Here is a 72,089-nt window from a genome sequence, read left to right on the forward strand (position 1 = left end):
ATTACTTAACCTATACCTATAATAAAAGACGACAATTGCTTCGTAATTACAATTATTACTTAACCTATACCTATAATAGGTTAAGTAATAATTGTAATTACGAAGCAATAAGATGTTTATCTTAACATACTAAGAAGGTTAGGTAAGGTCGGTGTTTTCTATGAAGCTTTTCAAGGTAAACTAGTATGTTTAGTATGTCACATATGCACGTATTTAATAAGTCAATATTGACTATACGAAAGTGCGAGAACGGGATGCATATACTCGCCCCTCAAGACAAAATTTATAAACAAATTAAAGCTGTTTGGTTGGCTAACTCTTTCTGCGACACTTCTTTCAAAGTAAAGAGTATTTTTATTCATTGTTACATTTGGAAATTATTAAATAATTATTACTGATACATCAGACTATCCGAAAAACACGAAATACAACACTAAATAGTGGATATAACTTGGATATGTGTAGATTTAGGAAAGACCTGGGTAAATACTGGTTTAGGGACTGGACTATTGCAGACGACAAGTCACAATAACGTGGCTGAAAGATACAGCCAAAACACACATCAGAAAGTGAAGAAACGACGACAATAGTACATAAGAACAAGATAACTGTAGAAAGCCTAGTGGCCCATACGAGGCAGCTCCTATTGGTCCATACGAGGCAGCTCCTATTGGTCCATACGAGGCAGCTCCTATTGGCCCATACGAGGCAGCTCCTATTGGCCCATACGAGGCAGCTCCTATTGGCCCATACGAGGCAGCTCCTATTGGCCCATACGAGGCAGCTCCTATTGGCCCATACGAGGCAGCTCCTATTGGCCCATACGAGGCAGCTCCTATTGGCCCATACGAGGCAGCTCCTATTGGCCCATACGAGGCAGCTCCTATTGGCCCATACGAGGCAGCTCCTATTGGCCCATACGAGGCAGCTCCTATCTATAACCACCCAATCCCACTCATAAACATGTCCAACCCACGCTTGAAACCGAAACGGATGTGGTTTCTATACTTTGATGCAGGGCTGTCGATTTAATAGCATATGATTCAATAGCATTTAATAGCAATCGACTTGAGAATGGTCCAGGACGGACCGAAACGTCGTCGTCCCTTCACCTTCTAGTGTGTGGTCTGGTCAACTTTAGCCACGTTATTGTGACTCATCGCCTGCTTAATAGCATATATTACCGGGTAATATAATCAACGTGGTATCACTAGATTGTTTCAAGCGTAGGTTAGACATATATAAATTATTTTGAATATGTAAATATGAGCTTCCACGTATAGGCCAAAAGGCATTCCGGAGTTTTCTGAATTCTTAAGTTCTTAAACCTGTCACATAAACCTTACAACCCTTTGCCACCAGTACAAAATAAACCACATTAAATTTAACTAACATTATGATAACTGGAACGATCACCCGTTATCTTGAGGTTATCTTGAGATGATTTCGGGGCTTAGCGTCTCCGCGGCCCGGTCCTCGACCAGGCCTCCTTTTTTGTTACACACCCCCAGGAAGCAACAGCTGTCTAACTCCCAGGTACCTATTTACTGCTAGCTGAACAGACTCTGAACAGCAGCATCAGGGGTGAAAGAAACTCTGCCCATTTGTTTCAGCCTCCGCCGGGGATCGAACTGCTTAGCACTACGAACCCCGAGCGCTGTTCACTCAGCCGTCAGGCCCCCGGTTATGTTCTAGCAAGTGCCAGTTGTCGAGGCAATATATATTCTTTAATCTCTTAAGATAGCCGCGGTGAGCTGTGTCCATTACGTGGACACAGAGGGAGACAACATCCGCTGTCTGGATAAATTGTTGTGACATTTCCTACGGGAATGGTCGAAAAAAATGGAGTAATATTGTACACGTGGACAACTCCCTCACATACCTGAACAGACACCTGGATAACACGCTCACACACCTGACCACGCCCCTGAACAACACACACACACCTGACCAGACCCCTGAACAACACACACAAACCTGACCAGACCCCTGAACAACACACACACACACACCTGACCAGACCCCTGAACAACACACACACAAACCTGACCAGACCCCTGAACAACACACACACACACCTGAGCAAACCACTGAACAACGCACACACCTGACCAGATCCCTGAACAACACACACACACCTGACCAGACCCCTGAACAACACACTCACACCTGACCAGACCCCTGAACAACACACACACACACACCTGACCAGACCCCTGAACAACACACACACACACCTGACCAGACCCCTGAACAACAACACACACCTGAGCCCCACACACTAACTCACCCCCAGCCATAGTGCCAAAGGGGAAACCAGCTGGACCATAGCTAAGACCGCTTCCTCTGACTGTACAGCTGCCTGGCACCCGTCAATCAGGCCTGTCCACGCCACTCCTGTCACCAGGGCCATCACGGCCCTCAGAAAACGAGTGCCCAGCTGCAGACATCCATTCACGACGTGAAGAACAACAGTGCCACTATTTGGCACTACCCCTCTTCCTTCCCCCCCCCTGGTCGCTAATATGACAGCTCCCCCTTTCCTAATGGGTGACATGATGAGTGGCCTCGAGAGGGTGATAACTGACCTGGCTAGCGGAGAAGAAAGGGGCGGATAACCGTGAAGGAGCAAAAAAGGGGGTTTGGACTTGGTCTCCGGCGCGACGTCCGGCCGCTACTGAGGTTCGGTAAACACTGCCAGGCTCGCGCTAGTCCGGCTATCGATGCTGCCACTATACACCTTCATTAATTCCAACCTTCACTCTACATATATACACTCTTCTGTACTCTACACACACTCTACAACACGCTATTTGCTCTAGCATCTACCCCTCATACTCCTACACCAGCCTGTACTATCGCTACTGTAGAACGGATTTTATTTTCTAGGTGGTAACTCAAACAGCTGATTCTTGCCGTGTGTTTCATTTGTTTGTTGGTTTAATGTGCAGTTGTGGAGGAGCAGGCAGCCTTAGGCCTTATAGGCCTGGGGGGAGGCTGGTTATGTAGCCACAGTTGCTACCTCAACGGATCCTCACTAAACCTCTTCTCAAAGACTTTATAATCAGTGGAAATTATATTCTAATTAATAGCTAAGGACTAATATTAATGACATTATGCTTGTCTATATGTATATATGTATTATAATACATATAATACTAAAATAATTGAGGTTGGTAAAGAAATAAATTCTGGAGGTAATTGGAGATGTACATTTAATGTAATCGACATGTCTGGTGTTTGTAATGTGATGTGCTCACCTAGTTGTACTTGCGGTGGGATGAGCTCCAGCTCTTGGTCTGGCCTGTTAGTCCTCGGTTGACTGAATGTTTACAAGTTTATTGGCCTCTGCTCTACCTGCTTTGAAACAGTGTACGGAGGCTGTTTATACTATTCTAATCTTTTCACTGATCTGAGACAAACATTAATGTCTCCATACTTGGCTCATTGGGGGTACACTGCTTCTACTTGCGTACCTTTTGTTTGAGTGTATATATATATATATATATATATATATATATATATATATATATATATATATATATATATATATATATATATATATATATATATATATATATATATGCTAACCATGCTAAATGGTCTGGTTTGATCTGCTCTTAATTACTATTGTCCTGATAACTTCTAATGTGATGATCATGTCATGATTCTCTACTCTCTTCCAGTGACGTGAGATTGGTTCTGTGTATCTATGTGTTTACGTATGTAGCTTAGCCTAGCATTTTAAAAGCACTACAATCACCTTCTGTGGTTGATTGTTCAATAAATCCCTGAACTGCATGTTTGACAAATCTCTCACCCTGTCCAGAAGAAAAGAAGACAGAAGAAAATGTATATATGCTTGTTAGCAGTGTAAATGTGTGGCAACGTCTGTGGTAGAAAATAATAATACAAAAAGTCTTTCCTCCTAACTCATATACAGCCTAGCCTGGGACTAGTCTGCTGGCATAGGGTACCTCTGAACTTTCTCCGGCTAAGTTGTTTTTGTTTAAGAGATATGAACGCCAAGCTGGTTCCGCAAATGTCAAATTTGGTGTGAAATGTGCACTCAAGTTCCTGAGCGACTCTCTATTCATATTGCCAAGGCCACTCTAGCTTGCAAATGCAATAATGCAGCTCATAATATTTGTCTAACGTGGAAATCTGGTGATATGCTCCATATAATATTAACAACTGATTCTTTTTTATTGTCCGATTCCCGGTTATCTTGCTTTGTGCCCCAACCTCCTGTTTCCAGCATCTAGCTTCATTACTGTACACTTGTTTGAATTAAACTCTAGTAGCCATTTGTTGGATCATTTTTCAATATTATGTATCATCGTATTTTCTGCATCGTCAGCTGTTGTTGTTGATAAAGATCTAGCTACTCAGGACGAAGTGTCCATGTAGCACGGGCTATGGTGAGCCCGTAAAAATCGTCAGCAAACATTCATAATAATTAGGAACAGGATAGGTCCAAGGTCGCGGCTGGCAACAGTCTGTCGCTAAGATGTTTCTACGTTGTAACTCCTGTTACAAGTATTCCCTCATTCCTGGAACATCTTCCTATTGATTGACTGATTAATTGAGAGATTAAGCCACTCAAGCGGTGGCATGGGCATGAATAACCCGTAAAATCTTGCTATGTCACTCCTGCTTATTTCTACTTTTTGTACACCCTGCCCACGCATGTCTTTTCGTATTTGATTTCGGTCGAGCGCTATCTGTCTTGTGAGGCAAGATTTACATTTCTTGCACCCATGTTGGTGTTGTTATATAGTCCCTCAAAGATGTTTCTACGAGCCTCGTATGGTCTTATATATGATATACAAGTAAAAAACTTGTACGTGTACATTAGAGCTTTCAGTGTTTCCATTTTCGAATATTAGCACTGCACTAGCTATCTTCTAACTTTCTGATAGTTCTCCTTTTCCCAATGACTTGTTATATATTATAATACATGTCTATCTTAAAGCTTCCGCTCCATTTGTTGGTATTCATGGTGGTTCCTATTTGCTCCCTCTGTCTTAGCTGTTTCTAGCTCCAAGTACCTTTAAGTTTCATTCGAAACTTAAACTACTGAAGTTTTGAGGATATTGGTTCAGAATACTTTTTTCAAAGGTCAGATGTAGCACATACAAGGGGAAATAGTTTCAAGCTCAACAAACCACAATGTAGGACAGAAAATAGATGCTTTTTCATGCATAGGGTTATAAACCCATGGAACTGCCTACCCGCCGAAGCCGTAAATGACAAAATATTACTAGTTCAAAATTCCGCTCGATAAAATCATCAGAAAAAATGGGGTGATTTTTGACAAGCCGCTGGCTTCTAGCTGTCCCAGTCGAGGTCACTAGTGATTGTGGCCTTTTTATGTAAATCTTTTTATGTTTTATGTAAATTTATGTAAATCTCAGTTGAGATAATTCCCCGCGCTCCACTTGGAAAGCCTCCTGGGGCCAGATTCACGAAGCAGTTACGCTAGTACTTACGAACATGTACATCTTTCCTCAATCTTTGACGGCTTTGGTTACATTTATTAAACAGTTTACAAGTATGAAAACTTCCCAATCAACTGTTGTTATTGTTATAAACAGCTTCCTGGTGCTTCGGAGCTCATTAACCCTCTAATAGTTGTAAACAAAGCCGCCAAAGATTGATAAAAGATGGACAGGTTCGTAAGTGCTTGCGTAACTGCTTTGTGAATCTGGCCCCAGGAATCTGCAGAATGTTGGGTTTTTGCTTTATTTGCAATGACCTACTAAAACTAAAGGGTAGTGGTCTGGTGCGCTAGCTTGGGGAGTACCAAGTGAGGGGGGTTCGAATCCTCCTCATGGCTCTTACTGATTTTCTCGTGTTGAAACTACCTTTCCAATTCCCTTCTCATTCTGAGACACTCGTCTCTAGCTCTACTATCCCTTTCGCTCGCTATAATTTGCTTTAGGCTTCCCAAAACGCAAAACGTTATAGCGGCTTTGCAAGAATATATTACTTAATCACTAACATATGCACATTCACAACCCATTGTACTGTCTTGTATATTTATAATATAAATAAATAAAACCTAATGTTTGTGTGTTTTAATTACTTCCTTACATGCTTGGTTAAACCATTTGTTTATGCTCTTCAATGTCCTCCCTTTACACACTAAATTTAATTCTTGGCTGCTTCTCGGAATTTCTGGTTGAAGACGTCCATAATTTCGTGTGAGGTTATACGGCGAGTTGTTTCCTATATTATCCGTGATAGAAAGTTTATTTCCGTAATCTATCCTAATTAAGGTATGTCAGCCTCCTACATCTCCTGATATTTGCCCTAAAAGGGGCATCCCTATTTTCACCAGATGTGCAGGGCTTCAGCAACTAAGGAAATGTAGATGTTTATCTCTCAGAATGTTTGGTAATACGTTTATTGTTTGTGAAGTGTATCTATGTATGTATTAACACGATGTACTGAACGGGGTGAGAATAGCTTGAGCTACCTCATCCCTTTGTGTGTATTTTACCTCAATAAACTTATTTCAATTTCAATTTCAGCAACTAAAGCATCAAACTCACCGTGCAACCAACAAAAGCAGCTGCATTAAATGCAAAGTCCACATCGACTAAAGTGGATTAAAAACGCAATTGAAGAATGGGACACACTAGTGAACATTGTGCATCTATATCCGCCCCCGTTATTAAAACGTTAATAACGTTATTTAAAGTTATTTAACGTTATTAAAACAAAAGACTAAAATGATATTCATAACACCTTCTGCTCTGCTAAATCTAAGTCGAAATCTTAATGGGTTTGTAACTCTGCACTGTGTTAGATAATGTTCTGTCGGGCATTTCTCCACAGTTCTGACATTTCCTCTCATCTTCCGGAACCTGTAAGCCTATTTCGCATGCACATGAGTATCCAAGACTGAGGTGTCAATAAGGACCTAGTCTGTCTGACCACTCATTAGACACTGGGAAGAGTAGGGGCCACTCCTACGCTGGCTATCTGCTATGGGACTCGTGTCCTGATTGATTGATAAAGATTAAGCCACCCAAGAGATGGCACGGGCATGAATAGCCCGTAAACTCGTGTCCTCTGAACACTGGTCTTATATACAGCTTCAGGCTATGAAACTTAATAAATTCAGCACATTAAATATTTAAACTCTCCTAGATGAAAACAAAACTATCATTTGAATTTACACCTCGAATTTTGTAGTCAAACGAATGCATTAGCTATCACATACCTATAATTAATACTAGATATAAGCTGAGCCAACTTTGCTCTGAACGCAAGGTCGGTCGGTCGGTCGATCTCTCTCTCTCTCTCTCTCTTTCTCATCCACATTTAATATCTCAACTCTTCACATGCATAAACACATCTAAAAAGGATTACATACAATAACAAGTGAAAATAAAATTAACACATAATAGAAACTCCTCACAAAGTAGGAGAGAAAGCCATGCAAATGGATGGATTGATAAATGATGTAGTCACATCACATAATTAAGTTTGGGCGACATATAACGCCGCCTAGATTTAATATGCTCACTGATCAATTATTTGTGTCCAGTTCAGCTGCATTAGCAATTGTGTGTAATTAGGAATCAGCTGTAAAAAGCCAAATAAATTGAAAAGAAAGTAACTGGACGCCATCAAACAATCCTGATATATGATCAAAATAGTAAATAGTATGATCATCGGCCCGTTATAAACATTAAGTTCATCTCACAAACTATTGGCTGATCCCACCAACTATATGATCCAATTTAATGAATTAGGTTGATAATATTCCTATTTATATAATCTAGATTTGGTAGCAGGCTGTGCCCATATCTGTCTGTACGTTTCTCTCTCTCTGTCCCTCCAATTGGCAACACGTAAGAAAAGGGGCAAAAAAAAAAAAAAAAAAGTTTGCTGTACATCCTAACTCAAGGAATTGAGAATAGTTTTGTATATAACTGGACAGAAGCTTCCACAATGAGTTCATTGCCCGCTATAACAAAAGGCATTAGATTTTTTGGAAATACCTAACGAGGATATAAATATTTACAGCAGGCAACAGAGTGGATGTCACTTGCACAGACATTACCCGGGATGAAGTTGTTATGAATCCATATATTTGATTCTAACATTTATTTATATATATTTATTTATATATATATACAAGAAAGTACATTGGGTTTGTGAGAATACATTGAATAGTACAGTATTTACAATCTTGTAAAGCCACTAGTACGCGCAGCGTTTCGGGCAGGTAAGATCACTTTACATTTATCACTAAGAACAGAACATTTATCATTTGTAAATGTAAGAACATTTATCATGATAAACATGTATGTTAAGTATTTCTTTCCTCATTTATTTAAAATTAAACATTATATCCATTTGTTTTCCAGTATATGTTTGATGCAGTGTATCAATCTAGCGCCACTGATTCACCCCTGTAATTATTCATGTTTATTGACTGTACTTAATTTCTTAATTACACCTTAGCAGTGTTATGTGCATATTAGTTTAGTTATAATATGTTCTTAAGTATTACTTTCTGATAGCAGAGTATCTAGAGATTCCATGTGATTTTTAGTTGGTAATCTGTAGACTCTATGCCTGCACGCGGGAACGCGCCAGTCGCGTGGGTGCAGCTGGCCGGGGTGGACATGTAGTGAGATAAGTCTTGGATACCTGTTTCTTGTTTAGTAACTAACCAGGTAATAGCTAATTACCTGGTTAGACCGAATATAGCTAATTACCTGGTTAGACCGAACATAGCTAATTGCCTGGTTAGACCGAACATAGCTAATTGATATTTATATATTTTGATTACTGCCAAAGCAGAGGAACCATACCAAGAGGTAAAGGTTTATAACAGAAGTATTAATGGCTATTAAAGCTGGGTATTGCCCCCCCCCCTAGGCAGGCTGAAGTAACTTATAAAATACCTAACGAACAAGCTCTTATGGTTGAAAAATGTTGACCAAACCACACTAGAAAGTGAAGGGACGACGACGTTTCGGTCCGTCCAGGACCATTCTCAAGTCGAAACGTCGTCGTCCCTTCACTTTCTAGTGTGTGGTTTGGTCAACAATCAATCAGCTCTTATGGAGAAAAGCCATTTGCTGTTGACCTCTTTAGTATTAGTTATAAATAGGACAGCATTCCCAATACTGTAAATGGAAAAAGCTAATTATCTCTATCCCTAAAGCCTATGCCGAGTGCAGACCTGTGTCCATAATCTTGTATTTCTGTGAAATAATGGAGAGGATTTTCTATTAAATCTTATACCTAGAAGATAAAAACAGCTGTCCGGTAATCTGTTTGGATTACTGGAGACCGAAATTGAATTGCATAATTTAATTAAGTGCATAACCAGTCTCGGTGGTGTAGTGGTAAGACACTCGCCTGGCGTTCCGCGAGCGCTTTGTCATGGGTTCGTATCCTGGCCGGGGAGGATTTACTGGGCGCAAATCCTTAACTGTAGCTCTGTTTAACTCATTACACATGTGTTACAAGTACACATTAAAATGTGTACTTGGTTGTAACAACGATTCTTCGCGGCGGGGATCGTATTCCAGGGACTTGCCCGAAACGCTACGCGTACTAGTGGCTCTACAAGAATGTAACAACTCTTGTATATATCTCAAAAGAAAAAAGTGGGTCTTAAAGAAGAAAATCTGAAGAATTACACTTATAAGTGATGGTGATGACTTATCAGACATAATACACCCCGTTCTCCTGTTTAGTTAGTGCTTAATAGTAACGATGAGGACCGTCGTATATACTGAAGTAACGGACAATAGAATAAATAAGTAACAGATGGTAGACTATGGTACTATTTAATTTGTACAAACCAATTGAGGTAAAGGAGAAGCATTGCCAGACTCGTGGCTTTATTGATCAAATAATTACAGTTACATCCTGCAATAACACAAGCCATATAATATACACTACTTATACTGAATAAACAGTGCTTAAACTACATATAGCAATAAGCACACTGCACATGACTAAAGCTAGAACAAATAGAAAATAAACTAGGAGTTAACATTCCTGTACCTGTACAGGAATTCCTAACCTGTACACAAGCACAACACAGCTGATCTGACAACACAACAAAACAGTCAAGCGAGCATCCAAACGAAACAGTCAAGCGAGCATTTAAACAAAACAGTCAAGCGAGCATTCAAACAAAACAGTCAAGCGAGCATTCATCCGGCACAATAATATATATATAACACTTTTACTACACCAATAAAGGGCTTTTTATGTTGCTAATAAAACCTAAACTAACCATCCCAGACCTAATATACGCTATCTGAGGTACATATGTGCGCTATACTGGGCCTAGGAATATTTAAGTTTGGTTTTTAGCTTTATTTTTGCCGGGCTATAAAATTAATACCACCAAATTCTACTATGTCATTGTCCAATATAACAGTATATGTACAATGGTCCATATAGTTATCAGAAGTACTATCTAAACTGGGGGATGGGTCGCATACTAACAGGATAAAACCCCCACAATTATGTATTTATGTAAAGATTTGAACTACAAGTCTTTCGCACTCTCCTGTGTGCATTATCCAGGTCTGAATATGGTTTAAACGAGAATTAAATCTCAACGACTTTAACGGTTTTTATCCTAATTAACAGTTTTATTTGCTAACGCCTCTGGAAACAAATCCCAGTATTTGCCTTATTACGCTGAAGTGAGAGCAGCCATTGAACAAGAATGCACTCAAATACCAAATGAAATGTTTCTTGGCGTTTGCGATCCCATTGCTTCGCGTTATCAGCAGTCTCTGGACCAGAACGCATATATGTTTGTAAACAGACGTTGACAAAACAATTAATGTCTGTAGATTCTATTACATTTTGAAAGTGAAATGGATTTTAATAAACACTGGCTTTAAAATTAATCAAAGTAGTGTTTATCCACTGTATTGTTAATTTGATAAGATAAGAGTTAGTCTAATATTATAGATACATATATAGTCTATCTAATATTATAGTAGTAGGTCCAACCCCAAGGTTGGATTTGAAGTGGTTGGCTGGAGTCAGCGTCAAGCAGCCTTACGCCTCACGTCCCAAGAGTACAAAGGCAGTGTGGGACAGTCTTCGTTTGACGTTTGACAGTCCAATACTTTGGTGGATCAACTTACGGGCTACCCATCCCCAAGCCACCTTTGGGTGGCTTAATCTTCATCAATCAACTGGGTGGAACATTACTGCTTTTCCATCATGGCAGAGACGCCACATTCTCAGGAGAGAGATTATCAACGTTTGAGAATGACCTTAAACCAAGATTTCGTTGCTATACATAAAGCTTTCTTCATAGCCACGTCAAGAATCGACCCTTCCAGAATTTGTGTTGATCAAGTTTTAGAAACGGTGAGGAATACAAGTGACTTTACATATATTAACATAACTAGTCAATACGTAACCAAGACTCGCCTTGGTCTGTTTTGGGCACAAACATTTGCCTCGTTTATGGGGACAAAGTCTGTTATTATGACTGGTAAGTGGGAGGACATCCTCAGGGTCATTGTTAAGCTTATTAGACACTGGAAGCCAGACTTCACACTGGATATATCATTAGATTCTCAGATCTTTAAGTCATGGATTCTCAAGTTATTTGTTGATACCAAATTGTGTCCAAACCCTTACCTTCGCCTGGAAATGTTTAGATTTATTAGCATGTGGCCAATGGGTTATCTTGAAGACAGCACTTCCGGGAGGCAGGCAGCTGCAGGGTTGGTGGCCATGAGCGCTTATCTGGAGGTGGAAAATCTCATGTCTAGTAACCGGGTGATAGGCTTCTGCTATCATCTCATCCAGGTGATGAACAAACTTAATGTATACGATCACCTGAATGTTGTTGCCGCTGCAGCCGTGGACCAGGTGAAAAGTCTGAAGATTGGACCAGAAGCATCCTTCTTCAACCACATTGTGCAGATGCTTATGCAGATGGCAGTGGCAATACCAGAGAGATACCGTGCAAGATCTATGAGTATTCATCAAGCTGCAAATTCGTTCTATAACATCTTTAGTTTATTTAGGCTTTTTGTAACATTACAACCGACCACAGAGGTATATGGTTGTCCTGGTCTGGCTGAGGCCGCGGCAGTTTCTTTGGTTACTATAACGTCTTCTTTAGTTGCATTGCGTTCAGAGTTTGTAGATGCCAACCTCTACAACATCTTCCCTACTCTGGACTACGTTTACAAAGAAGTGTCATTACCAGAGACTTCTGGATGTCTATTTAGCCTGCCTTGCTTGATGCGTTGTTTTGATAAAGATTTAATTCCAAAGACATTAACGCCGATCTCTCGAGTTCTGCGCATAAGGTACGGTGAGCTGCTGTCTTCCCTCAACGAGCAGGTGGCAGTGACTGGATTCCATTTCAATAGCTTTCCAACACCGGAGGAGTCGACGGAAGAGTGCCCGGAGCAGTTCGTGGACAGCCTGACCCAGGCGGTGATGGAGGCGCCAGTGTTGCTACAGTCGTCCAAGATGGTGGTGGACGAGTCGACGCTGGTCCACCTACTGCTGGAGTCCCACTCCGACCCCTTCACTCGGTGCCCTCTGGACCCCGGCTCCTTCAGTCGCCTGCCCGACCTCCAGGCTGACATTGCTGCCTGGAGGAACACCTGCAGAGGTCACAATGATGTCAACAACGACGACGCCACTAGCGATTACAAGGATGCCAGTGGTGATGGCAAGGACGACACCAGTGGTGGTATCTGGAATTTGATCTTCACCGGTGATAACACTGGTGGTGATGGCGACGATGCCATCGCCAGTGGCAGTCACCAGATGCCATCACGAAGTGGAGGTATTTGGAGATGGATCAGCGGTGGTGGAAGTGACGACGGCGCCATTGGTGATAGCGAAGGCACAGGTGGTGACACCAGTAGTGACAACCACACAGACTATATAATCGTCAGTGGTGTTGACAAGAGTGAGTGCCAACTAAGCAAATTGCTGTACCAGTTTTTTAGGGTTTGAGCTCGAAGTATTGCATATTGTATTTTATATAAATGTATAACATCTCACTCATTCAAAGTCTGGACAATGTATAACAGTCTTTTCATTAATAAATCTCTACAATATGTACTGTATAATATCATTAATCAAATAAATATCTATGGAACCTTTTCAAAGTTCTCTCTCTTTCCTCGACTAATTGCAAGACTTGATAATGATTCAGGACGGACCAAAACATCGGCGGTTCTTCATTTTCAGAAGAATGGGTTTGGTGTCATTTGTTTGGGTTGGGTGTCAGATGTGTGGGTTTGGTGTCATTTGTTTGGGTTGGGTGTCAGATGTGTGGGTTCGGCATCAGACGTGTGTGTGTGTTAAGTATCAGATGCGAAGGTTAGGTATCTAATACCCAATATCAGATGTGGGTTGGGTGTCAACACTTCGGTGGGGGAGGGGGGGGTAGAAATAGCCTAAGCTACTCTATCCCTTTGAGATGTATTTCTTTCGTATCTCAATAAACATACTTGAACTTGTCAACACTTCATGAACGTTATTGCATCATCATTTGCACTTGCAGGATAAAGGTTCACTGGGGGTTGTTCTTTATATTCTTTTATCATTTCTTCTGGTCCTGGGGGACTTTCTTGAGTTTTAATACATGTTTAATAACTTCCTTCTTGGCAACTATTGAACTAGACGACCTGACCTCTTCACCATCTGCATATTGTCTTGCAGACGAGGAGTCACAAATAACGTGGCTTGTCATTAGCTCCCCCACCTCTCATTAATCTAATTGCAGAGGCTTCATTTATCTCTGAAATTCTATCCCCAATACTCTTCAGATTCAACTCCATCCTCATTATTTCTATCACAGCATTTCTTGGGCATCCCGATAGTTTCGGTCCGTCCTGGACCATTCTCAAGCCGATTGTGTAATTAATTCAACTGAGGATTAGAGGATTAACTGAGGAACTGAGAGGATTAATGTCCCTCCAAAACAAAAAAACAAAATGTTAAGGCTAATCCTCAAACCTTCCCACCTTCAAAAGGTGGGAAGTAATGAATGATAAAGAGGAGAGCATATATGAGTACCTTATGTTCTAATGTTATAAAGTATAATGTTATTCCAGAATGTATTGTTTTGCCCAAGACACAATTCACACCACCATGGGAGGATTGTAACGTAGATGTAATAATTATTCCCGTGCAAAAGAAAAAATATGTATGACACAGGAGAGCTGAGGGCAACATATGACTGTATAATTAGAAAATTACCTATAGAAAACAATCTTCATGTATATTGTGATGGGTCAGTAGCTAGGGATGGGAAGGCAGGATGTGGAGTCTTGATCAGGGAGTACACTGACATCGGCACTGTAGATACTGTTATTGGACGCCGCTTAACTGACAATGTCTCTTCAACGCAGGCTGAACTCCAAGGTGTATTAGCAGGATTACAGGAAGTAGTCAAATGTGGTAAAAATGCCTGCTTCTTTATTGACAGTAGAGGAGCGTTAGAGTCTTTAAATAGCAGACGCCCAGTATATCAGAATATTGTGATATACTGGGCGTAGAGAGAGAGTGTAGAGAGAATGTTAAGAGATTAGAAAAAATTGGGTATAAAGTAAGATTCATGTGGACCCCTTTACATGTAGGAATACTGTTGAATCAGGTAGTAGTAGAAATAACCGAAGCTACTCTATCCCTTTGGGATGAATTTTTTTCTTGTCTCAATAAACATACTTGAACTTGAAAATGGTCAAAAGATTGGCAGATGCAATGTAACCCTGACCAATGTAAGGTGTTGAGGCTAAGTAATGATGATAATTACAGGATACGAGCTGGATGACGCTGAGATTGTGAAATCGGATTGCGGAAGGGATCTGGGAGCTATGATTAGTGAGAAGTTAAAACAAAAACATTAATGCATAACATAACTAACAGGTAACATTCTAGACGTAGGATTGTTTCAAGTGTAGGTTAAACATACAGGAATGAGTTTGGCTGAATATAAATAGGAGTAGCCTCGTGTGGACTAATAGGCTTTTTCAGTATCCCCCGATTCTTATAATTCTCTGGATTAAGTAATATTGTTATCAAAGAATAATAATACACAATTCATTTGTATTTATGTTGTAATGTTCAATAATTAAAAACTTATACATTTTTCATATTGAATGAGAGAAATAAGATACATATATATGTAATAAATGAAATAAAAATCAACACAATATGCGTTACTCCGAGGCTTCGAGCTGAAAGACCATAAAACTGGTATAGCAGTTTGCTTAGTTGACACTCACTCTTGTTAACACCACTGACGATAATATAGTCAGTGTGGTTGTCACTGCCACTACTGGTGTTGTCACTGTCACCACAGCCGTCATCGTCATCACCACAGTAATCGTAGTGACCATAGTCATCATCACTGGCGTCATTGTCATCACTATTGTCGTCGTAGGTTCTACTGCTAACGTTGACGTCATTATGATCTCTGGAGGTGTTCCTCCAGGCAGCAATGTCAGCCTGGAGGTCGGGCAGGCGACTGAAGGAGCCGGGGTCCAGAGGGCACCGAGTGAAGGGGTCGGAGGGGGACTCGAGCAGTAGGTGGACCAGCGTCGACTCGTCCACCACCATCTTGGACGACTGTAGCAACACTGGCGCCTCCATCACCACCTGCGTCAGGCTGTCCACGAACTGCTCCGGGCACTCTTCCGTCGACTCCTCCGGTGTTGGAAAGTTATTGAAATGGAATCCAGTCACTCCCACCTGCTCGTTGAGGGAAGACAGCAGCTCACCGTACCTTATGCGCAGAACTCGAAAGACAGTGCGGGTAACATGCGTTGATGAAACTTCTTTGTAAAGGTCGTCCAGGCTAGGGAAGAGGAAGCTGGCATCCATAGCTGCAAATGAGGGGCTCATTGCGACTATAGAAGACGTTATAGTAAACAGAGAAACTGCAGCAGTCTGAGCCAGACCAGGACGACCATATGCCTCTGTGGTGGGCTCAGTTGTCACAAACAGCTGAAATAAATTTACAATGTTATCGAATAATTTTGCAGCTTGATAAATGCCCACAGATTTTGCAACATACATTTCTGGTATTGCTTCAGCAGTCTGCTTCAGCAGCTGCAACATGTGGTTGAGAAACGATGCTTCTGGGCCCATCTTCAGACTTTTCACCTGGTCCACGGCTGCAGCGGCAACAACATTCAGGTGACCGTATACATTAAGGCTGTACAACACCTTGACGAGATGATAGCAGAGGCCTATGTCTGGGTCACTGGAGATGAGATGTTCCATCTTCAGATAAGCGCTCGTGGCCACCAACCCTGCAGCTGCCTGCCTGCCGGAAGTACTGTCTTCTAGATAAGCCATTGGCCACATGCTAATGAATCTTAACATTTCCAGGCGAAGGTGAGGGTTTGGACACAATTTGGGATCAACGAATAACTTGAGAATCCAAGATCTGAGGATAGGAGAATGTTGGGCATTATCCAGTATAAATTCTGGCCTTTGATGTTTAACAAGCATAACAATGTCCCAGAGAACGTTCTCCCACTGACCAGTCATAACAACAGACTTTGTCCCCATAATCGAGGCAAATGTTTGTGCCCAAAACAGACCAAGGCGAGTCTGGGTTAAGTAGAGGCTAGTTATGTCATTGTATATAAAATTATTTACACCCCGCATTGTTTCTAAAACTTCATCAACGCAAATTCTGGAAGGGTCGATCCTTGACGCGGCCGTGAGAAAAACTCCATGTGAAGCAACGGTATCTTGGCTCAAGTACGCTCTGAAATGTTGATAATTTATCTCAAGAAAACATTGCCTCAGTGCTTGCATTGTTGTGAGAGGAAACTTCGATGTTTCACCGATGTCTTGGACTGTCAGAGTAATTAATTAATGATTGATAAAGATTAAAAGAGCATGAATAGCCTGTGAGTGGTACAATTTCTTGTTCAGTAAATCTTCTCAGTGTTCTCTAATTAATGAAGTAATCTGCGCTTATATATTAATCTGACTATATAAGTGAGTGAGGTGGCGGGAGCAGTCAGATCTGGGGTGAAAATACTTTTACGCTAGTTGGCTGAGTTCCCACTAATTAGCTAATGATAACACAATGGAGCCCGTAGTGGACTTACCTGGCATAGGAACGAGGCTGTAACTGAAATTAATGAACGGGATAGTTGACTATATAGGCGAGTTAGATGGCTGGAGGAGTCGGTATCCGAGGTGTAAAGATCCTAACGCTGGATGGCTGAGTGACCACTAATTAGCTATAAATAATAATCAAGGAAACTGCAGAAGGCACATAGATGGCAGATCCTATTTATATCCATCCAAAGTCATTCATATACATGTCTAACCTACGCTTGAAATAATCATGAGTTCTTGATTGGACACACTTGGGCACTGGTGCAGGGGAGAGGGGGGCGTTCTCGTGAACCCAGCGGTGGTTGACGTAACAAGGAACTGCGATGTGGAGTCAAAATATGACTTAGTTAAACATATTCAAAGCAAAGGTCAAGAACGTGGTACACTATATAAATTGTGTATGGTATACCATACAAATTGAACAGGTCGAATAATAATGACCTGAAATGGATAACGATGGATCTGAAGAACCTTATAGTTAAAGAGAGCTTGGTACAAAAGGATCAAGAAAGGGGAAGTCGGTCTACAACAAGAATTCGTCCAACTAGATAGAAATGTCAAAAAGGAGATAAGGAAGGATTGCAGGGCAGGGCAAGCAAAGACAATCTTAAAGGGTTTTTCAGTTATATTGAACAAAGATTAGGGAAAAGATAGGTCAATTATAAACTGAGACTTAGATAAATATAAGAACATATTGGTCGATAGTTAGACGCAAGTGATCTATCTCCTTTCTTAAAAACTGGTATCACATTAGCAACTTTCCAAAACTCTGGCACTCTGCTCAATAGGGTTTTGAAATGGTCAAAGGATATGCAGATGCAGTTTAAATGTAAAGTTCTGAGATTAGGTAATGATGATAGAGTTACAAGATACGAGCTAGATGGTGTTGAGATTGCGAAGTCGGATTGCGAAAGGGATCTGGGAGTTATGATTAGTAAGAATTTAAAACAAAAGGATCAATGCATAAATGTTCGTAATAAGGCAAAAAGTATCAACCACACTCGGATTTATTAATTGCAGCGTTAGTAACAAGACACCTGGTGTGGTTCTCAAGTTATATCATAAGAACATAAGAACATAAGAACAAAGGTAACTGCAGAAGGCCTATTGGCCCATACGAGGCAGCTCCTATTCTATAACCACCCAATCCCACTCATATACTTGTCCAACCCGTGCTTGAAACAATCGAGGGACCCCACCTCCACAATGTTACGCGGCAATTGGTTCCACAAATCAACAACCCTGTTACTGAACCAGTATTTACCCAAGTCTTTCCTAAATCTAAACTTATCCAATTTATATCCATTGTTTCGTGTTCTGTCCTGTGTTGATACTTTTAATACCCTATTAATATCCCCCTGGTTATGTCCATTCATCCACTTGTAAACCTCTATCATGTCACCCCTAACTCTTCGCCTTTCCAGTGAATGCAACTTAAGCTTTGTTAATCTTTCTTCATATGAAAGATTTCTAATTTGGGGAATTAACTTAGTCATCCTACGCTGGACACGTTCAAGTGAATTTATATCCATTCTATAATATGGCGACCAAAACTGAACTGCATAATCTAAATGGGGCCTAACTAGAGCAAGATATAGCTTGAGAACCACACCAGGTGTCTTGTTACTAACGCTGCGATTAATAAATCCAAGTGTCCGATTTGCCTTATTACGAACATTTATGCATTGATCCTTTTGTTTTAAATTCTTACTAATCATAACTCCCAGATCCCTTTCGCAATCCGACTTCGCAATCACAACACCATCTAGCTCGTATCTTGTAACTCTATCATCATTACCTAACCTCAGAACTTTACATTTATCAGCATTAAACTGCATCTGCCAATCCTTTGACCATTTCAAAACCCTATCTAGATCAACTTGAAGTGATAGTGAGTCCTCCTCCGAATTAATTTCCCTACCGATTTTCGTATCATCGGCAAATTTGCAAATGTTGCTACTCAAACCTGAATCTAAATCATTTATATATATTATAAACAACAGAGGTCCCAGGACAGAGCCTTGAGGCACTCCACTTACAACATTTTCCCACTCTGACTTGATTCCATTTATACTAACTCTCTGTTTCCTTTGGTATAGCCATGCCCTAATCCAGCTTAATATAGCACCCCCAATACCATGAGACTCTATTTTTTTAATCAGTCTTTCATGTGGCACTGTATCAAAAGCTTTGCTAAAGTCAAGGTATACAACATCGCAATCCTTACCACTATCAACTGCCTCAACAATCTTGCTCTAGTTAGGCCCCATTTAGATTATGCAGTTCAGTTTTGGTCGCCATATTATAGAATGGATATAAATTCACTTGAACGTGTCCAGCGTAGGATGACTAAGGTAATTCCCCAAATTAGAAATCTTTCATATGAAGAAAGATTAACAAAGCTCAAGTTGCATTCACTGGAAAGGCGAAGAGTTAGGGTGACATGATAGAGGTTTACAAGTGGGTGAATGGACATAACAAAGGGGATATTAATAGGGTATTAAAAGTATCAACACAAGACAGAACACGAAACAATGGGTATAAATTGAATAAGTTTAGATTTAGGAAAGACTTGGGTAAATACTGGTTCAGTAACAGGGTTGTTGATTTGTGGAACCAATTGCCGCGTAACATTGTGGAGGTGGGGTCCCTCGATTGTTTCAAGCGCGGGTTGGACAAGTATATGAGTGGGATTGGGTGGTTATAAATAGGAGCTGCCTCGTATGGGCCAATAGGCCTTCTGCAGTTGCTTTTGTTCTTATGTTCTTATAAGAATAAAGGTAACTGCAGAAGGCCCATTGGCCCATACGAGGTAGCTCCTATCTATAACCACCCAATCCCACTCATATACATGTCCAACCCGCGCTTGAAACAATCGAGGGACCCCACCTCCACCACATTACGCGGTAATTGATTCCACAAATCAACAACCCTGTTACCGAACCAGTATTTACCCGTCTTTCCTAAATCTAAACTTATCCAATTTATACCCATTGTTTCGTGTTCTGTCTTGTGTTGATACTTTTAATACCCTATTAATATCCCCAATTCTTTTCTCCCACGAACACATACTTTTATTACCTCCTTCCTCCAAATCAATTCCCATACCACTATCTACTAACAGTTTAAACCCAAACAAACACCTCTAACCACTGGTTCCAACGAGTTTGCAACAGCAACAACCCCAGCCCTCGATAGATGCACCCCATCACGAGCATACATTTCATTTCTTCGATAGAAGCGTTCCCAGTTGTCTATGAAAGATATTGCATTTGATTTGCAATATCTTTCCAGACGGCAATTGACACCAAGTGCTCTCGACATCCATTCATTTCCCACTCCCTTTCTTGGAAGAATGCCACATATGATCGGGATTCCTCCCTTGCTCCTAACTAATTCAATGGCTGTCCTAAATCTCTGTATTAGTTCCTCACTCCTAACTCGCCCAACATCATTACCCCCTGCAGATTGAGATTGCGAAGTCAGATTGCGAAAGGGATCTGGGAGTTATGATTAGTAAGAATTTAAAACAAAAGGATCAATGCATGAATGTTCGTAACAAGGCAAATAGGACACTGGGATTTATTAATCGAGACACTAATTGTGGTTCTTCAGTTATATCTTGCTCTGGTTAGGCCCCATTTAGATTATGCAGCTCAGTTTTGGTCGCCGTACTATAGAATGGATATAAATTCACTTGAACATGTCCAGCGTAGGATCTTGAGGTTATCTTGAGATGATTTCGGGGCTTTAGTGTCCCCTGCGGCCCGGTCCTCGACCAGGCCTCCACCCCCAGGAAGCAGCCCGTGACAGCTGACTAACTCCCAGGTACCTATTTACTGCTAGGTAACAGGGGCATTCAGGATGAAAGAAACTTTGCCCATTTGTTTCTGCCTCGTGCGGGAATCGAACCCGCGCCACAGAATTACGAGTCCTGCGTACCAGGACCACCAGGCTACGTTGGCCCTGGATGACTAAGTTAATTCCCCAAATTAGAAATCTTTCATATGAAGAAAGATTAACAAAGCTTAAATTGCATTCACTGGAAAGGCGAAGAGTTAGACGTGACATGATAGAAGTTTACAAGTGGATGAATGGACATAACAGGGGGGATATTAATAGGGTATTAAAAATATCAACACAAGACAGAACACGAAACAATGGGTATAAATTGGATAAGTTTAAATTTAGGAAAGACTTGGGTAAATACTGGTTCGGTAACAGGGCTGTTGATTTGTGGAACCAATTACCGCGCAACGTGGAGGAGGTGGGGTTCCTCGATTGTTTCAAGCGTGGGTTGGACAAGTATATGAGTGGGATTGGGTGGTTATAGATAGGAGCTGCCTCGTATGGGCCAATAGGCCTTCTGCAGTTACCTTTGTTCTTATGATCTTAACACTTCAGATACTGACTCCTGTGCAGACGAGGTGTCACAATAACGTGGCTGATATGTTGACGAAACCACACACTAGAAAGTGAAGGGACGACGACGTTTCGGTCCGTCCTGGACCATTCTCAAGTCAATTGTGACTCCTCACTACTGACTCCGCCCGCCACCTCACTCGCCTATATAGGCAGGTCTCCGTTTCATTAATTAATTACTCTGACCGTCCAAGACATCGGTAGAACATTAGTTTCCTCTCACAACAATGCAGGAACTGAGGCAATATAACCTAGAGATAAATTGTCAACATTTAAGAGCGTACTTAAGACAAGATCCCGTTGTTTCACATCGAGATTTCTTCACGGCTGTGTCGAGGATCGACCCTTCCAGAATTTGTGTTGATGAAGTTTTAGAAACAATGATGAATCTAAATAACTTTACAGACACTGACATAACTAGGCTATACTCCACCAGGACTCGCCTTAGTCTGTTTTGGCTAGGAACATTTGCCTCGTTTATGGGGACAAAGTCGTTTATTATGACTGGTCAGTGGGAGAACGTTCTCTGGGACATTGTTAAGCTTGTTAGACATTGGAGGCCAGAATTTAAACTGGATAATGCCCAACATTCTCCTATCATAAAATCATGGATTCTCAAGTTATTCGTTGATCCCAAATTGTGTCCAAACCCTCACCTTCGCCTGGAAATGTTAAGATTTATTGGCATGTGGCCAATGGCTTATTTTGAAGACAGCACTTCCGGCAGGCAGGCAGCTGCAGGGTTGGTGGCCACGAGCGCTTATCTGAAGATGGAACATCTCATCTCCAGTGACCCAGACATAGGTCTCTGCTATCATCTCGTCAAGGTGGTGTTCAGCCTTAATGTATACGATCACCTGAATGTTGTTGTCGCTGCAGCCGTAGACCAGGTGAAAAGTCTGAAGATGGGCAAAGAAGCATCCTTTTTCCATCACATGTTGCAGCTGCTGAAGCAGACTGCAGAAACAATAGCAGAAAAGTATGTTGCAAAATCTATGGGAATTTATCAAGCTGCAAATTTATTCCATAAGATCGTATTTTTATTTCAGATGTTTGTGACAGCTGAGCCCACCACAGAGGCATATGGTCGTCCTGGCCTGGCTCAGACTGCTGCAGTTTCTCTGTTTACTATAACGTCTTCTATAGTCGCAATGAGCCCCTCATTTGCCGCTATGGATGCCAGCTTCCTCCAAAGGCTTTTCTCTAGACTGGACGTCCTTTACAAAGAAGTTTCATCAACGCATGTTACCCGCACTGTATCTCGAGTTCTGCGCATAAGGTACGGTGAGCTGCTGTCTTCCCTCAACGAGAAGGTGGCAGTGACTGGATTACATTTCGAAAACTTTCCAACACCGGAGGAGTCTATGGAAGAGTGCCCGGAACAGTTCGTGGACAGCCTGACGCAGGTGGTGATGGAGGCGCCAGTGTTGCTACAGTCGTCCAAGATGGTGGTGGACGAGTCGACGCTGGTCCACCTACTGCTGGAGTCCCCCTCCGACCCCTTCACTCGGTGCCCTCTGGACCCCGGCTCCTTCAGTCGCCTGCCCGACCTCCAGGCTGACATTGCTGCCTGGAGGAACACCTGCAGACGTCACAATGATGTCAACAACGAAGACAGCACTAGCGATTACAAGGATGCCAGTGGTGATGGCAAGGACGACGCCAGTGGTGGCAGAAATAACGATATAAGTGGTAGCGACAACACCAGTGGTGGCAGTGAAAACCACACAGACTATATTATCATCAGTAGTGTTACCAAGAGAGAGTGCCAACTTAGCAGATTGCTGTACCAGTTTTATGGTATTTGAGCTTGAAGTACTGCATGTTATATTTATTATTTCATTTATTATATATATTTATTATATATAAATGTAACAAATGTCACTCGTTCAATGCGAAAAATGTATGACAGTTCTTAATTAATAAACATCCACAATATAAATACATTATTATTATTCTTTAATAACAATATTACCTAATAATAGAAGTATAAGAATCGGGGATACTGAAGAAGCCTATTAGTCCACACGAGGCTCCTCCTATTCATATTCACCCAAATTCATTCCTTATGCAACATAAACTTGAAACAATCAATGGATTCTACGTCTCTTATGTTACCTGATAGTTATGTAATGCACTGATGTTTTGATTTTAAATTCTTACTAATCATAACTCCCAGATACCTTCCGCAATCGGATTTCGCAATCTCACCACCATCTACCTCGAAACTATCATTATTACCTAGCCAGAAAACATTACATTTGTCAATGCTAAATTGCATCTGACAGTCTTTTGACCATAAGGCAGCTTCTGGGATGCTCTCGGACGTAGGTTCGAATCCTCGTCACGGCCCTTGTGGATTTGTTCTTTTGACCTTTTTAAAATCCTATTTAGATCGCCTTGAAGTGATAGTCTTATTCCGTGTCTATTTCCCTCCCGATTTTCGTATCAGACAAATTTGCAAATATTGCTGCTTAAATCTAAATCATTTATATATATTATGAATAACAGAGGTCCCAGGACAGAGCCTTGAGGCACCCAACTTTTAACAATTTCCCACTTACCTCCATACATACTATATATATCCTTTGGTATAGCTATACCATAATCCTACTTAATATAGCACCTCCTTTTTTGCTATATTTTTTAATAATCTTTTTAAAAAAGGCCTCTTTTTTTTTAATCAATGGTTGGGTGTCGGGTTGAGGTCCTGAAGTATTTATTTATTTATTTATATACAAGACGGTACAATGGGTTTGTGAGGATACATAGCATGGTGTTTACATTCTTGTAAAGCCACTATTTATTTATTTATTTATTTATTTATATACAAGACATATATTATTAAATATGACCGAAAAAGTAAGATTAATTATAACACGAATTTTCTCAATCTTTCGTACATTTCTTTTCACTGTTGGAGGTAATTCAAAAATCAATTCTCCAAAATTCATTTTTATTTGATATATATACATATATGTATATGTATACATATATACATATATATATACAAGAAGGTACATTGGGTTTGTGAGAATACATTGGATAGTACAGTATTTACATTCTTGTAAAGCCACTAGTACGCGCAGCGTTTCGGGCAAGTCCTTAATCTAGCAGATAATTTTAAGTAATTTCAATCAGAATTGATAAATGAAAGATACATACAAGAGAAAAATGAGATGAGAGAGATAAGTATATTAAAGCACATTGTTATATTAAAGCTCTGATTGATTACATTGACAGCTTGATTAGTAATTTAAACAAGATTAATAGACACCATACAGCAGATTGACAGCACATATAAGACAGCAATGATCACAATGGTAAAGATAAATTATGTATGCGTATTATTAGTACATACACTAGTATGCGCAGCGTTCCGGGCAGGTCCTTTGTCTAACAATTTTAAGAAGGTAAATTCTAGCAACTAGAATTTAGTAAATTCATTTATAAAATGTTAAATTAACATGTACATTGCAAGAAAGAAAAATGAGAGAGATTAGATAATATATTAAAGTACATCGGTAGCTCTGATTGACAGCATTGACAGCTTGATTGATGATTTAACAAAGACTAATAGGCACAATACAGGATATTGATAGCATATAACATACCTCCAAGTTTCTCACAGATTAAGGAGCAAATCAAGAAGAAAATATTCTCAACTATCAAAAATCGTCTCAGAGCTAAAGTAGCGGAAGGAAGATCCACTGCGATATAGTACGAACAAGTCACTGCATGCATGGGTACTCCTCTTTCAAGCCTGGCAAAAAGATATCCAGAGACATTGCAGTAGCCACACACCGACTCAGACTTGGTTACAAGTGCTGCTAGGAGGTAATGAACCCAATAGTTAAAGAGTGTCATATCTGTGGAACAAAAGCAGAGGCGCCACTATTGCACTACTTACTAGAATGTGAAGCTACTGAACCCCTGCGCATCAAACTCGACATTAATCCAACGACAGCAGCTGCATTAGATGCACATTACAATGATTAGAAAAGCCGTTGAGCAATGGGACTCACTAGTGAGCATTCTGCATCTACATCCGCCACCAAGATAATGTTAATAAGACAAGACTAAAACCAGTGCACTAAAACCAGTGCACTAAAACAGAAGCAAAAAAGAAACAAGGAAAAAGGAGGAATCCCCACCTCCATTTAAAACTTTGACCCAAATATCACAGTAACAAGGTTACCGCGAATAACCGAGCTCAATTATGGGCTTACCATAGCCCGTGCTACATGGACACTTCGTTCCGAGTAGCTAAATCTAAAACAACAAGTCTTCGTTTCCTTCACCAGTTAGAGCCCCGCTCCTGTGCTAGGTAAGACCACTACGGGCTCACCATAGCCCGTGCTACTTGGAACTTTTTGTTTCCAGTAGCTGAATCTATAACAACAACACGTCGTTTGACAGTGCAATACTTTGGTGGATCAATTTACGGCTACTTATTCCCAAGCCACCTTTGGGTGGCTTAATCTTCATCAATCAATTGGGTGGAACATTACTGCTTTTCCATCATGGCAGAGACGCCACATTCTCAGGAGAGATATTATCAACGTTTGAGAATGACCTTAAACCAAGATTGCGTTGCTATACATTAAGCTTTCTTCATAGCCACGTCAAGAATCGACCCTTCCAGAATTTGTGTTGATCAAGTTTTAGAAACGGTGAGGAATACAAGTGACTTTACATATAACTAGACTATACATAACCAAGTTTGGTCTGTTTTGGGGACAAAGTCTTATTATGACTGGTCAATGGCAGTGACTGGATTCCATTTCAATAACTTTCCAACACCGGAGGAGTCGACGGAGGAGTGCCCGGAGCAGTTCGTGGACAGCCTGACGCAGGTGGTGATGGAGGCGCCAGTGTTGCTACAATCGTCCAAGATGGTGGTGGACGAGTCGACGCTGATCCACCTACTGCTGGAGTCCCCCTCCGACCCCTTCACTCGGTGCCCTCTGGACCCCGGCTCCTTCAGTCGCCTGCCCGACCTCCAGGCTGACATTGCTGCCTGGAGGAAGGAGGGTAAGGGTCTTGGAGAATTCAGCTCCGAGGTAAGAGATATGGGGCGACCAAGACAAAAAGAGTGTCTAATATTAACCCGAAAAGCTTAGCAGAATCCTTGTACACAGGGGCGAGACCATAAAGCGTCAAAGAAGGGCGAAGAACGACTTGCTTCCGAGTAAAAGTCATAGCACAAGACGCACACAGAGATCACACTAACGTGATGCATCAAATGAACAAATCCACAAGGGCCGTGACGAGGATTCGAACCTACGTCCGGGAGCATCCCAGACACTGCCTTTATCGACTGAGCTACGACAGGGTAAAAGGGTTGAAACCCAAGTTCTACTGAACTTACTGAATCCCGTAGCCTCTCCGAGACAAACCAGGATTTTACACTTAATGTATATTGTGATGGGTCAGTAGCTAGGGATGAGAAGGCAGGATGTGGAGTCTTGATCAGGGAGTACACTGACATCGGCACTGTAGATACTGTTATTGGACGCCGTTTAACTGACAATGTCTCTTCAACCCAGGCTGAACTCCAAGGTGTATTAGCAGGATTACAGGAAGTAGTCAAATGTGGTAAAAATGCCTGCTTCTTTATTGACAGTAGAGGAGCTTTAAAATCTTTATTTTATTTAAAGGCTATTTAAAGTCTTTAAATAAATAATACTGTTGAATGAGGTAGTATCCACTTTGGGTGGATATAAATAGAAACAGCCTCTTGTGGACTAATAGGCTTCCTCAATATCCCAGATTCTTTTACTTCTATTGATTAGGTAACATTGTTATTAAAGAATACACAATTCATTTGTATTTATATTGTAGATGTTTATTAACTAAAAACTTAAAAAAATTAAAAACTTACATTTTTTACATTTAACGAGTGAGATTTGTTACATCTATAATAATAAATGAAATAACATTGAATATGCTGTACTTCGAGCTCAAATATGATAAAACTGGTGCAACAAATTGCTTAGTTGGCACTCACTCCAACTAACACTACTGACGATTATATCGTCAGTGTCGTCGTCACTGCTTATATTGGTGTCATGTCCAATGTTGAAGTCGTATTCAGTAAAGTCGTCGTCGTCGTCGTCACTCCAGTAGTAGAGGTCGTCACTCCAGTAGTACGCGTCATCACCAAAGAAATAGTCGTCGTCGTCACCAAAGTAATAGTCATCATTACTGGCGACATCACTACTGTCGCCGTTGTCGTCGTAGGTTCTACTGCTAACGTTGACATCATTATGACCTCTGGAGGTGTTCCTCCAAGCAGCAATGTCAGCCTGGAGGTCGGGCAGGCGACTGAAGGAGCCGGGGTCCAGAGGGCACCGAGTGAAGGGGTCGGAGGGGAACTCCAGCAGTAGGTGGACCAGCGTCGACTCGTCCACCACCATCTTGGACGACTGTAGCAACACTGGCGCCTCCATCACCGCCTGCGTCAGGCTGTCCACGAACTGCTCCGGGCACTCTTCTGTCGACTCCTCCGGTGTTGGAAAGTTATTGAAATGGAATCCCGTCACTGCCACTTGCTTGTTAAGGGAAGACAGCAGCTCACCGTACCTTATGCGCAGAACTCTAGAGATATGCGTTGATGAAACTTTTTTGTAAAGGTCGTCCAGGCTAGGGAAGAGTCTTAAGAGGAGGCCGACATCTAGCTTCCTTTTGACGGCAAATGTAGAGCTCATTGTTATTATATGAAACGTTATAGTAAACAGAGAAACTGCAGCAGTCTGAGTCAAACCAGGACAATTATATGCCTCTATGATGGGATTAGTTGTCACAAACAGCTGAAATAAATATACGATGTTTTGGAATAATTTTGCAGCGTGATATATGCCATTAGAATATGTAGCATACGTTCTCGGCATTTCGGCTGCCGTCTGCATCAGCAGCTGTAACATGTTGTTAAGAAACGTTACTTCTGGTCCAATAATTAGACTTCTCACCTGGTCTATCGCCGCTTCGGCAACAACATTCAGGTGACCGTATATATTAAGGCTGTTCCACACTTTGACGAGATGATGGTAGACGCTTTTCTCTAGTTCACTGGTTATGGGAGGATATATATACAGATAAGCGCTCGTGGCCACCAACCCTGCAGCTGCCTGCCTGCCGGAAGTGCTGTCTTCAAAATAAGCCATTGGCCACATGCCAATAAATCTTAACATTTCCAGGCGAAGGTCAGGGCTTGGACACAAGTTGGGATCAACGAATAACTTGAGAATCCATGATTTCAAGATAGGAGAATGTAGGGCATTATCCAGTATGAAGTCTGGCCTCCAGTGTCTAACAAGCATAACAATGTTCCAGAGAACGTTCTCCCACTTACCAGTCATAATAACCGACTTTGTCCCCATAAACGAGGCAAATGTTTGTGCCCAAAACAGACCAAGGCGAGTCCTGGTTAAGTTTAGCCTAGTTATGTCAGTGTCTCTGAAGTCATTTACAAACATCATCGTTTCTAAAACTTTATCAACACAAATTCTGGAAGGGTCGATCCTCGACGCGGCCGTGAAGAAACGTTGATGTGAAGCAACGGAATCTGGGCTTAAGCTCTTTCTCAAACGTTGATAATTTCTCTCTAGAAAATATAGCCTCAGTGCCTGCATTTTTGTGAGGAAACGTCGATGTTCCACCGATGTCTTGGACTGCCAAACAGAATAATTAAATTAATGAATGTTGTGGTTTTAGATTCAGCTACTTGGAACAAAAGTTTGGTGGTTGACGTAACAAGGAACTGCGACGTGGAGTCAAAATGACAAAAATATTCAAAGCAAAGCTCAAGAACGTGGTATACCATACAAATTAAAGTCTAAACGGCCCATGTAAAAGTAACTGGAAAACCGACAGTCTAAACGGGCCCCCCCTCAAAAAAAAAAAATGAACCATTTAGACTCGTCCCTACTACCGAAGTGTACCCTTAACCCTGTAAGTGGCTAGCCCCCACCTTAATCCTAGCATGGATAACGTCAAAACTAAAGTTATAACTAAAGCATGGATAGCGTCAAAATCGACCTTATCCTACCATGGATAAGGTCAAAATTGTTCCGTCAACAACAATTTAGAGTCTGAAACATCCACTCACATTTGACCAGCATTTTTTCTTCACAGGTGCAGAATAAATTATACAAGATCGTAACAGATCTATTTGACAACGTGCCAGTAAATTAATACTCTTAAACTCTTAATAGGGTTTATTAATAGGCAGGACTAGAAACAAAACTTAATAGGCAGAAATGCTAGCAAAGGCACTGCAATAGTTTAGCAGTGTCTCGCACTGCTAATTGCGGGGTTCAAAATTTTTGAGTTCAATGGCTACTTATAAATACTGTTCCAGATAAACGATAGTAAGGCTCCCCATGACCTAGTAATATACACCAGTGACATTATAATTGATAAATGTAAAGTTGTAATTAAAATTAATTATGAACTACCTAACGAGCCAATTACTGTCAATTAAGACGGTTCAATCTAACCCTCAGAAATAATATAACACTGAAAATCACACCACAATAATATCGCAGTATTAATAAGTGATCATTTTGTAACATGCCTGATATATTAAGCCAAACCTGGAGAGATATTAATAGGTAGTTACCGAATTAAAAGCAGCGGTGAAGGACCACGTCCACACGCTGCGAGACCTCGCAGCCAACTGAGTTTGAAAACGATACTATAGACACTTGAAACCTATGACGGATCGCACATATATACATATAATTTACCATTTCGGACACAAAGCTAAATACGTTTCGTATACATATTGCTCAATGTTTTAAAGCCACAATATAGTGTTAATAACAGTTAAAATCTTCTACTAACAGGTATATAGTTATTTAATGAAGTTGAGTGACGTGACAACCCGTCCTCGACTCAAGTCCATTACATCCAGCGGTCAACCCCACAGACGCATTCATAAATTTTAACTTGCTGTTCATTCAAAACAAGAATTTTCTCAAATATAAATTAATATTATAATATATTAGCATATTGTGCATATATAGGCATAGGTTAGGTTAGGTATTTAGGTTCGGTTGGCGATTATTTGCATTTGTAGTACGTGGGTGAAGCATTTATAGCGATGTGGTTCGAACAAAACTCATCAGTGAAGCACTTGTTCCGGAAGTGTTCGAACGAAATCAGTTGTGAGTCGTGTGTAAACCGCTTTTCATTCATAAACAGGGGGTTTGGCGGGTGGATGAAATCACTTTTGGATCTTTGTTTGGAGGACGGGCTGGATGTGATGGACATAATCCAGGCTTCATAAGAACGGCGCCAGCTAGTGTCAACACTTCACATCTGAAGGCCCACAAACATGTTCGAACGCACAAAACACTAGCCCGTGGCCGGTTTTTGGGTAGATTCTTATTACATTTACTGTGCTATAGTTATACTTATATATAATATGCATTAAAGATAAACGCCTAACATGTAATATTAATTAATAAAAACAAAGTCAGAAACCACACGTCTCTCTCCATATGTCTTATGTGTTAATTTTGGGCGCTCGTATATTTGTACGCTAGCTGGCGTTCACAACCGAGCTCTCCTTCGAGGATTAGATTTAGTCAATCATAATGATGATATTGTTTATTTATTTAGGGGAATAAATTTCTGGGCCCACTCAGAAATAATCGAAGCATTATAAGAAATGTTCTGGGTGTTAGTGGTTTTGTAAGAATATAAAATAATTAATTTTTATTGTATTAAAAATCTAAAACCCCTGGGGCCAGATTCACGAAAGCACTTATGCAAGCCCTTACGAACCTGTACATCTCTTCTCAATCTTTGCCGGCTTTGTTTCCAATTATTAAACAGTTAATGAGCTCCGAAGCACCAGGAGGCTGTTTATAACAATAACAACAGTTGAATGGGAAGTTTTCATGCTTGTAAACTGTTTAATAAATGTAACCAAAGCCGTCAAAGATTGAGGAAAGATGTACACGTTCGTAAGTGCTTTCGTGAATCTGGCCCCTGGCTACTACCCATGACTGAAAACCGTCTATCTCCGTGTACATGTCTTGCCAAAAGGTTGTGAATGGGGTCATCTTGGTGCAAATCTCCAGATAATTACGGAGGGCAGACTCTAGAATGTCTAACTTTGGAGAAGCACTATATCTAAGTGGTCGTCGACTGATTTCAAGCTGCACATATTTGGTACATATGGAGTTGAAGTTGAAATAAGTTTATTGAGGTAAAATACACACAAAGGGATGAGGTAGCTCAAGCTATTCATACGGAGTCAGTATAGTGTTGGGTAGTTTAGCTAGATTATACGTGGGTGTGGGGATCTGGTTGATGATGGGTCGTGGAGGGCTACCCAGGATTGTGGGTCTTGACATTATTACCGTAAATGTATTCTAGGTTGTAGTCACCCTGGACCTTTGACAGGTCTAATGGCATAACATCCCTCACATAAAACTCTATTACAAATTCACTATGAGCGCTTTTTAATGGCAAAATTTAGCCATCTTGTATAATAAATTTTATATTTCATATCTGTAATTATCATAGTAATCGAAAAAAAATACTATTTTGGATATACGAGATGAAACAGAAAGTCATGAGCTAGATCGGTGGGCTAAATGCTCCTGATGACGTCAATAGGAGTCGGAGCTTTTAGCAAATACCGTCCTGTGATTGGCTGTTGAAGGGAATGTCAACACTCTTTCTACGAATGAAATGCAAACTAAGAAATACGCCTTTTTGCACAACAACATCTTTGTTTTGTACCTGGCAGAAATTTCCAACTAATTGAATAATGTAGTTCAATAAGGGGGCAGAGTATCGTATCATCGATGTTACCATGAGGGTAGTGTCTGGCAATCCCACTGATGACGTCACAAGTTAGGTAGGCAGATTGGGTTACAAATAGCGAATTGGGCTACTTTTGAGAGCCCCGCGTTCCCAAAACTAGTACATTTCGTATACATATATATCATTGTTCAATTCTAAAACCACAATATAATGCTATAAACAAATTAAAATCTTCTACTTAACAGGCATATGGTTATCAAATGAAGTTGAGTGCTGTGATGGACATATTCCGGGCTTCATAAGAACGACGCCAGCAAGTGTTAACGCCTTACATCTGAAGGACCACAAACATGGTCGAACGCACAAAATACTTGACTGTATTTACGGGCTATTCATGCCCGTGCCACCCTTTAGGTGGCTTAATCTTTAGCAATCAATGAATCACTTGACTGTGGCCAGTTTTTGAGTAGACTCCTATTCAAGTTCAAGTATGTTTATTGAGACAAGAAAAAATACATCTCAAAGGGATAGAGTAGCTTAGGCTATTATTACATTTATTGTATGATAGTTATACTTATATATAATAATTTGTATTAAGGGTAAATGCCTAACATGTAATATTAATTAATAAAAACACACGCCTATCTACACATGTCTATTGTGTAAAAGTAAAGTTGACGTAAAAAGTATAAGTAAAGTTAAAGTTGTATTTTTCTGCCCGAAACGCTACGCGTGTTAGTGGTTTTACAAGAATGTATAAACATCAATGCTATGTACTCTTATAAACCCATTGTACCTTCTTGTATATATATATATAAATAAATAAATAAAGTATTTTGGGCGCTCATGTACTTGTGCGCTGGCTGGCGTTCACAACTGATCTAGACCAACCTCTCATTCTTATTGGCCTTGCCTACTTCACTATTTGACCTGTTATATGATGAGTTTATTTAATACGACTCCTCCCTCTGGCATTCACTTAGCAACCATTCCACTTCTGGTAGTAGCCTTAGTATACATAGCTTAGTTAACTTCTGTGACTCATTTAACCCATAATTAACTAAGACTATGATTATTGTTTACTTAAGGATTAAATTCACACTTCACACATTTGTGAAGTGTGATTGACAAATGTGTCAGTCAATCATCGGGAAGAATGTACGATTGCGAGTTACATGAAAGTAACTAAGCTATAAATAATTGTAAATATTAATTAATACTAAATAATATTATTTAATAAATTAGTCCCAATTCAATGCAGAGTTTTCTTCCAAGCACAAAAACTTGTAAATATAAATACAAGATAATAGATAGATCGATAAATAAATAGACAAGTTTCAAATATTGCACCAAGTAATGGCAAGAGGAAAAAACTAGACAGTATGCATTACATTTGAAATTAATAATGGATGAATGGTAATAAATTGGTGTATGTATACCAGACAAAGTCCATTTAATGGCAGAATTTAGCCATTTTGTGTAAAAACTTTTATATCTCCTATTATTAATTATAACAGTAATCGAAAAAAGTCATAGTTTGTATATACAAGAGATGAAACAGAGCCATGAGCTAGAGCGATGTGCTGAGTCCATAAGGAGGCGGAGCTTCCAGAAATACCTTCCTGTGATTGGCTGTTGCGGGGAATACCAACACTCTTTTATGAATAAAATTTAAACTAAGAAATAGGTCCTTGTGCACAACAACAAGGTTGTTGTGAAAAAGAACAACAGTTTCTGTTTTGCACCTGACAGAAATCTCCATCTAACTGAATAATTTACTCGAATAAGAGGGCAGAGCAGCGTATCATTATTTGTGTCAAGGCAACTCCCAATAATGACGTCACAAGCTAGGTCGCCAGCCCATCTTTATATAACATCTGTTATATCCTGCAGTATTTAATTATCACAATATTAATACTATAATGTTCATCTGTAGCTTGACCCTAAATACTCGTTTATTAAACGAATTTATTGTTAGAGTTCATTAGGAATCACTGTGTTGAAGGCAGAGTTTCCAACAAATACCTTCCTGTGATTGGCTGTTGCGGGGAATGCCAACGCCTATATGAATAAAATGCAAAATAAGAAATACGTCCTTTTGCTCAATAACCTTGCTGTTGTACAAAAGAACTACAATTTCTGTTTTATACAAGACAGAAATTTCCATCTAACTGAATAATGTAGACCAATAAGAGCTGGGCGGAGGCATTGTATCGCCGATATTATTTGCGTGAGGCAACTCCCACTGATGACGTCACAAGTCAGTTAGCCAGCCCATGTTTCTGTAACACTCGTTACATCCTGCAGTATTTAATTATCACTATATTAATACCTTTAAATACTTAACATTTCACTTTTAAGGTAGATTAAAGTTGAAGCAGAATGTCATAAGCAAGGATAGTGTGCTGAATAAAGATGATTTATTAAATGGATGGAGCCTTTAGCTGCTCCCTTCCTGTGATTGGCTGTTGTGTGAATGTCAACAAAGAATATCTACCAATGATATGCCATTTATTATGCACTCCATACCATCTGTGGGCGGAGCTTGGAACCTCCTACCCGAGCACAACAACCAGCCTTATGGGTTGCTGTTTGGCTATTTATAGTGCGTTGGAAAAAAAAGAGATGGCGCTAGTTGTATTTTGTGGGGTAATTTGTTATAAGTGTAATTTGATGTCAACAGATGGCGTAAGCTGTATCTTATGGCTACTATTGACCTGCCAGTTGATAGTGTTCTTATCTGCCGACAGATGGCATCAGCGTTATTATTATTATTTTAATAATACTATTACATTAATAATAATGTATTATTATTACTTTAAACACTGATCTATACGTCTGGTAGCTTATAATAAGGTTTTATACCATGCTGGTATTAGGTAACTAGAATTCTGCAATTACTTTTTTTTATCTACTGTTGAGGATATGTAAGACAAATGTGAGGTTTTGAGGCTAAGTAACGAAGATAATTACAAGATACGAGCCAGATGGTGTTGAGATTGCAAAAGGGATTATGATTAGAACTTAAGCCAAAATATCGATGCATAAATGTTTGCAAATATGAGACTGGGATTTATTACTCGAAAAGTTAGCAATAAAATACGCTTTCTAGTTCTATATTTTTAAAATTAAGACCAGGGATTCTGTCTAACGAAGTTGCAAGCTAAAACATAGTTATCCTATAATGTTCATCTGTAGCTTGACCCTAAATATTCGTTTATTAAACGAATTTATTGTTAGAGTTCATTAGGAATAAATTTTGTTGAAGGCAGAGCGTCCAACAAATCCCTTCCTGTGATTGGCTGTTGCGGGGAATGCCAACGCCTATATGAATAAAATGCAAAATAAGAAATACGTCCTTTATTTGCTCAATAACCTTGCTGTTGTACAAAAGAACAACAATTTCTGTTTTATACAAGACAGAAATTTCCATCTAACTGAATAATGTAGACCAATAAGAGCTGGGCGGAGGCATTGTATCGCCGTTATTATTTGCGTGAGGCAACTCCCACTGATGACGTCACAAGTCAGGTAGCCAGCCCATGTTTCTGTAACACTCGTTACATCCTGCAGTATTTAATTATCACTATATTAATACCTTTAAATACTTAACATTTCACTTTTAAGGTAGATTAAAGTTGAAGCAGAATGTCATAAGCAAGGATAGTGTGCTGAATAAAGATGATTTATTAAATGGATGGAGCCTTTAGCTGCTCCCTTCCTGTGATTGGCTGTTGTGTGAATGTCAACAAAGAGTCTCTACCAATGATATGCCATTTATTATGCACTCCATACCATCTGTGGGCGGAGCTTGGAACCTCCTACCCGAGCACAACAACCCGCCTTATGGGTTGCTGTTTGGCTATTTATAGTGCGTTGGAAAAAAAAGAGATGGCGCTAGTTGTATTTTGTGGGGTAATTTGTTATAAGTGTAATTTGATGTCAACAGATGGCGTAAGCTGTATCTTATGGCCACTGTTGACCAGCCAGTTGATAGTGTTCTCGTCTGCCGACAGATGGCATCAGCTGTATCATTATTACTTCCGAATTCCCTTTAAACACTGATCTACAAATCCCTTGGCTTATGATAAGGTTTTAAACCATTTATGATAAGTATTAGATAACTGGAGTTATGCAATTACTTTTATTTATCAACTGTTCAGGATATCATCATATAACGTCTGGTTAGGACGTACTGCTCTCGATTGATGAAGATTAAGCCACCCAAGAGGTGGCACGGGCATGAATAGCCCGTAAATACTGTTCTAGTACTATTATTCAGGGGGGGGGGTGGAACAGTCAAGTGAAAGCGCCAAGCCATTACGACTATATAGCACTCGGAAGGGATCAGGATAAGGATTTGGGATGGAACAGGGGAAACGAATGGTGCCAAACCTCTTGGGCGGTCAGGGATTGAACGCGGACCTGTAGGAAATCGCTCTACCGTCCAGCCCAAGTGGTTAAGCGTAATATTATTAAAACAACAATTTATGCATATAATAACAGCATTTCACACTAAAAATACTTGGATATATTGAAATTTGGTAGTGAATTCCAATCTAGGAATCTCCTATGACTAAACTGTACTTTTTAGTCATTTTTATGTACTTTTTAATCATTTTTATGCACTTACTACTTATTATTAAATTATTAAGTACTTACTATAATAATTAAATAAATTATTTTATTTAATATTTAAGTTAAATGATAAAATAATAGGTAATAATAAATCATTGTGTAGGGGGACAGGCAGCCAGTGTATATATACATGTTAGGCTTATACCAAGGTCCCACAAAGGTGCCAAATTAAAGACTGGGTGCTGCCGGGGCGGTTGCAACACACACACACACACACATATATATATATATATATATATATATATATATATATATATATATATATATATATATATATATATATATATATATATATATACATATATATATATATATATATATATATATATATATATATATATATATATATATACGTTAAAGTAATACCGAGGTAACTCGGTATTACATCGGTATCGTTATTATGGGGTGAGATTGGGTATTGTCACAGTCAACAGTCAACAGCCTGCCCGAGGCTTGGGACGACTGAATTTCAGCGCCCTTACAAGAACAATTTTGTTTAAGGCTTCACAAGAGGGAACAACTGTAAATGTAGGAATAGTTTATTGGCATCATACAAGCTAAAGAAAGTCGCTCAGTAACTAAGGAAATAAAACTGCCGATAAAAAATTAGAAAGTCCACTTTTGCAGAGTGGTAGAATGTTGGAACAAGTGAGGCGGTGGTGGAGCCGAAACCGGAATTGTACACTGATTTTAATGTAGGTATGTTGATGGGATTAATATAATATAAAGATGTTAATGCAGGAAAGCCTTTTTATTCATTAAATTGTATAAGGACAAATTAAAAGAACCTAGCTTACACATTATTTGAAGACATGCGCTAATTATATGATAATGGGCCATCTATTTATTCATATTCTTAACTTATTATCAACTTCTATTCCCTCATTTTTGGTCATTTTATTGTCTTGGAAGACGAGTTCAAGTTCAAGTACGTTTATTGAGATAATAAAATACATCTCAAAGGGATAGAGTAGCTTAGGCTATTTCAACCCTCTAAAAGACGAGAACAGCAGCGAACACTCTCCAGCGAACACGCATACACTGCTTATTGCGTCTTGAGTGACAGCCGCCCCCTCTAACGAGCCTGGCCTGAGGACCGGTTTCAGGATTAACAAGCCTTTGACGTTTGTTGATTAAGACGGGTTGCAGGAATCTTAGCCAGGTATCCAGAGTTTGTCTAGTCATGTAGATGCAGCCTGCACATGACTGTAAAGCTGCCGCCCAGTTGGCTGGGTGTGGAGCAAGATTAGTAACTGTGTGACTGACTTATTACTGGTTTAATAATAATATTTACATGTAAATATTATTACAAAGCGACTTTAGCTTCACAATATAACAGGGTTGTTGATTTGTGGAACCAATTACCACGAAACGTAGTGGAGGTGGGGTCCCTCGATTGTTTCAAGCGCGGGTTGGACATGTATATGAGTGGGATTGGGTGGTTATAGATAGGAGCTGCCTCGTATGGGCCAATAGGCCTTCTGCAGTTACCTTGTTCTTATGTTCTTATATTATTACTGGTTTAGCTAAATGAACTGTCGGGTTCAGTTCCTGAACCCAATAAATGACCAAACTGTCAAGAACTGTAATAGGCGGGGTCGAGAAGGTCGTCTCCATTGCCCCTCCTTCAGGGGGGCATGATCCCATGACGCAACACTTTGGGATCCACCTGAGCACTGGGGAACTCCATCTGTTATTGTTGCATAGAAATGCAGCCTTCTATTGTCTTCCTTTGCATGATGTTTCTATCCAAAGCGACTTACGCTTTGTTAACGCTGTTACCGAATTGTACGTTACACTGATAACGAATGTATGAGCAGATATTGTGGGTACCTTCAACACGAAGTGATTGGTGCACCAGATGAAAGGATTATCCATCAGCTCTGGAGCAAGATATCTCCATCAGGTCTGGAGCCAGTCTGGAGCAAGATATCTCCATCAGGTCCGGAGTAAGGTATCTCCATCAGGTCTGGAGCAAGATATCTCCATCAGGTCTGGAGCCAGTCTGGAGCATGAGATCTCAAAAAGCTCTGGAACCAGTCTGGAACAAATCTCTAAAAGCTCTGGAACAAGAGAACTCCACCAATTCGGAATTCAGTCTGGATCAGCGGCTGATCGTCTAGAGCAAACCTAGAGCATTTCCAACTCTAAACTGAAGCATTCCTTCCTGGAATGCTTCAGGAAGCCGAGTTATCGCTACATGGATGTTTCAAATTAAAACATTACTGCCTAGACATTGCTGGATGAAACATTAATATCTGGACATTTTAGACTGGAACATTACATCCAGGACATTGAAACCTGCAGCAATACAGCCTGGAACTCGTCTATAATATTTCGAAGCCTAATATATAACCGCGGATAATTGCATTAGAACGGATGATGTGAAGAGGTAAGGCATGTAGGGAGGGAGAGAGTGTAGCAAGAAGGAAAATAAGATACAAGATGATCATGAGAAGATGAGCAGATGAGTTGGAGGGATTTGTCAGGTGGGGGTAAACAGGAAGTTGAAGATGGGGGGTGAGGGAGGTGGTGGGGGAGGTAGAGAATGCATATATACGTGGCGTCAAATCATGCAGCATTTAGTTGTGGCTGTGTCCGTTGCCGTGCTCGCACCTCTGTGCTGCTGCTGCTCCTCCGCCAGTGGACGTCTCTGGCCGCTCCCAACACTCCTGCTTCCAGCGTCGTATTCATCTTCCCCGGCACCAGTCACCAGCCTCCAGACGCACTAGACACCAGACGCACCAGCTAAAGACGCACCAGACACAACAGCCACCAGCCACCAGACGCACCAGCTAAAGACGCACCAGACACAACAGCCACCAGACGCACCAGCTAAAGACGCACCAGCCACCAGACGCACCAGCTACAGACGCACCAGCTACCAGACGCACCAGACACAAGACCTACCAACAGACTCCACTTGCACAGTCGAGCCACAGGACAACAGTTGAGAACAGGCAATATCAGACCAGCTCCCACACACAATCTTCCAGCAAGATGGTAAGTCAGCCAGGAAAGGCAATTTAAGAGTTTAATATACTTAGGAAGTATATTAAAGCATATATACTTAGGAAGTATATTATACTTCCTAAGTATATACTTAGGAAGTATATTAAAGCCCAAGCCGCGTACCCCAACACATGGGCTCAGTGCACCAAATGACCTCCTGGAATGATGCCTTGATAACACCTATTAATTACTTTAAGTACTAAATATTATTGTTAATAACACCTCTGGGTTATTATTCTGGCTGTTAGGATGATTATTTAGTGGTCAACTTAGTAAATGTAATTAATTGCAGTTAATATTTCTGTTTTTACAGTGATTAACTGCAAAGTAATATGCACAATGACATTAGATTGATTTGATCTAGTATCTTATAGCCTTATGAGGAGCTGGTATCATATATCCTCATGAGGAGGTAGTGTCACATAGCTACATGAGGAGCTAGTATATAGGCTCATGAGGAGTTAGTATATAGGCTCATGAGGAGTTAGTATATAGGCTCAGGAGGAGCTAGTATCATATAGCCTCATGAGAACTAGTATCATATAGCCTCATGAAGAGCTAGTAAATAAACAATTCTTATAACGACAAAAAAATGAGCAATTCACAGGAAGAGCCTGATCCTATATTCCAACGTTCATTTCAGGATTTGTGATCAATATATGCAAAACATATTTGCTAGGATTAGGAGAGGTTTAAGTATATTTGAAGAGGAGTTTTGGCAAGGTGTCAGCCTTGGTCAAGGCGGTCACAACAGGAAACTTTTGTTTATGCTGTTGGCTGCGTCTGGTAATGGCTGCCCTTCGTGTTTTTATTTTATTTTCTACCCCAGACGTGCCATATATTTATACGATGAACGGTTCCTATCACCTAATGCCTCTGTTCACCTAGCAGTAAATAGGTACTCAGGAGCTAGTCAGCTTTGTGTGGGATTTTATTATTATTATTATTATTATTATTATTTTCTAACACAGACGTGGCCACACATTTATAATGCTAAACAGAATATATTCATTTTCTTGTCCTTCATGGACAGGGTTAGAGATCTGTTAAACATATAGCTCAGTGGTTTATTGAACAATTAACTATTGACGGTGATTGTAGTGCTTTTAAAATGCTAAGCTAACCTACAAACATAAATACACAGATTTACGTCTGTCCTACATGAACAGTGTTCGAGGTGTCTTTTTACATAGTGTCTTTAATGTGCATTTACAAATGTGAAATGCAATTCTGACCAGCTTCTACATATCCTGTATATGTAGCCCAATATATATTATCAAGTGTTATTATATTATCAAGTCCAAGTCCAATATATTATCAAATTTTCAAATATTCATATAGTATTTACAGCGTTCAGTATACCTCAGTACAGGAGGGCGAAAGTCAGTCAATATGGGACATTCTATAATATTATGTTTAAGGGAATGCATGTTTTCTCTTTCACAAAGTTGACACAAGCTGTATTTCGACATTTGTGTTCTGAGAAAGCTTCCAGATATGTCTATATCCCAGACGTATTCTGGCCACTATAACATCACATTGTCTAGTTCTTGGTTGCATTCTGGGTAAGGTCAATGAATGACCTTCATTGAAATGAAAAGTGAATTACATGCATTTTCTTTTGTCTTTCATGAACAGCTTTAGAGATCTGTTGGACAATGTTGAGTTCGAAAGCACTTACAAGGTGACTAAAGTGTTTTCAAATGCCAGACAACATTCACACATTCTCGTTAGTTTTACATAGACAGGGTTAGAGATCTATTTTCGTACATAAATGTTGCTGGTTCGTGCCTTCCTTGGTGTGAACCATGACAGACAGCAGGATCTAAGGCCTGTTCCAGCATGGTCACTGATCTTCACACACTTCGGACGCACCATATACAAAGCAAAATTTGATCTCTTGGTTTCGTGATTTAGGTTAGACTAGGATACGTTAGGTTAGGGTAGGAGAGGTTAGGGTAGAAGGGTGACAGATCACTACGAACTATCAGCCAGTTAGCTTAACGTCTATTGTGCTGAAACATTAATTTAATCGCAAAAGCCATTAGTCTTCATTTTGAAAAACATAAATAAAGGATTCACATTATTTTACTAAAGGCCATCAATGTTCGATAGACAATTCGAGTAAATATTCTCAAGTAAACTTTAAATTGTCAAATGAGGTTTTGACAGACAGACACACCATATGTTGTTGTTTTAGCTACACGGAACTAAAAGTTTCGCGTAGCACAGGCTACGGCGAGCCCGTACGGCCACACTACAGCTCAGCGTTCAACACATCACCAACAGGAAGCCGGATGTTACTCTTTGAATTGACCGGATGGAGAGCATTCACGTGTAGTTGATGGTGATAGTGATGAATTATGAGGATGATAGTGTTGAATTCCCTTTGTGCCGCTTTAGTAAATGTTTCACCTGTATTGCAAAACATAATTGATAGTGTGGCCTTTAGAGAGGTTGTATTATATACTTTGTGTTGTGTTCAGTATTATTAGCAAATTAAAATTCAAAGGTTTTTATGGTAGTGGTGATGCTGGCTTAGGTGTCATCTTGTCTAGTCTCCTCAGTATTTTGTATGCTGTGAACATATCCCCACTGTTTCTTCTATCCTCCCGGGTAGCCTCGTACCTTAACCCTACTAGAAGAAGTATAAAGGCAAACCTGCGTTTGCCTTTATACTTCACATGGTGGGGGGGATTTCACGCTGGTGCTGCATATTCCAGTATTGGTCTAACATAGGTTGTGAAGGATGCCTTGAAGGAACCCTGATTTAGGGTTCTAAACGACATTTTGATATTTGTCAGCGTCCCATATGCTGCTGATGTGACCCTGTTTATGCTTGTCACTGCAGAAAGTGTCGGAATTACATCCACTCCAAAATCCCTTTCTCTCTCCGACTCCTGTATTTTCCTTTTCCTTGAGGTGTATATATATAGTTACCTTTTCCTTATGGTCTACCTTATCATTTTCCTTTCTTCGTCACCTTACACTTGTTGAAATCGAACTCCAGGAACCATTTGTTAGCCATTTTGATATTTGTCAAGGTCTTGTTCCTGTAACGTTCTGGAGTCTTCCTCTGTTTCTACATTTTACACCCGCCAAACACACACCGAAACTACGACGTTGGTACAAAGTTCGAACAAGTTTTAACACCTAACCAGTTATAACAACCAATATAGCAAGTTGTAACAACGTTCTAATACGTCATAAACACGTTAAGCCAAGATGTAACAACTTTATTACAAGTTGTAACAAGCGGAAAATAGAGACAGTTTCGGCTTTCCAGGGGCATCACTTTTATGTCGTCTGCAAGCATTGACGTGTACGAGCTCAGTCCCTCTGGGAAGTCACTCACATAAAAACAGTTGTGGTTTCAGGCCTGAGCCTTGGGGGACCCCACTTGTTTACATTCCTCCAGTGACCAATAGTGACGAGTATGTGTTGGTGGTGATGAAGGTGTTGATGTGGGTTGTAGTGTTGCTGATGGTTGTGGTTGTAATGGTGGTGACCATGATAGTGGTAGTGATGCCAGTGGTGGCAACAGCGGCTGTGATGGTGGTAGAGGTGAAGGTGACTGGGTGAGGAGAAACTATTCTTCACGACCAAGTCCGTATCTCACGACAACATTACTCGTATCAGCCAACTTTGTCCAAGAAAAAGTTTATCATTGGACGGTGTTTTCTCTTTCATATTCTTGGGAGTTGTGGTTCTTCCTCTCCAAGGTGATGGTGGGAGTGCTTACCTAACACTAACTACCTATTATGACTACCAGGAAGTGAGGTCTGGTGTTTTATGCCCCGCCTACTAACCTTGCTAGATCTGTTGCCTTATAGTTTAGCTACTCTGACGTTTGAATTCTTTGTCGAATCTGGCCTTAAAGTTGCGGATGGAAGAGGCTTCCACAACTTCTCTGCGCATTTCTACTTGTTGACCACCCGTACAGGATGTATTTAGTAGAAATACAAGTATTTCCTTGTATTTCAGGAGGAAATGTATGTTTATCTCTCAGAATGTTCGGTAATATGTTTATTGTTTGTGATGTGTGTATATGTATGTATTAACACGATGTACTGAATGGGGTGAGAATAGCTTGAGCTACCTCATCCCTTTGTGTGTAGTTTACCTCAATAAACTTATTTCAATTTCAATTTCCTTGTGTTTCTTCTATTCAATTGTGTTTCCAGCGTCCACTTGCGTCCTCTCGCCCTACCCGTGCTAGGCTTGTGGGGACTTCTGAGTGGCGCTGCCCAATAAACTCGCCCCTCGGGGCAAAATTTAAAAATTTAAATTCTGGAGCGTCCAGCCCTTCGCGGGAAGGACGCCCAGCCCTTCCAGTGGCTGGTTTCTGATACAAATACATAACGGACAGCTGTTGTTATTGCCGCCGGAGACGGCTAGTTTATTGTGCACCCCATACTCATCCTGTGAGCGGTAGCGCAAAAAGCATTACAGAGGGAACAAAAGGTTTTTATCAGACCTCATCGGAGATAATCACATTAACAATTTCATCTACCCTTCACACCTTATAATTATAATGTCACCTAGTTACAGAGAATGTTTCAAGAGCTATATATTTACAGTAGAGTCTCCTCCCTGAGGCTTAGTCCTGGGGCTAGATTCACGAAAGCAGTTACGCAAGCACTTACGAACCTGCCCATCTTTTCTCAATCTTTGGCACCTTTGTTTCCAATTATTAAACAGTTAATGAGCTCCGAAGCACCAGGAGGCTGTTTATAACAATAACAACAGTTGATTGACAAGTTTTCATGCTTGTAAACTGTTTAATAAATGTAACCAAAGCCGTCAAATATTGAGGAAAGATGTACAGGTTCGTAAGTGCTTGCATAAGTGCTTTTGTGAATCTGGCCCCAGGTTACTTCAGTGTAGCATTGTTTTGTTTCTTGTAATGTGTGTGTGTTGTTGTTTAAGATTCGCTACCTACAACACTAAGAAACAGGCGATGCAGCCGCGCTTGTTGAAAAGCTCGGCGTCTCAGCTTTAAGAGAAAGCTTAGACAAGTTTACTTGACTGTGCTGGAGATTGCAAGCACGGGTGATTTGCCTGGTTTATGTATTAATTATGCATTCATCCCGTGGGTGGTGGTGGACCCCATACCCATCTTGTGGGTGGTGGTGGACCCCATACCCATCTTGTGGGTGGTGGTGGACCCCATAGCCATCTTGTGGGTGGTGGTGGTGGACCCCATACCCATCTTGTGGGTGGTGGTGGTGGACCCCATACCCATCCCGTGGGTGGTGGTAGTGGACCCCATACCCATCCCGTGGGTGGTGGTAGTGGACCCCCATAGCCATCTTGTGGGTGGTGGTGGTGGACCCCATACCCATCCCGTGGGTGGTGGTAGTGGACCCCATAGCCATCTTGTGGGTGGTGGTGGTGGACCCCATACCCATCCCGTGGGTGGTGGTAGTGGACCCCATAGCCATCTTGTGGGTGGTGGTGGTGGACCCCATACCCATCCCGTGGGTGGTGGTAGTGGACCCCATACCCATCTTGTGCGGGGTAGTGGACCCAAGAGCTAACGCTCGACCCTATATGCACATCTAGGTGAGTATACCACGGCTCATCAACCCCCCCCTCCCCCCCTCTGTTAACCTTCACTTTCCCAGCCTAAACATGCAATATATTTTCTTCAATTGTCATTACCCTCACCCCCTCTCTCACCTCTCACCCCACCCCTACAACCCCCTCCCCCTCTCCCCCCCCCCCCCCCCGACCCATTTCCTACTCCCATACCACCATCACCCACATATTTTTCTAGACTGTCAAAAATCATTTGCTAATGTCTCTGGTGTGAGAGGCCCGGCACACAAGGTGACAGACCAAGCTGGTATAACCAACCCGTCCTCGACTCAAGTCCATTCCAACCAGCGGTCGGGTCCACAGACGCATTCATACATTTTTACTATTCATTCAAAACGGGAATTTTCTCAAATATAAATTAGTATTATAATATATTAGCATATTATGCATATATAGGCATAGGTTAGGTTAGGTGTTTAGGTTCTGTTGGCGATTATTTGTATTTGTAGTACGTGGGTGAAGCATTCACAGCGTTGTGGTTCGAACACAAGTCGTCAGTGAAGCACTTGTTCCGGAAGTGTTCGAACGCCATCACTTATGAGTCGTGTGTAAACCGTTTTTCATCTATAAACAGGGGGGTTGGCGGGTGCATGGAATGGACTTTGGGTCTTTGGAGGACGGACTGCATAACTGGTAAGACACTCAACTGGGTAAGAGAGTATCTAAAAGACAGGAAACAAAGAGCCACGGTTCAGAAAGAAGCATTCGAGCTGGAGGAATCGAACAAGTGTCATTGGTGGAGACTGAACCACTCGCCATTATAACAAAAGAGAAAGCAGGAATATCCCCAGCGGGATACTTGAAATTATTGAGGAATTACTGTCACAAAGATATGCCTTATAGACAAGCATTTTAAATCAAAGTGAAATTATTTCTGTGTTACATGATCTATGTGTTCGGAGCTGTAATGTTCGGAAGTATGTGTGTGTTCGGAAGTGTGTGATTTTGATGCAGGTCAGCGCCTGAATCTGTTTATATGGGACGCCGAGGCCCGTGATAACATCTAGATCATCATGGTATAATTAGTTTGTGTTAGTTATACCACAAATTGACCCATTTTCTCTTAATTCTGTTATTTGTTATGGCAATATGTCTCACAGATCGAACTGTAAACAATAACTTTTGTCTGTGGGTGTACACCTGTTCACCCCAGCCACATGTGTACACCCCAGCCACATGTGTACACCCCAGCCACACCTGCACAGTGTTAATGGTGTGTGTACCGTTACAGGTGCACGTGACGGTACGAGAGAGCACGACGGTACGCCATGAGGGCGGCTGCCACTGTGGCGCCGTAAGGTTCCAGGTCTTGGGCCCTCATACCCCTACAGTCAGGGACTGCAAGTACGTATACTCACCCAGTTTACCATAGTATCAACACAATGTAAACCACAATGAGTTTACTCCGTCAAACACAATATTTCTAATACAGTTTAAGTACGTTTATCGAGACAAAAAAATACATCTAGAAAGATACCAATACAGTTGCTACAACGCTGTAGTTGTAGTGGGTGTGAGCTAGCATGTATCTACAGGTCTCCCGGAAGGGGGGGGCAGGAAGCCGACGGCTTGTCAATTGTCACCTTTCTGACCCTACCCCCCCCCCCCCTTTCTTACGCCCGCTTCTCTTTTGTTAAATGTCAGACATGTGACTGTCTTTTGTTTATTGTGAGACTTGGAAATGTGTATTGTATTTTGTGGTTATGAAAGCGGGTCAGTGTGTAATCAGCTAGTTGTGCTTGCGGGGGTTGAGCTTTGGCTCTTTGGTCCCGCCTCTCAACTGTTTCCTCTGTGTTAAATGTTTAAATTTAAATGTTGCCCCGAGGGGTGAGTTTATTGGTCAGCGCCAATCATCCCGTGAGTGGACACACCGCCGTAGTAGTATGTATAACACTCCCCAATAGGAAGAAAACCCGCTGGGTTGTTCATCCCTCTGTTGTTAGCGGGGTGAGGGTGGGGGGGTTTAGGCGTCATTGTTCCCTGTTTGACGTCACAGACGGACCTTTCTACTGGTATCCAATGCTATTCATTCTCCTCATTTCCCCCCTCCCCCTTCTACTGTCCTTCTTCCTTCCGTAATTCCCCCTTTTGCTGACCAACCACTTGGGCTGGGCGGTAGTGTGATGGTCTCGCTTCATATGCAGATCGGCTTTCAATCCCCCGACCGTCCAAGCGTTTGGGCACCATTCCTTTCCCCCGTCCCATCCCAAATACTGATCCCATCTAAGTGCAATATAGTCGTAATGGCTTGGCGCTTTCCCCATGCTCATTCCCCCTCCCCCTACCATTCACTACATCCGTCCAGTACCCCCTTTCCATTACCACTTTCCACAACCCTTTCTATTGTGGTCCTGCTCTCCTTCCATCAACTATTCCTTTTTATAATTTAGCATGCGCCTGGCCTGCAGTTGGTGGCACTTAACGACCTAGCACGACCCGGGTCACTAGTTCCTAGTACCAGCTGACCCAGCACGACCCGGGTCGCTAGTTCCTAGCACCAGCTGACCTAGCGTGACCCTGGCCACCAGTTCCTAGCACCAGCTGACCCAATGTTTTCCTCCAACAGCTGCAGCATCTGCGTCAAGAAGCAGAACAAGCACTTCATCGTTCCATCCAGCTGCTTCAAGCTGCTGCAGGGGCACGACTCTCTCACCACCTACACCTTCAACACCCACACCGCCAAGCACACCTTCTGCTCCACCTGCGGCGTCCAGTCCTTCTATATCCCCAGGTCCAACCCGGACGGCTATGGTAAGTCCCTCACAGCTTACTATATCCCCAGGTCCAACCCGGACGGCTATGGTGAGTCCTTCACAGCTCATTACATCCCCAGGTCCAACCCGGACGGCTATGGTGAGTCCTTCACAGCTCGCTATATCCCAGGTCCAACCCGGACGGCTATGGTAAGTCCTTCACAGCTCATTACATCCCCAGGTCCAACCCAGACGGCTATGGTAAGTCCTTCACAGCTCATTACATCCCCAGGTCCAACCCGGACGGCTATGGTAAGTCTCTCACAGCTCGCTACATCCCCAGGTCCAACCCGGACGGCTATGGTAAGTCCTTCACAGCTCATTACATCCCCAGGTCCAACCCGGACGGCTATGGTAAGTCCTTCACAGCTCGCTACATCCCCAGGTCCAACCTGGACGGCTATGGTAAGTCCTTCACAGCTCATTACATCCCCAGGTCCAACCCGGACGGCTATGGTAAGTCCCTCACAGCTCGCTATATCCCAGGTCCAACTCGGACGGCTATGGTGAGTCCTTCACAGCTCGCTATATCCCCAGGTCCAACCCGGACGGCTATGGTAAGTCCTTCACAGCTCATTACATCCCCAGGTCCAACCCGGACGGCTATGGTAAGTCTCTCACAGCTCATTACATCCCCAGGTCCAACCCGGACGGCTATGGTAAGTCCTTCACAGCTCGCTACATCCCCAGGTCCAACCCGGACGGCTATGGTAAGTCCCTCACAGCTCGCTATATCTATATATTGCGAAAAGATTTACAGATTCGCAAGCGCTTGCGAAACTGCTTTGTGAATCAGGCCTCTGTGCATCATTTCTCAATCTTTGGCGACTTTGTTTACAATTATTAAATAGTTAATGAGCTCTGAAGTACCAGGAGGCTGTTTATAACAATAACAACAGTTGATTGGCAAGTTTTTCATGCTTGTAAACTGTTTAATACATGTAAATAAAGCCGTCAAAGATTGAGGAAAGATGTACACGTTCGTAAGTGCTTGCGTAACTGCTTCGTGAATCTGGTCTAGGTACTTAGATCTTAGTAACAGAACTTAACAGCCAATCTTCCAAGTACTATGTCAGCCTCCAGAACTCTTGATGAAGATAGCTAATATTAACAATAATTGTGTTTAAAGTCATTATAAATGTCAATTTAGAATCATCAATGACTGTAAAAAGATAATATGATAGATTGAATATAATATTAAGTTACTGAAGGTTTCTGATAGGATAAGAAGTCTGTTGCATTATATAATATATAATTGCATTATACAAGATATTACTGCATTATACATGAAATTATTGCATTATACAAATATAATATCCATTATGACAAATGAGGAGACCTATGACAAGCCGCTGGCATCTTATCCCCCCATCCATCGAGGCCACCAAAGAGATTGTGGCCCTCTGGTAAATTCGGGTACATTCAAGCTATTAATAAATACTCTTGTGTAAGAGAAGGATTTATATACACAAAGACTGCGTTCATGGTCATTTCTGAGTTGAGTGTAACAAGGGCTCTTGTATGGTCTGCTTCAGGTATAGTGCCGCACTGTCTTGACTCTGGCACCGTCAGGAAGGTCAAGTATGAGAAGTTTGATGGCAAGAGCTTGAAGGACGAACGTGAAGGAAGTCCTAAGAAAGCAGGTGATAGAAGTCCCAAGAAGGAAGGTGATAAAAGTCCCAGGAAGGAAGGTGATAAAAGTCCCAAGAAAGAAGGCGATAAAAGTCCCAAGAAAGAAGGCGATAAAAGTCCCAAAAAAGAAGGCGATAAAAGTCCCAAGAAAGAAGGTGACGGAAAACCCAACAAAAAGGAAGGAGGTGATAGAAGTTCCAAGAAATAAGGTGATGGAAGACCCAAGAAAGAAAGAAATGAAGTCAGCCCCAAAGGAAGAAGGTGAAGAACACCCCAACAAGTCCCCAGGTAATGTGACACAGGAGCACCAACCACACGAGACCACGCAAGCACTTACGAACCCGTACATCTTTTCTCAATCTTTGGCAGCTTTGTTTACAATTATTAAACAGTAAATGAACTCCGAAGCACCAGGAGGCTGTTTATAACAATAACAACAGTTGATTGGGAAGCTTTCATGCTTGTAAACTGTTTAATAAATGTAACCAAAGCCGTCAAAGATTGAGGAAAGATGTACACACGTTCGTAAGTGCTTGCCGTAACTGCTTCGTGAATCTGGGCCCAGACTACTACCAACATTAAAAGTCATCCCTGCAACCAAATACATTTATGTAGATAATTATTATATCATAAAGCAATGTAACGGCACATCTGTGTGTTTGATTCCTCCTTTAGTGAAGTTATAAGCTCATGAGATATCGGTTGGTCGAAGGCTGACAGAGCTCTGGGGGCGAGCATGCATCTCCGACAACGTCTGGGTAGCAACTGACCCAGTTGCTACAGTTGCTGGGTAGCAACTGGGTCCCCCAAAATATTACAAACAAAATAAATATAATTTTGTAAATATAAAAAATAGCAGAGAACTCGTGAGCTGACCAAATGAGTCCTCGGGAGTAGGGTCTAATACCCGAGACAAATGTTCACCATTCCACGTCATCACTACTTTAAATTTTTAAATTTTGCCCCGAGGGGCGAGTTTATTGGGCAGCGCCACTCATCTTGTGAGTGAACATACCGCCATAGCAGAATGTACAACACTCGCCAATCATTAACCCTAACCCAACCCTAACCTAACCCAACCCTATCCAACCCTAACCTAACCCAACCCTATCCAACCCTAACCTAACCCAACCTGTCTGACCCACATTACCTTAGTGTTGTACACGTAGAGGTGTGTGACTCCACTACGAACACATAATTACATACCGTCTGAGGTGTTATAGTGTGTATTCACCTAGTTGTGCTTGCGGGGGTTGAGCTCTGGCTCTTTGGGCCCGCCTCTCTCACACACACAGAGGAAGCAGCCCGTAGCAGCTGTCTAACTCCCAGGTACCTATTTACTCCTAAGTGAACATGGGCATCAAGGTGCAAGAAACTGGTCATTTGTTTCCACCATCGCCGGGGATCGATCCCCGGTCAACAGGACTACGAATCCCGAGCTCTGTCCACTATCCTTCGGGTGTAGCCTCTCAAGGATAGGTAACTTGTGCCTCACTTCTCCCCGTCCTCTCACCATGAGAGGGGAGGAGGGGGGGGGGGTTGGCTTCATAAGACCCATCCAGTCACTAGTCAGGTCCACTGGTACTTAACCTGACTGACTGCTGGACGTATCTTCCATGTAGCACTTGACAGTAATATACCGCAGCTTCGAGTCTTTTTATATATGCTTCTAAATTCGAGTCGAATTCTCGACTCACAATCAAGAATTCCGGGTTCGAATCCCAGGGAGGAACATTATTTATTATGCACCTCATACCTATCTTGTGGGCGGTAGTGGAAAGGGTTACAGAGGCACATAATGGGTGGGACAGAAGTGGTTGGGCGCGTTTCCTATCACCAAATGCTCCTGTAATTCGACCTTGGGAGGGGGGGAACCTCGATATAAACCTAACATGTATAAATATACGCTGGCTGCCTGTCCCCCGACACAAAAATAAGAGAGAGTATAGTGACCTACATCTTGAATTACCCGGAAAACTATGAAATAGCGTCAATGGTATGTATATATATATATATATATACATATATATATATATATATATATATATATATATATATATATATATATATATATATATATATATATATATATATATATATATATAACTTTTATTTTCTCTACAAGAGTCAAGGTTAAGCTAAAAAAAGTTCCCCTTGAGGTAAAACTGTAGCATTTTCTCTATTGAAGGCCTTGAGCTTCCTAGGATTAAAAAGACTTCCTCTGTTGCTGTAGGAAGCGTTGCTTGGAGGTCACGTTTCTTCCTACAGGATGAACGGCGACTCTCCTTCACGTATGGCTTAACTTTATGTATTTGATGTTTTTTTGTGTTGCTTGATATCCTCTCGTGGGGCTTGATATCCTCTCGTGTGGCTTGATATCCTCTCGTGTGGCTTGATATCCTCTCGTGTGGCTTGATATCCTCTCGTGTGGCTTGATATCCTCTCGTGTGGCCTGATATCCTCTCGTGTGGCTTGATATCCTCTCGTGTGGCTTGATATCTTCGCATATCAAGAGAGCCACACATAAGTAGAACCTGTACACCAGTTGATTGACAGTTGAGAGGCGGGACCAAAGAGCCAGAGCTCAACCCTCGCAAGCACAAATAGGTGAGTACACACACACACACACACACACACACACATACACATACACATACACACACACACACACATTAGGTGAGTACACACACACACACACAAAACACGTGAGAAATTCCTTATTTAACCGGATATGTTTACGTTCGTGTAAAAAAAAATGCAATCCGGATTCCCTGGCTCTCAGAGGATACATCTTTCATTATCCTCATCATCCCTCCCCCCTGACATCCTACCACCAGTGACGCATCATTATATATACTGTCTCTTTCTATATATATATATATATATATATATATATATATATATATATATATATATATATATATATATATATATATATATATATATATATATATATATATATATATATATATGTCAGCTGGGCACAGCTGACAGGCTGACACAAAGATCAATGCTCCGGGATGCTGATTGACGTCGCTTTCCAGTGACTGTCAGATCATCGATGTCAGCTGCTGAGTACACACACTCCCTCTAGTAGAGCTGACCCTGGTGTCAGCAGTGCTGGGGGCAGCTGACCCTGGTGTCAGCAGTGCTGGGGGCAGCTGACTTTGATGTCAACAGTGCTGGGGGCAGCTGACCCTGGTGTCAACAGTGCTGGGGGCAGCTGACCCTGGTGTCAACAGTGCTGGGGGCAGCTGACCCTGATGTCAACAGTGCTGGGAGCAGCTGACCCTGATGTCAACAGTGCTGGGAGCAACTGACCCTGGTGTCAACAGTGCTGGGGGCAGCTGACCCTGGTGTCAACAGTGCTGGGGGCAGCTGACCCTGGTGTCAACAGTGCTGGGGGCAGCTGACCCTGGTGTCAACAGTGCTTGGAGCAACTGACCCTGGTGTCAACAGTGCTGGGGGCAGCTGACCCTGGTGTCAACAGTGCTTGGAGCAACTGACCATGGTGTCAACAGTGCTGGGGGCAGCTGACTATGGTGTCAGCAGTGCTGGGGGCAGCTGACCCTGATGTCAGCAGCCTTGTGGACTCAAAGTTACCAGCGCCGAACGAGACAAGAAATATTAAATTAAAAATAAGTTAATGTATCTCTTGAAAAAATATAAAGACAATGCCACCTGTATCTCTTAGCCTGTATCCTGTGGAAGGTCAGTAACTTGACCTTGGGGGAAGCATATATATATATATATATGTATACATGCTTCCTGTCCCCAACAAAAGGAATTATGAAATAATTATATATAATGTGTAGAGAGGTCGGGGTTGTGTGAGGCGACGTATGGCAACCCCGCCAAGGCCAGTGAGTTGTGTTGAGCCGAGCTCAGTCACGGTCACACAGACCTTTGAAGAGGATGAGTATACGTTCTTCTTCTTCTTTTAGTTGTAAGTTTTTTTAAACACAGGTGGGTAGAGGAATATATGACCTCTGACACACACAGAGGTCATTCTCTCTCTCTCTCTCTCTCTCTCTCTCTCTCTCTCTCTCTCTCTCTCTCTCTCTCTCTCTCTCTCTCTCTCTCTCTCTCTCTCTCTCTCTCTCTCTCTCTCTCTCTCTCTCTCAATCCTTGGGCAGTGTTTTACCATCTTTGGAGAGTTTAAACTGTTTATGTGAATATTGTTTAGATCCTAGGATATTTACCGTGGTTTTCTATGTGCTTTTCATGTTTCCCTTTGCTTGCTTACATTTATTTTCAAACTGGACAGGTTAGTTCTTTTTCTTATATTGGTAAGTGGTGGTGAGTATTTTTTTATTACTTTTTTGGTAACTAGGCCAGTCCTATGTTTTTTCTTGATAATTGGCTTAAATATGCTTATTATGAGCCAAGGGTTGTTCAGTGTTTTAGTAATTACTTGCTTGTTGTATGTGTGTGTTCTATAGGATTAGAGTTTTGGTGAGGAAGATATCAGTTAATATATTTATATCATGTGTATTATTGAATTCCGGTTCCCAGATGCATCTATGAGGAGGCATATTGCTTTTTTGTTGCGTAGTCTGACTGTTAATTTCTTGATATCCGATGATGTTTTTTTTCTGTTTGTTGTGAAGAAGGTGGGATAGTGGTCAGTTGCTGTGTCAGTGATTATGACAGAGGTGAGATGGGCTGTTATGTTAGTCTGGTTCGCTTGAAGGTTAGGGTGTGGGAATTAGCATGCAGGAGTTCATGCAGTTAACAAAATTGTCAACTTTAGGCTATATGACAAGGTTTAATGTTGAAGTAAACGCCTAAGACGATATAATTCTTATTAAGTTTATTGTTTATGATAAAAATCCTAATTTTTTGTGAGAATTCAATTATATTCATATTAGGAAATCTGTAAAAAAAAAATATATATACCTTCAGCAGTAAGAGGCTGTCATTCGTCCAGATGTGGCAGTGGCATATGCTTCCAGCTTAACCTCTACATCTTCCACAGGATTATTTCACTGTCATAGATGGCACTGAATGACCTCACTGCCACAAGAGAACCTTAATGACTCAAATAGTAATTTACTAACCAGACCAGTGCTCATAAGGCGAGTTCCGGATCATATATAAGCTGATGGCACTGATGGCACCCAACCTGGTCTTACAGGTCCACCCAGGCGAGGATGGAGAGTGGCACTGTGTCTCACCAGGGCGGGTGCCACTGTGGAGCTGTTAGGTTCGAGGTAATGGCACCAGAGCGCCTCACCGTCATGGATTGCAGGTGTGACCTCCCACTTCACCAGTATGTGTGTGTAACTGTGTTTTGACTGATGTGTTTATACAAGTAGTGTGGAGTGTAGTGTGTTGTGTGTTGTGTTGATCCCGGTGGTGGTGGTCCCCCGACCGCGTGAACGCCGCCGAGAATTAGAGCGATGGGGCGAGGCTAGACCAGAATTAGAGGGATGGGGCCAGGCTAGACGAGAATTAGAGCGATGGGACGAGGCTAGACAAGAATTTCCCTGTGGAGGAGCCTCAATGAAGGACCAGTGGCGACATCGAAGCTATGTGAGGGGAAAGACGAGTCAAGGACCAACCCGTCCTCCTAATAGAGCGTCGCATTTTGACATACACTTTACCTAAAAGCCAAAAATCCTCGTTACAAAATGGAAGCGGCTGGCGAAATTGACGTTCTGTCCTGTTTTGGGTCCTCTGGAAGGTAAGGATAAGGGCACTTTAGTACATCAGCTGTTCTAGCAAAGTAATTTCGTATTCCCTTCTTGTTAAGAAGTTCCTTTAAGGAATTGCTAGGGCATTACATTATAATCATTCATGTACTAGGATGCACTTGGAAATATATTGCTTGGCATACATATATATGCTATACTATGGTGAGATAACGAGAGGCCACAAGGGGTAACTTTCACAACGGATGATAGCCTAATGCTACCGAGAAATTATTCACCAATGAATATTACATAGTAGAATAACCTAGCGTGATCCTGGCCATCAGTTCTTAGCACCAGCTGACCTAGCACGACCTTGGCCATCAGCTGCTGACACCAGCTGACCTAATGTTTTCCTTCAACAGCTGCAGCATCTGCGTCAAGAAGCAGAACAAGCACTTCATCGTTCCCTCCAGCTGCTTCAAGCTGCTGCAGGGGCACGACTCTCTCACCACCTACACCTTCAACACCCACACCGCCAAGCACACCTTCTGCTCCACCTGCGGCGTCCAGTCCTTCTACGTCCCCAGGTCCAACCCGGACGGCTATGGTAAGTCAACCCGTCCTCGACCTAAGTTCATTACATCCAGTGGTCGACCCCACAGACGCATTCATCAATGTTTACATGCTGTTCATTCAAAATGGGAATTTTCTCACATATAAATTAATGTTATAATATATTAGCATATTGTGCATATATAGGCATAGGTTAGGTTAGGTGTTTAGGTTCTGTTGGCGATTATTTGTATTTGTAGTACGTGGGTGAAGCATTTACAGCGTTGTGGTTCGACCAAAATTCGTCAGTGAAGCACTTGTTCCGGAAGTGTTCCAACGAAATCAGTTGTGAGTCGTGTGTAAACCGTTTTTCATTTATAAACAGCGGGTCTGGCGGGTGCATGGAATCACTTTTGGGTCTTTGTTTGGAGGACGGGCTGGGTAAGTACCTCACAGCTCGGAAATTGGACACATAGATAGCCCGAAATTGGAACGCAATATTCTTTCAGTTAAGCAATTTCAGTTGTTACGATCGGCTTGCGATCTTGGGATGTTTGCCTACGATTTTCTAAGATTTTACGTAACATATCAATTTGAATTAAATATTGTCCTATTCAACATAAATGTAAATGGCGTAAATGAGTTTACTAAGATTCTGAAGGTTTTCCCGCTTTCTCCTGTAGGTATTGCGCCCCATTGCCTAGATGAAGGCACTGTGAAGAGCATCAGATATGAAACGTTTGATGGAAGGAGCTGGGAAGAGCACATGAAGAAAAATATTCATATAGCCAACTATTCCAAAATTAAGGAATAAACGCAGTTGTCTTATGTTGAGTTTTTCCCTATTGATTGTGTCTGCTTTTTATTATTATTCTCAAGATTTATTTGTATATGTTATTAAATATTGACACACCTTATATTCTTATTATATTCTCATGAGAGATCCTCCTCAATTGTTCAAATTGTTCAGTCAATTAGCCTATCATAACTATCCTAGCATCAACATTTTATCTGAGCTGAACGCTCCTTCACAGAATCAATATATTAACAGTTGAAAAAGGTGTTGTTGGATCTTCAACTTCAATATGAACAATTTGCATCCAACACCACGAAGTTAGTTGATGTTGACCAGACCGTTGCAACCAACCTCACTAGAAGGTGAAGGGACGACGACGTGTCGGTCCGTCTTGGACCATTCTCAAGTCAATTGTGTCACAATGGTCTAGGACGGACCGAAACGTCGTCGTCCCTTCACCTTCTAGTGTGTGGTTTGGTCAACATACTTCACCCACGTTATTGTAACTCATCGCCCACGGGCTCACCATAGCCCGTGCTACTTTGGAACTCTTTGTTCCAAGTAGTGAATCAACAACAAATCCTGGGCTAAATATATTTGCTGGTTGATCAGTAAGCTATTGTGGTAGCCTCAATGAGCTTAGAACCCAGGCCAAAGAAAACACTAGGCTACATTAGACCTGTCCAGAGAACTGGAACCCCCTGGACATATTATAAGTCTCGGGAAGGAGGGATCTATCAAGGTAAAGCGCCAAGCCACTATGACTATATAGCATTGGGAAGGGGTCAGGATAAGGATTTGAGATGGGACGGCGGGAAGGAATAGTGGCTTTCACATTGCAGTCTACACTACTTGAAACTTCAAAAAATGTGTGTGCAATCCTCAAAACTAGCACTCAAGCATAATATTTTAAATATCCAACATAGTTTTGAAGCTGGATATCAATTTGGGCAAAATATGACAAAATCTCCAAACATAGAAAACGAAACGCTGACTACAAAAGCAGAAGCGATCAGCTGACGCCGTAAACACACCGCCCAGCCCTCGCTGTCAAGCCTATTAAGTCTAACTCTTGGCTAATACGGCTGACCCCAGTCGCTGCCCTTAATACCAACAACAGGTCTAACTCTACAACACATCTGGACCACTCGTCGCCCTTGTAACAACTGAAAACTCGCCCCAAAAGCCTTGCCAAATGAACGCTGATGTGCCATTGGGTCTCAGAACACTGCAGTTTAAGGCAGACTGCTCGTTCCATGAAGAAGACGACGCTATTCATGCAGGTAACAGTTTATTCAAGTTCTCAAGAGGAAATTTATGGGTTATGTGTCTTGTCATTGTCTAATATGCACATTGACCCGTGTGTAATTACCTAGAAGTGTAGTTACAGGATGAGAGCTACTCTTGGGCTGTCTCCCAGTACTCCTGTCATATGATGCTTTGACACTGTGTTTGTGATATTTTTACTATTTGCATTTACTGTTTGTGCCTGCAGGATCGAGTTATTATCTCTTGGACCCCGCCTTTCTAACCTTTGTTTAATGCACTGCCTCACGACCTGTTTTTCTCTATCGTATGATCTAAGGAAATTACAGGCGGCTTATTTTCGCCATACGAGGCAGCTTCTATTTATATCTACCCAAACTCATTCATATATATGTTTAATGTAATTTTGAAACAATCAAGGGCTTCCGCGTCTGTTTTTTTTTTTAATTATTTTCTACCACAGACGTGGCCAGACATTTACAATGCTAATCAGCATATATACATTTTCTTCTGTCCTCCATGGACAGGGTTAGAGATGTGTTAAACATATAGTTCAGGGGTTTATTGAACAATCAACCACAGAAGGTGAGTCGGTGCTTTTAAAATGCTAAGCTAACCTACATACGTAAATACATAGATACACAGATTTACGTATGCCTTACATAATGTGTTCGATGTGTCTTTTACGATGTGTCATTAATGTACATTTACAAAAGTGAAATGTAATTCTGGTCAGCTTCCATATATACTTTATACACATACATGTACATATACATATATATATACATACATATATACACACACATGCATTCACATACATTTGTCTCTTTTTACTCTGACAGGGTGAGATAGCTGATAGAGAAACTAGTGTGCAATTAAGCACTTAATCACTGAAGGTGATTAAGGTGCTTTCACAAGCTCAGGTTATATAGTTACATCACATACATACATACATTGTATAATTGATACATTACATGGTTAATCTTGGGTACAAATCCAATATATCATCAAGTGTTCCAGTTGTGTTGTCCGGTAATCTGTTCCACAAATCAACAACCGTTTCTAACCCAGTAATTTGTGGTTTAGCCGAGCCCAGCGGACAGGGCTCTGGAGTAGTAGTTCCAAGAGTCCGGGTTCGATTCCAGGTCGAGGTAGAAACAAATGAGCAGAGTTTCTTTCACCTGTTCCCCCTGTTCACCTAGCGTGTGTACCAGAGAAATGTGTAGTAGATATAATAGCAGAAATATACACTGGCAGTCCAGGCTAACCATAGCCCGTGCTACTTGCCCTTCTCCTGTGCCAGGTAAGTTACGGGCTCGCCATAGCCTGTGCTACTTGGAACTAGTAGCTGAATCTATAACAACGGCAACAGCTAACACCTCGTTCCTGCAGACACAAACAGCAAACAAACACACATCTTTAGGGTGCCGTCTGCAATAGCTGCTTCACTCCCGTCCTCATATTTCACTAATTTGCATATTTTCGGTATAAAAAGTTGTAATTTAAAACTCTAAATACGAGTAATCACCATGAATTCCGCTCAGAAATGCCGCTCAAGAGTCATATTTCTGATATGACTCGAAATAAGAACCCACCTACATACTGCCAGGTGAACAGAGGGATCAGATGAAAGAGAGTAGCCATTTCTTTCGTGTTGGAGAATATGTATAAGAGCACACTGATACTCTTGTGATGTTGACAGGTGGACCATTATATAAGATATGATAAGTGTGTGAGGACAACAGGTGCGCGCGCACACACACACACACACACACACACACACACACACACACACACACACACACACACACACACACACACACACACACACATGTATGTATATGTAAATGATCTCCCGGAGGGTATCGATTCATTTCTCTCAATGTTTGCGGACGATGCTAAAATTATGAGAAGGATTAAAACAGAAGAGGACTGCTTGAGGCTTCAAGAAGACCTAGACAAGCTGAAGGAATGGTCGAACAAATGGTTGTTAGAGTTTAAACCAACCAAATGTAATGTAATGAAGATAGGTGTAGGGAGCAGGAGGCCAGATACACAAATTAGAAAAATATCAAGTTTGAATTCTATCTTTATTTATTTATTTATATACAAGAAGGTACATTGAGATTGTGAGGATACATAGTATAGTAATTACAATCTTGTAAAGCCACTAGTATGCGCAGCGTTTCGGGCAGGTCAGTTGGCATTAAAAGTGTGTAGTTAAAGTTAATGATATAACTTTCTGCAAGATGCTTGAGGCTTCTATGTAAATTAGTGTTGCTGTTTCAGAGTGATTGCTCGCTGTCAACTATTCCCCACTCCCTCACGCCCCATGAACCCCCATTCCCACAAGGTTTAGCCTTCAGCGCCAATCCTGCCATTGAGGGGGGAAAATATGTGGGTGTGGGAAGTGATATTTTTTGCGGTGCCATCACACCAGAATCTTCCCCGGGTGTGTGTGTCTGGGGAGTTTGTCCGGCTTCTGTTCCTCCTTCAGTGAGGTCACAACCAGCACGCTCCCCCTCAGGAGAGGCGTAGGGAGGGGGAGGTACGTGAAGCAGGTGAAGGAAAAAGTTGTAGAGATGTGGAATTGAATAGTGAGTTATGATAGCGGGCGGTGTGTGGCGCCGACCCTGTTGACAGGATCTCCCTGTTTTCGGTCGCTATGCTAGGCTTACTTCTTTTTTTTTTAGATATATACAAGAGTTGTTACATTCTTGTAGAGCCACTAGTACGCGTAGCGTTTCGGGCAAGTCCTTAATCCTATGGTCCCTGGAATACGATCCCCTGCTGCGAAGAATCGTTTTTTCATCCAAGTACACATTTTACTGTTGCGTTAAACAGAGGCTACAGTTAAGGAATTGCGCCCAGTAAATCCTCCCCGGCCAGGATACGAACCCATGACATAGCGCTCGCGGAACGCCAGGCGAGTGTCTTACCACTACACCACGGAGACTGCAAAAGACTTCTAAATCTTAACAACCCGACACACATACACTACAGCTCATATATGAGCTGTAGTGTATATATCCAAACGTCAAGAAACTGACGTACTATCACAACCCACATATCACAATATAAGTGAACACGACAAAAAAATGAGCTATAATTAAGGATGATTCAGAGAGCAGAAGGTCAAAAGGAACCGTTAGCTGGGATGAAGGTCCTGTACCAGTACAGAGGTCAAAGGTCAAGATGGGGGGAGGGCTGGGACCAGGCATGTTGGGGGGGGATATTGCATACCCATACTGTAAGCGGTATACTGTAGGGGGTAGAAATAGCCTAAGCTACACTATCCCTTTGAGATGTATTATTTTCTTGTCTCAATAAACATACTTGAACTTGTATAGTGTATTGCGCATTAGGCTGTTCTCGCGAGCGTTTCAAACGTCGGGAAACTGACGTACAAGCTACATATCACAATGTAGGGGAAAGTGAAACACGTTTCGCTCCGTCCTGGACCATCAGCAAGCCCAGGCAGGACCGCAACGTTGTCAATATATGTTTTCAGATGTGTGGGGGTTGGGTGTATAATCGTCACCTGTATTATTGTGACGTCCAATAAAACAACGAAACTACAACGTTGCTACAACTCTCGAAGAAACCTTAACACCTAACAATTATAACAACCAATATATAACAAGTTGTAACAACGTTCTAATACGTCATAAAAACGTTATAACAAGATGTAACAATTTTATTACAAGTTGTAACAAGGGAATCATAGGGACCGTTACTTTGTTTTGCACGGTTACAATCTGGATATAACTTGTATAATACAATACCTTCATAGCCTCGCGAGAGCCCCCCCCTCTCCCTTCACGAGCCATTTCGGCGTCATTTGAGGCGATAAAGAAGAAATATTGGACGAGGAAAATATGTAGAGTGAAGCCTCTTATCAGCGCCAGCGCCATACAGTGTAACCTTGACAAAATGGACCAAGTTTTATACATTAACAAATATATTTTATTTATGATCTAAGTTTAAAAGCATTTGTTAGACTAAATTGTGGTGTTAATGATCCCTGGATGTGTGCTCACCTAGTTGTGCTTGCAGGGGTTGAGCTCTGGCTCTTTGGGCCCGCCTCTCAACTGTCAATCAACTGTTTTTCCCTCTCACACACACACACCACCAGGAAGCAGCCCGTAGCAGCTGTCTACCTCCCAGGTACCTATTTACTGCTACGTGAACAGGGGTATCAGGGGGGAAGAAACTCTGCCCATTTGTTTCCAACTCCACCGGGGATAGATCCCCGGACCCTTAGGACTACGAATATCGAGCGCTGTCCACTCAGCCGTCAGGCCCCTATATCAGACCCCACACACACGTGTTTTATATATATATATATATATATATATATATATATATATATATATATATATATATATATATATATATATATATATATAGTCCAAAAATAGCGGAATTAATGCCCGAAACGCTGCGCGTGCTAGTGGCTTTACAAGACTGTAATTACCATATTTGTATCCTCACATTCCTTATGTACATTCTTGTATATGCATAAATAAATAAATAAATGGTGTATACAAAAGCCGTTGAAAGAAAATGGTGGAGTGTGAGGACGCCATTGGCTATGGAGCAGAATGGCTCCATAGCCCCAGTGGCGCAATCGGTTAGCGCACGGTACTTATACGACAGTGTCTGAGCCATGCCGAGGTTGTGAGTTCGAGCCTCACCTGGGGCAGTAGTTTTCTCAGGGTTCAGGAAGGTCTCGGTAGACCCCAAGTGATGGTGGCCAGCGTCTTCCCTGTGACCTCTGGCGTAGCGACGCTGCCTACGAACGCTGGAAATATCATTCACAGTCTCCGTGGTGTAGTGGTAAGACACTCGCCTGGCGTTCCGCGAGCGCTATGTCATGGGTTCGTATCCTGGCCGGGGAGGATTTACTGGGCGCAAATCCTTAACTGTAGCCTCTGTTTAACTCAACAGTAAAATGTGTACTTGGTTGTAACAACGATTCTTCGCGGCGGGGATCGTATTCCAGGGACCTGCCCGAAACGCTACGCGTACTAGTGGCTCTACAAGAATGTAACAACTCTTGTATATATCTCAAAAAAAAATTTATGTTGACCAGACCACACGAAGGGACGACGACGTTTCGGTCCGTCCTGGACCATTCTCAAGTCCAGGACGGACCGAAACGTCATTTCTATGATGTTTTCGCCCTTTTCTAACTTAAAATTACTGCACAATATTTAGGTACTATTCTATATTTGTGAACTACATAGTTGTTTGTAAGTATACAGCCTTCTGTTAGATGTAGGTACCAGATACCATCTGGTATCCAGACACCATCTGTAGATGTAGATACCAGATACCATCTGGTATCATTTTATTATTTCTGCTAGAATTTACCTACTTAAAATTATCTGTTAGATTAAGGACCTGCCCGAAATGCTGCGCGTACTAGTGGCTTTACAAGATTGTAAATACTATGCTATGTATTCTCACAAACCCAATGTACCTTCTTGTATATAAATAAATAAATAAATAAATAAATGTATATTATATAGACGTGCCAGTATATGAGGTTAGTGTTTAGTTCCTAACCCAGGGAGACATCTCCCGTCACGCTGGGTATTTCCAGGCACGCTCTAGTTCATTGATATATATATATATATCACGATAATGTGATTTCTCTGTGTTCAGTTAAGGATTGGCACCCGGTCAATCCTCCCCGATCAGGATACGAACCCAAGCCAAAGTGCTCGCGAATCTTGTTTATAGCAACGCGTAAGATAGGTTTAGTGTTTTAGTCTGTTGACACTGTAATTTTTTATATTTATTTAATAAAATACAATATAAATCATTATACATAAATTTTACAAGGCAATACTACATTACATATACAGTAGTATAACTCTCAGTAAACAAGTGTTTCAGCAATTTTATCATTTCGTATTTAAATTCATTTTTTTCTAAAATACTAATTCTAATTAATAAAATAAAATAATAAAATAAAATAATTAATAAAATTCTAATTAATATTAATATCTAGTACTTTTATATATAATTAGTATAGGTTAGGTAAGGTATTTAGAGGTTTTGTTAACAAATATATATGTGAGTTTAGAGTGCGTGGGCGAAGTATTGTAAAGAATTAACATTCGTATAGAAGTGGTTAGCGAAGCAGTGTTGAAAAAGAATCCGAACGCCATCAGCTGTGAGTCATTTGTAAACAAAATATTAGACAGCTGAGTTAACGAGTATTTTTTCCTTTGCTTGTGCAGATTATCCTCAAAAGCAAAGGCCAAATGGTTTGTTAATCCAGCCACCAAAATCCCGGTTTATAAATGAAAATCCATTTTCGCACGACTCGTAACTGAATACGTTCGAACATTTCTTGAACGGTGATTCGTTTTTCCTGTGTTCTAATCGCTCGTCTCAAAAGGCTTCACCTCTCGTACTGCAAATACAATTAATTTCCAATAGAACAAAAGCACTTAACTATACACACAATTATCATGCATAATAAAATGAGTTGATTCTTTTGAAAATATATTACACAGTACGTTAAAATTGATGAATGTTTATCAGGGGTTCGACCACAGTTGGGCGGAACGTCGTAGCCTATGGACCGATCTATCCATTATATATTTACCGGCGGCGGTATATACCCAATATACGGCGGTATATATCCAATATACGGCGGTATATATCCAATATACGGCGGTGTATATCCAATATACGGCGGTATACCCAATGCCAACGATGTTATATACACCGAGATGTGTATACCCCGGCTTCTCTGTGTATATACATTGAGTTTACTTTAGTGTTGGACTACGTTCAAGCGTAAAGTATATTTGCTGGTTGGGCAGTGAATTATTGTGTTGGGTCTTAATATCCCTCCAGAGGTTGATAAGACAGAAGCCCAAAACGGAAGTAAACTTGACAGACAGTTGACCACACAAGGTAAGTTGTTTTGTGACTTAAGTTTTTAGAATTCTAGAGAGACAGGAAAGTAGCGCATAACCTTAAATCGCTACGAGGAAATTGACTGACGTTTTTCTAGTACCATATTATCTTCGATATTTGGGAAGGAACTCGACAAACACAAACCATTGATTGTTAGATTAATGAGAGGAATGTGTACGATTATTGGCCAAAGAAAACAACATTAGAGTTTCTCCAATCAAATTAAGGGAAGGTCAATATTAGGATAAAGCACTAGTATGACGTTATAGTAAATATTTATATTTTATCTATATAAAAGAAAAATATGTCCTAGGATGGAGAAAAGACGCTTGGGGGAACCTGCCCAACTTTGCACAGTAACTGCTGAGGGGTAGGTGACCAACAAAAATAGGATGGTTATTTCAGAAGAATAAAAATCCTACAAGACTATCTAGATAGGCTTTTAACAGGAAGGAAACATTGTCAGATGCCGTTTAATACCGACATATATAGGCTTCCGAGCATATTTAATGATAATGGTCTTCAGATATCAGCTGGCCAATGTTGAAATTGCTAAGTTTGAATGCAAAAAAAAATATTTGTCATGATTGGTAAGAATCTTAAACCAAAATATAAATTTATATATTTTAATGTCACCACAAAATAGAATACGAAACAGTGGATATAAAATTAGGGAAGTTAGATTCAGGTAACAGTATATTTCGTGTGGATTCCATTATATGTTGGCCGCTAAATGCATGACAGAGGCAGCTAATGAGAATCTTCCTTTAAAGAAGTTGAGAATAAGCTTATATTGCCTATCGGCATCCTGAGAGCAATAATACATCAAGAGCATCATGTATATACAATAATACATCATGTATGTCCGAGACAAAACGAATCTACATTAGTAGTTATATCTGTCATGATGCACGGAAAGCCTCGTATCTAAGGAAACTGGTACAAATCAACAGCCTAGCGAGGTTATCTTCCCATGAGGGTAGATATATTTAACAGAATAGATGGTGTAGTGAAATGTAGTGAACTTACCTGGCACAAGAGTGGGGCTGTAACTTGTATGGACTCTAGGTAACTACCTGTAATTAATATATTATGGAGAAGATGCTAATTCAGGTCCTGGGATGAGAAGAGCAGCAGAATCCAACGTTGAGCACTTGGAGTGTTGTCGATCCTGTGATTTTGTTAATAGGGTATTAATAATAATAATAATAATAATTTTTATTTAGGCAAAGGTACATACATAAAGAGATTTTACAAAGTTTGTTGGCTTTATAGATAGAGCTAGTACATACAATGTCTAAAGCCACTATTACGCAAAGCGTTTCGGGCAGAGCGTTGATTAAAAGTATCAACACAAGACAGAACATGAAACAATGTATATAAATTGGATAAGTTTAGATTTAGGAAAAACTTGCGTAAATACTGGCTCGGTTGTGAACCATTGACCCCTTTGAGGGGAGTTTGTTGGTGGATCTGAGTCGTATCGGACCTGAGGGGCTCGTCTGAGGAGTCGTTATATGTGATTTATAACCCTTCACTTGCCAACTCACCCTCAAGGGGATACACACACTCGGAGGTATAGCTTGCTTCTCGGTGAGGCTACACTGAGTTTACTTTAGTTCTGGACAGTAAGAATTTAGTCCAGGACTATAATTGGTGGTTGGTCAGTAAGATCAACTTTCAACTTACTTTTCTTCCCTACTCACCCAAGGGAGTGAGTAGGGAAGGGAGCCGGTCGGCTGAGCGGACAGCACGCTGGACTTGTGATCCTGTGGTCCTGGGTTCGATCCCGGGCGCCGGCGAGAAACAAATGGGCAGAGTTTCTTTCACCCTATGCCCCTGTTACCTAGCAGTAAAATAGGTACCTGGGTGTTAGTCAGCTGTCACGGGCTGCTTCCTGGGGGGGTGGAGGCCTGGTCGAGGACCGGGCCGCGGGGACACTAAAGCCCCGAAATCATCTCAAGATAACCATGTCGTAGCTCAGTCGATTAAGGCAGCGTCTGGGATGCTCTCGGACGCAGGTTCGAATCCTCGTCGTGGCCCTTGTGGATTTGTTCATTTGGCCTTAAGTCACTTTGATGCTGTGATCATAGAGCATCACCATTTACTCATGTTGGCTTCTCACACCTCTCCTGGTGTCGCCGGAAGTGCATTTGTTGTGACAGTGCCCTTCCCTTCAGGTGGGAATCACCGCTATCAGGTGGAAAGCGCCAAGCCATTACGACTGTATAGCACTTGGAAGGGATCTGGATAAGGATTTGGGATAGGACGGGGGGAAGAAATGGTGCCCAGCCACTTGTGGACGGTCGGGGATTGAACGCCGACCTGCATGAAGCGAGACCGTCGCTCTACCGTCCAGCCCAAGTGGGAGCTCCTATAGATAACTGGGCCTCCACTCTTTAGACACAGTTGTTTGACAGACTCCTTCCACTCGAACAAATCAACTTATGAGAACGAACAAATCAATGAGAATGGTCCAGGACGGACCGAAACGCCGTCGTCCCTTCACCTTCTAGTGTGTGGTCTGGTCAACATACTTCAGCCCCGTTATTGTGACTCATCGCCTGCAAATCAACTTGCTTCCTTCCACTCAAACGAGGATGTGTCCAAAGATGACATGTTCATTGTAAGTGTTCATTGTAAGTGTTCATTGTAAGTGATGCTATATTCTTGTTGACCAGACCACACACTAGAAGGTGAAGGGACGACGACGTTTCGGTCCGTCCTAGACCATTTTCAAGTCGACTGTGAAGCAACTCAAGTTGAGTTGCTCTCAGCTCCTGCAGACGTTACTGTAATGTGTCCGTGTCTGAAGGGAGACAGATAAAATAATCAGTGATTACCTTGCAATGATTTAAGGGCTCAACGTCTCCGACCTGACCTCATGTATCCGGTCTGTGGTATGGATCACTGATAGATGGTTCTATCATGGGATATTCTATCATGATAGAACTGACGAGTGAGCCAAACCATGTGCTCTTAAAGAGGGAGGTGATTACCACCTTGGATTGCCTTTGAGCAGCCTGAGAGGGGTATACCTTAGACAGTTTCAAAAATTACCTGGAAAAGATAAAGGCATATGGGAGGGGGACAGGTCCTTCGACAAGCAGCTGGCTTCCTGTCCTCGTCGAGGCCACTAAGGTTAATGGTCCTTAGGTAAACAAGTATTACTGAGAAGTACGGCAAATTTGAGTATATTAGAGATGGTTAAATTCACAGTAACTATTCTATCATTGTACCGTTGTGCAGGAAGATCATATTGCATATGATTGATTTGTAGAACCAATTACCGCGTAACGTAGTGGAGGTGGGGTCCCTCGATTGTTTCAAGCGTGGGTTGGACATGTATACGAGTGGGATTGGGGGGTTATAGATAGGAGCTGCCTCGTATGGGCCAATATGCCTTCTGCAGTTGCCTTGTTCTTATGTTCATATCTATGGGTCGTGCAATACGGTCAGCAGACTTCTAGACGTTATTGTTGCTTGGCTTAGGCTCGGCTATAAGTTCCTCTGGGAGTTTGCCCACACGCTTCACGACCAAAGATTACATTCACCTAAAAAAATTTACCACTTACGGGCTACTCATGCCCGTGCCACCTCTTGGGTGGCTTAATCTTCTTCAATCAATCAGTCATGCCCACACCTATTGATTGATGAAGATTAAGCCACCCAACAGGTGGCACGGGCATGAATAGCCCGTAAGTGGTGGCCCTTTTGAGCCATTACCAGTATCTGTGGAGGTGCGACTGCACCCTGCGTGACGGGAGATGTCTCCCGTGCCCACACGTTGAAGTGTATCTGACCAAATATAAACTATCAGCACAACGTTTTACACACCTTACGTCACTATGTAATTCAAAGTGAAACAGCCATCGAACTTAGAGACAGAACTATCACAAATACAAGAGTTTACATATACAAGAGTTCTTACATTCTTGTAAAGCCACTAGCACGCGTAGCGTTTCGGGCAGGTCCTTAATCTTAATTCTCTCCGGAATACGACCCGCCAAATTGTTTAACAACCAGGTACCCATTCACTGCTGGGTGAACAGAGGCTACAGTTAAGGATTGGCGCCTAGTCAATCCTTCCCGGCCAGGATGTTCAAGAAATGTGTGAGTACTTCATTCAGAAAGATGTACTACCAGAAATCTTTTGGCAAAAATCCCGAGTTTGCATATTGTATGCAAGACTGCAGAGGAAACGTGACTGCAAACTTCCGCAGCCTATTGGATGGGTGTGGAGTGCATGATAAGGGAATCAAATTATGTGTAACTAGCTCACCGCAAATGTAAACTGCTTAACTTTCTGGTAATTTTTTCGCTCGGTTCTCTTATGATCTCTCATTCACTGGCTCCCATGTGACTCTTTGATTGCCCTCGTAATCTGGTTCTGGCCCCAAGTAAACATTCTTGGGTTAATGTGTATTCCCAAGGCTGATGATCCCAAGGGTGTAGGACCAGGGAACTACTGAGTGATCACTGTATCTTGTGCTACCCACTCCACCACAATTAGTACTTACGACTTGCATCTTCACCAGTGTAACCACCTCTTTCACTCCTCCGTTCCCTCCATAATGATGACCAAGTCGTCAGCATACTTCAGTAGCCTGCAGTGTTGTTGGGAGTTTCAGCCTCTTTATGCTTTCCATTAAACAGTGGAGAGGAAGGGGGCAGATTATGCTCCCTTGTGGTGTTCCGTTTTCGTAGCTTTTGTATTCAGAGACTCTGTCATGTTTTTTGACTCTTGTTTCTCTGTTTAAGACATTTTTTGGTCCAGGAGAGCAGGTTGCCTTTGACCTCTTTGTCGATGAGGCAACAGAGAATAGTTGGGGCGCTGGCCAGTTCAAAGGCTTTATCGAGGTCCAGAAATATCAGTATTCCTGGTCTGTCGTTCAGGTGAGCTAACAGCGGTGATACATTCCATTGTGCCAACCCCTTTTCTATAGGCATACATATATCGGTGCAATTCCATTCAAGTCTGTTGAGTACCATTCTCTCAACCGTCTTAGCTGCACAGCTTTGGAGAGAGATTGGCCTTGTATTAGCTGGATCTTTAGATTTTGGAACATTCTGCAATTTGTTTTTGTGGCCTAAAGAGGGAACACCGTTCTCGTTCCAGTTTGCAGCTTTTTTTCTTTCTCCTTAGAAATCTGTGACTTGCACAGATTTCTAGTGATACTGTGCCTATTTTCTCAAGGTACTGGTTGAAATTGAAATAAGTTTATTGAGGTAAAATACACACAAAGGGATGAGGCAGCTCAAGCTATTCTCACCCCGTTCAGTACATCGTGTTAATTCATACATAGACACACATCACAAACAATAAACATATTACCGAACATTCTGAGAGATAAACATATACATTTCCTCCTTTTCACAAGTACCAAGGCTCTGGTTAAGTTTGCTTTATCTAGCTGTCTTTTCCAGCATATTTCTGTGAGGGCTTAGTTTATTTGTTCCCAGTTTATCCATTTGTTATTGAAATTGAATTTGCTGAATTCTTCTCTTGGATTTGAAACTGCACAGGTCTATTGCCCATGCAAACCTGAATGTCAATTAGGTTGTGATCTGAGTAACATGTATTTGTAATCATTGTCCACACTCAGCTCATCATTGTTTGAGAAGTGTATACCTGGAGTGGGTTCTAGGAGTTGAACCGGTACTACCACTCCCAAAGCCTTACCCGAGGCCAGGCATGACTTGTCAGAGTTTGGTCCAAAAGGCTGTTGCTTGAAGTGGCCCGCAAGCTCACATAGTCACTATAGCCCGGTCCGGCACTTCATGCAGGAATGTCTTAATTTTTTTCTTGAACAAGTCCCCTTTTGTGCTGGGAATATTTCTTAGGTTTGCTGGGAGGAGTTCAGTCCCTGAGCCCATTATGTGCCTCTGTAACCCTTTCCACTACCGCCCACAAGATGGGTATGGGGTGCATAATAAATGAACTAAACTGCTGGGAGGATATTGAATAGCCATGGACACTGATGTTCATACAGTGCTCTGAATGTGCTTATGGCACCTCTTCTCTTCATTGGGTAACTTCTGCATTTCCTACCATATCGTTTCACCCCAGTATGTTATTTTACTATGCAAATTTAGGACCTGGCCCTTCATTATTTTACATGTATATATTATGAGGTACCTCTCGTGCCTCATTTCTAGGGAGTACATTTTGAGAGCTTTGAGATAATCCCACTAATGTAGGTGCATTATCATGTCTATATGTCCCATATATGTTCCTTGTATTCGTCTATTTCAACAATCCCTCCTGCTCTGAAAGGGCAAAGTGAGTATTGAGCAGTACTCGAGACAGGACAGCACCAGTGATTTGAATAGTATGAGCATTGTGGTGGGATTCCTGGATTTAAAATGTTCTCATAAGCCATCCTATCATATTTCTAGCAGACACTACTTGTTTGATTAAATGTTTGGTTAACATTTACACTTCCTAAATGTTATTGCCAGATACTTTACCTGTTGTTAGCAGATCAGATTGTGTGTTGTACCTGTATTTCATTTGGGTTCCTAATTGTTACCATACCCAAGTATCTAGAATTCTATATTTAAAATTTTGACATCAAAATGATAGCAAATGATTGCTTCATTATTTCTTAAAAAGAAATCAGATTGTTGAATAAATGTATTTTCTGTGAATTTTCATAGGTCAGCATCACCTCAGGTTGTGGTAGCTGCCTGCTACAGATTTCCTAGTATATTAAAGTTTACAGTATACTGTACTGTGTTTACACATGCAAAACAATACATTTTCTCCTACAAAAACACTTAAATCACTTTCCAGTGGAAAAGTCAATATAATATACAGTACAGTATAATGAAAAGTACTTGAAGAATTCTTGTGAAATTAGGATGCATCTTATACACATCAATTACCAAATTTTTCTATAATTTTTGTTTTCTTATGAAGATCTTTAGGTT

The 72,089-nt window shown here is 41.4% G+C and overlaps 4 protein-coding genes and 1 non-coding gene across 11 annotated transcripts in view; 3 read left to right on the forward strand and 2 right to left on the reverse strand.

Annotated features, from left to right (window-relative positions):
* The window catches only part of LOC123774400 (sedoheptulokinase), an 88,095-nt gene extending 85,349 nt beyond the window's left edge, over window positions 1-2,746 (reverse strand). For 2 of the 4 annotated variants that reach the window (XR_011223413.1, XM_045768646.2), the window contains exon 1: window positions 2,589-2,700. The gene's annotated coding sequence lies outside the window, so the exon portion shown is untranslated. Of the gene's footprint in view, window positions 1-2,588 lie in introns of all 4 variants that reach the window. The other 2 variants (XM_045768649.2, XM_045768647.2) reach the window with 2 other exon arrangements.
* A 24,629-nt stretch (window positions 2,747-27,375) lies between these two features.
* Window positions 27,376-30,325, reverse strand: LOC123774401 (uncharacterized). Its single transcript, XM_045768650.2, has 2 exons — window positions 30,173-30,325; window positions 27,376-29,222 (listed from the first exon to the last, which is right to left on the reverse strand). The coding sequence occupies exon 2, from the start codon at window positions 29,181-29,183 to the stop codon at window positions 27,513-27,515; it is 1,671 nt and encodes a 556-aa protein (XP_045624606.1). The 5' UTR covers window positions 29,184-29,222; window positions 30,173-30,325; the 3' UTR covers window positions 27,376-27,512.
* A 9,217-nt stretch (window positions 30,326-39,542) lies between these two features.
* Window positions 39,543-50,617, forward strand: LOC123774402 (centromere protein V). 2 transcript variants are annotated; one of them, XM_045768651.2, is made up of 4 exons: window positions 39,543-39,972; window positions 46,814-46,926; window positions 48,149-48,333; window positions 49,871-50,617. In XM_045768651.2, exons 1-4 carry the CDS (start codon window positions 39,970-39,972, stop codon window positions 50,173-50,175), a joined length of 606 nt encoding a protein of 201 aa, XP_045624607.1. In that variant the 5' UTR covers window positions 39,543-39,969; the 3' UTR covers window positions 50,176-50,617. The 2 variants fall into 2 exon arrangements, with proteins under 2 accessions (XP_045624607.1, XP_045624609.1); XM_045768653.2 differs by lacking the exon at window positions 39,543-39,972 and adding an exon at window positions 46,472-46,598.
* A 3,140-nt stretch (window positions 50,618-53,757) lies between these two features.
* On the forward strand, window positions 53,758-57,072 carry LOC123774403 (centromere protein V). 3 transcript variants are annotated; one of them, XM_045768654.2, is made up of 4 exons: window positions 53,758-53,913; window positions 55,105-55,218; window positions 56,026-56,210; window positions 56,839-57,072. In XM_045768654.2, the coding sequence occupies exons 2-4, from the start codon at window positions 55,121-55,123 to the stop codon at window positions 56,967-56,969; spliced, it is 414 nt and encodes a 137-aa protein (XP_045624610.1). In that variant the 5' UTR covers window positions 53,758-53,913; window positions 55,105-55,120; the 3' UTR covers window positions 56,970-57,072. The 3 variants fall into 3 exon arrangements, with proteins under 3 accessions (XP_045624610.1, XP_045624611.1, XP_069163918.1); XM_045768655.1 differs by lacking the exon at window positions 53,758-53,913 and adding an exon at window positions 53,915-53,933; XM_069307817.1 differs by lacking the exons at window positions 53,758-53,913; window positions 55,105-55,218 and adding an exon at window positions 55,276-55,653.
* A 5,760-nt stretch (window positions 57,073-62,832) lies between these two features.
* TRNAI-UAU (transfer RNA isoleucine (anticodon UAU)) lies at window positions 62,833-62,922 on the forward strand. Its single transcript is given in 2 exon segments — window positions 62,833-62,870; window positions 62,887-62,922. It is a non-coding gene; the product is annotated as a tRNA-Ile (tRNA).
* Window positions 62,923-72,089: the final 9,167 nt, after the last annotated feature.

Source organism: Procambarus clarkii, chromosome 61 (assembly GCF_040958095.1).
Source record: "Procambarus clarkii isolate CNS0578487 chromosome 61, FALCON_Pclarkii_2.0, whole genome shotgun sequence".
In the NCBI taxonomy this organism is placed as follows: Eukaryota; Metazoa; Arthropoda; class Malacostraca; order Decapoda; family Cambaridae; genus Procambarus; species Procambarus clarkii.

Coding starts and splice junctions, on each gene's coding strand:
- LOC123774401 (XM_045768650.2), bottom strand. CDS start 29,183: ATGCAGGCACTGAGGCTATATTTTCTAGAGAGAAATTATCAACGTTTG.
- LOC123774402 (XM_045768651.2), top strand. Junction 46,927..48,148: donor CCTACAGTCAGGGACTGCAA/GTACGTATACTC, acceptor TTCCTCCAACAG/CTGCAGCATCTGCGTCAAGA. Junction 48,334..49,870: donor GTCCAACCCGGACGGCTATG/GTAAGTCCCTCA, acceptor GGTCTGCTTCAG/GTATAGTGCCGCACTGTCTT.
- LOC123774403 (XM_045768654.2), top strand. CDS start 55,121: ATGGAGAGTGGCACTGTGTCTCACCAGGGCGGGTGCCACTGTGGAGCT. Junction 55,219..56,025: donor CTCACCGTCATGGATTGCAG/GTGTGACCTCCC, acceptor TTCCTTCAACAG/CTGCAGCATCTGCGTCAAGA. Junction 56,211..56,838: donor GTCCAACCCGGACGGCTATG/GTAAGTCAACCC, acceptor TTTCTCCTGTAG/GTATTGCGCCCCATTGCCTA.